Here is a 60,948-nt window from a genome sequence, read left to right as displayed (position 1 = left end):
GATTTACTCCTAGTTATTTGCAGCTGCAGGGGGTGGCTTATGGATTACTACATTAGAAAATACATAAATGTTGACCAAAGGTCATTATGAATCATAAACGCTATAAATCAAGGCTAGGCTCCTTCATTAATCTAATCTACACAGAAACACTATGTGTAACCTTCATATGGTTTTATACATGAAGAGTATAGGCTGTTTGCCTGTAGAGCATCTATAAAAAAAACACACAGGCAGGAAGAATTTCAAACATTAAATTATATTAATAGCAACAAGTTTTCTTTGGAGAGACATGAATTCATTGATTTGATGCACGGTTTGTCTTAATTAGGACATTTAAAAAGAAGAAGAAAACAGGAAAATTAAAGTTAACATTCATCTTTAATTAGAGATAATTCAATTAAAACTCACCTTGACTGTCACTTGTGAAGAAATGGATGAAAACATTATGATGAACTATGTGATTAAATTTGTCTTATGCTGCATTTAAATGACTGCTTTTTGAAATGTATTGTTGGGAACATCACACGCAAACACACACACACGCACACACACACACACCCTTCCCACACCCTCCTCCTCCTCCTCCTCCTCCTCCTCTGGAAACCTGTTCTGGAGGGAGTGACTTGATCCAGGCGGCGTCCAATTATATGGAAGCAGCACTTATTCCACTTTATTCCAGGCTACAGTTAAGTGGCTTGAAGCCTGCAGAGACTACACGGGCTTGTAGTATAAAGGCAGAGCAATAGGAAGAGAGACGGTACCCATGTGACATGTGAACGGAAAAGCTAAAGACAAAGGTAGAAATATCTACTATAAGAAGTGAAGCGTCTGGCGGCGTGCAGAGGAGACACAGAGGATGCTCCAAATCAAATCCATGAAGGCATTTTTTTTTCTCGTCTGGAAATTCACGGCTTCATATAAATGATTCATGAGAGCCTGTTTCTATTTGTAAGGGAGTAATTGCGCTCGCAGTGAGTTTTCATTTCAGCTGAAGCCGGTCACCAGCCAATCTGCAGAGAGACGGTAGAAAAAAAGCTGGGATGAGACCCTGGAGAAAATTATAAAGTCAATTAATTTGGGAGTTGATAAGCGTTCCTTTTAACCTGCACTGGACCTCATCTGTCAAAGGGATCAACTGTTGCTGCAGCCGGAGCGAGCTCAGAGACATTCTCCAAGTGTGTCTGGCTTTCATAATGGATGTTTGACCGTCACTTGGTCCTGCATGCAGCCACACAGCCGGTGTTGTGCAATTAACATGGAAGAGAGACTGATACTGTTGTTGATGCCTCGGATACACCTTCATCTGTCCTGATGTGATGCCACATTGTTGCACCAAGGAGAATGATAATATCCCACACCGCTGCCGGCTTTTACATGTTGGTTGATCATCTCTGTGTGTGAAACAATACAGTTTGTTCTTTTTTCTTTTGTACAAGGGCACAGTTTGGGCATTTTAACTCACTGGCAGACGTCAAAATTGACAAGCTTTTTGTTATAGTGACCTTGCCCGGTTTTGACATCTATTCAGCGGGAGATCATCATGCTGATGATGATGGAGAACAGCGGCATGGATGCGCATCAGGTTGATATCGATTCGGAATTTGAGCCTCACAGCCGGTCGCGGTCGTGCACCTGGCCGCTGCCGTGTCCGGAGGATTTCCCCGGGGGAGAAGAGGCGAGCCGAGGTCTGGCCCTGGCATCGGTCAAAGTGGAGCAGTACAACGTGCCCGCATGCCGGGCCGAGAGAAAGGGCGGCGCACCGGCGGAGATCAAGCACCCAGCCGGCGCCCCGGCCCCGGTCGTGGCCGCTCCTGCCTGCATGTCCGGGGCTGCGCTCGACGTGGCCGGCCAGCTGCGCAAAGCCAAGTCCTCCCGGCGGAACGCGTGGGGAAACCTGTCATATGCAGACCTCATCACCCGTGCCATCGAGAGCACCCCGGAGAAGAGACTCACCCTGTCCCAAATTTATGACTGGATGGTTCGCTTTGTTCCTTATTTCAAGGATAAAGGCGACAGCAACAGTTCAGCCGGATGGAAGGTAGGCCACATGAAAGAATTTTCTGATACCACATGGTGAAGGTTTTAGAGGAGAAGCTACACTATATTTAGCCTCAGTCTGTGTCTGCAGCATAACTCCTTTTCTGCATATTTGAAAGCCACATAATTGACCCTTGGTTCCAGCAATTTATGTCAGTGGCGGGTCCTCATGTCACTCCACACTACGGTGTGTGGAAAGGGGCGGAGAGCATGGTTGGATAAGGGTTCACTGGGTTCATCGTATTTAGGGATGCAGCCTATGCATATAGGAGAAGCCACACTCCCCCTCTTTATGGTTCTCTTTGGATAGGCAAGTCTAACGCGCTGTGACGCATTCATAAAGTGTCTGGTTTCAAGCCTATATTTCTTTGCGTTATCAGGTCACGCCGGGGACAATGTGTGCCTCCGCGACTGGAGCGTCACCCATGCCGCCGGTTGGGTGCTCGGGATAAACCGTTTGGAGCCACCCCGCCCCCCGCGCACGTTGAATTACGCACGGGCTGCGCGAAAGCATGGCACAAGGCGAGGGGTTTAAAGGACAATAACAAGAGATGATGACATGGAGTGTCACAGCAAACAGATGTAACTACAGATTATCCCTTAAATTCAAATTAATATGAGGTTAATCTAATAGATTGGTTGCTGTAATCTACTTAAATTTACCACCCATTCTGTGTGAGGATTAGTAGTCTTTTGTTTCCAAGCCCTGTACTGTAGCTTCCCCGCACACAGTTCTTGATGTTGTAGGTTGACAAAGTTTTGCTTCCACGTGTCACTTTCTTTTTTTTTATTTCAGCCATTTCAGAGTAAGCTGAATATCCTCTAAATCACTTCTGCTGCTTAAAACTGCAGTTCAGTTAATTCATCATAAATGTACACTGTGTTCCAATATCTGGACTCCTGGCATTAAATGTTAATTGTCTAAAGTGGGCTTTAAGTCATATTTAAACACAAGTATATGTCATCTGAATGAGATATTTTTAGGAAAGGAAAAGAAAAAAAAACCCCGCAAGATATATTCAAAAAAAATTTGATCTGCTGTGTTTCCACTCTTATTTTATGACTGTTTATTGAGGTGTTTAATCAAATGGCGATAAGGGTCACTGCAATTGATGAGAATTTCTGCAATGGATGCACATTGTTAACTCCAACAGAAGCGGGGAGTAACTCCAATAACTCCCCTCTTGTTAAATTGACAGCAGGAGTTGGTATTTACTGGCATTATTCTGTCCAAGAGCTTTAAAAAGAGATACATCAACATTATCGTAATGATGGCTGGGAGGCACATTTAAAGGGCCACTCCAGTGATTTAGTATTTTACTTCCATAATGTTGGGGGACTCACAGAAGACAGATTAAAAAAAAGAATGTTCAAAATTGAACCATCAGAGGCAGAGATATCCTAATGTTTAGTCTGACCCTAGATTGAATCAAACTCAAAAACACTGGATCCTACATTTACCATAATGCAACTCAACTGTATCTTTTATTAGACTCTCTTTCAAACTCCTCACCTCCAATTTGTAATACAGGTTTTCTGTTAAAAATATGAAGTCTTGAACCCAAGCCGAGATAACCCTGATGACATCACTCTGACATCATCAGGGTTATTTTTTTCAAACAGAAGACAACAACTGTTATCACAGGCTGAGCGATACTCGTTGTGACGAGTAAACGGGAATTCATGTGTAGAATCGGCGGAGAGCCCCTTTAATACTCTTTTGATGCTTTTGAAATTGCGCTTTGCTGTTTTCTTCTTTACTGAGACAGCCAGGCGATACTGTAAGAAGAACACAGAAGAAGAGGAAACACAAGTTGCTTTGGGATTAACAGGCATTTTACACCATCCGAATGTCTGACGCTCAAGTTGATCCAAAATCCTCTATCTGCCGCTGCTGTCATGTTATCATATCGTTACAGCAGTTTTTGATAAGTGCCATTGTCTCCCTCCTTTTCTCTCACACACATAAACAGGGTTTCTTAAATGCTTGCCTCTGCCTCGACATCTCATTTGGCTCCGTACCAGCCTCCAACTGAGCAGTATTAAGATGCAGATTAATCTCAATAAAATCACCATTTGATTTAGGACTGAGCGGAGTGGCAACAACCCCTGTCCAATCTTTATGGTATGGGGGTTTTAAAATTGGATTTAAAGCATGGCTTAATTCCCGGGGCCTTGTTTGTGCTGCCCAGGGATGCCCAGCTTGATGCCTGCTCCTGTCCCAGCTTTGCACGGAGGTTTTGATTGGCCGGCCTGGCAGGAAGCTGATTGGTGGAGAGAGGCTCCAAGTCAAGGCGAAAAACAACTTGATTCAATCATAATAACACTCCTCAACAACAACAAAAAAAAAAAAAAGGGGGGGGGGGGGGGGGGGGGGGAGACACATGCACGCACATGTTGGACTGTAACAGTTGGCAGTGATTTTAATGAGATTTGAACCACGGAGGTACAGAATATGTATACTCCCTCACACATTCCTGTATGTTTCTGCTTAGATTGGGGGGGGGGTATATATGGATGGATGGTTGGATGGGATGAGTGGGAGGGAAATAAGATCCAGTCAGAGTCTTGCTATTAAAAGCAGTCTTTAAGAGCTGTTGTGTAATCCTGTCTGAGAGCTGCTGCTCAATTCAGCCGCCGGGCTCTTTGTCTTCATCTGGGCCAGCAGCTTCTCCTGCCTCTTAATACCACACACACACACACACACACACACACACACACACACACACACACACGTACTGTACACACACACACTTTTGAGGTGTCACTCACTTGTTTAAGTCAAGCACTAAGGCAACAGCGTCGGATTGGATTTCTTTCACACATTCACACACGTACACACACTTCTTGTGTGGATCATATGGATTGCTTTGATTGTGGTCTCACACACACGCACACACACGCACACACACACACACAATGTTGCTTAAGCATCTGGCAGCAGGGTTACCATGATGACTATGTATGGATTTCTCTGACTGTGGTTCAGTAATTGCGGTCAAGTGTTTTGGCCATGTTTGTTATTGCATCTGAGGTGGGAGGCTGTGTTTGGTCATGTGAAGTGAGTTCAGTTCTGTAGGTGGTCATGGTGGTGGTGGTAGTTGGGGGGGGGGGGTATGATGCACGCACACACACTGTTATGTTCATTTCACAAGTGGCTCTGCGTGGGAATGGATGTGCTGAGCTGTGGCCTGTCTGCAGGCTGTACTGTACACAGATTCAGCACCAGGCAGGTAGAAGCTCATGACTCTACCTGAAGGCTTCACAAAGCAGCACGTTGAAGGCACATCGTGGGTGTATGACTGTTGTAATCAGACTGTGATATAATGAATAGCTAGAAGGCAAACAACAAGCAGCAAGACACGAGGATCAATTATAAATTCAGAGAGGCATTAATTCCTGTTTTTTTTGTCCTAAACTTATGAACGTTTGGTCCGTTTTATGGTATTTTTCACATGGTGAGAGTTTCTTTGTTTTTGTCATGCAGCACCTGAGAGACGGCTACAAACATTAATTATCTAAAGTTGTGTACAGTAATTGCACATGAATGCACAATTCTGGCAAATGTTTTGATCGGTTTGAAGCTGCGTGTTCACACAGACTTCTGTCAAAATGATAGATAATCCCTGCACACAGTATACAGAAGAGTTCTGCTACCTGACACGAACACTACAGGTCGAGACAAAGAATGAGGCTTCAGGTCAAGTTTAATATGTTTTGTGGGTTTGGATTAATTTCAAATTTATTAATTTACTATTTTTCATTCTCTGACTGTGCCAGTCATCTGCATCCGTTCGTGTCAAGTGTTGCAAGTAGATGTACAGTGCCTGACTGGAAGACAGAAAGAGACAGATACTGTGTCCGGAATCACTCATTCACTGGTTTCTATTTAAAAGCAAGTCCAAACACTGAATCATCATCATTTTGCGTCATCACTAACAGGTGTAGAGTTGTAGAAAGTCTATCTATAAAAGTGTGACGCATTGCATTGTGGGATTGTTAGCAGAAAGTAGTGTGAATGTCATGGACACTCCTTCTAGTGTACAATGAGGGCACATGACAGACAGTAAATATGGTTTATAGAGTGTAGCCAATGCGTTTCATTAGCCTGCCAAGCTAACAGTATCCATCAGTATCGAGTCAGTTTGGGTCTCAAATTTGCAGGCACCAGTAAGCACTGGTTATGTCATAGGTACAAGCTGATCTCAGATCTCAGTTTTAGGTCTTTGCAGAAGTTTGTTTAGTATAAAATATACAATGAGTAAAAATAGTAAAAAGTCGCTTATTAAATAGTCAATTATATACATACAGTACAGTACAGAAAACCCTTCAATAACAGACACAAGATAAGTTTAAACATGATAATTGATGGGCAATACACCGAAAAAGGTCTATTTAAGAAATTTACAGTGATGATGGTGTGCATGAGCATTTATTTATTTTTAAAAATTTCTACTCATGCAGACAGGAAAATATTCTTTATAAAGTAGTATGGTACGCTGTATATATGGAAACACTTTTAATTAGAACATAAAAAGATTTATGTCAGCCTTAAAAATAGTCAAGCTGACTTTAAGTAAGTTTACCTTCATCTACTGTATAACGTTGATTGCTGACAAAGTGGATCTTTTCCTCTAATATGCTTGTAATGCATCTCAATGCACTTGACGTAAAGTATTACCGCCCACGCTGATGGCCATCACCTTGCTCTGCCGAGATCCCAGTTGCAGCATATAGAGATGGAGAATAAGGTGCAAAGAAAAAGAGAGAGAGAGAGAGAGAGAGAGAAAAGAGGAGGCAAGGAGACATTTTGAAGAACAAGGTATTATTTGTCTTGCCAATAAAACCCTTTTTGAATTGAATTCAGAATTGAGTGGGAGAGGGAGAGAGGCGGAAAGAGAAAAGATAGAGCGAGTGCGAGAGTGGTGGCGGTGGCCCCTGCTGCTGAGCACATTGATAGCAGCCTTAATGCCTGTGATGCTCCAGCGCCAGCCGAGACAGAGGGGAATTGGTTGGAGATGGTGGAACAGGCTTAGAGGGTTCCCTGTGCCAGCCGGCCTGGCGCTGGCTCAACAGAAAGCCCTCTGCACTGCTACACAGTTATTGTTATTATCACAAAGGCGCAGCAGAAGGAGAGGCAGCTCTCGAGTTGGCGGGCTTGGTGCTGGGTTAACCGGGGGTGGGGAATGGGAAGAGGAATTTGGAAGGCAAAGGGGGTTGGTTGTTGAATCTGGAGACCACAGTAAAACTCATCTGATCAGTCCTGTGAATGGAGAGAAAACAGTTGGGAAGAGTCGTTGGGGGCTTGAATGGAAAGGAGGCCATGCAGAGATGGACAGATTTTGATCCGAGAGGATCAGTTGCCTTGTCAGTTGATGCAGAGCTACAAAAGGCCTTTGAATAGAGTGCAGGCAGCTATCACTTCAATCTGTAGAAGAACTTGGATGTAAACAAGGGATGCACCGGCAGTGGAGGCGGGGTGTTCACTGCTTAAATGAGTCATAGTGGTTGGAATAGAACATAATATTCTCGCCCTCAGCCCTCACACTTCAATCAGTTGGAATAAATCAGCTGGAATAAAATGTTGAGAAACACTCTACAGACGGAAATTCCAGAGAGAAAACCGAGTCCAGACACACAACAGTCAGTCAGGCAGGCGGATCTTGGGAATCATGCCTGGTTGTGTGTCGTAAAATGTCGGCCCAGCACACATTCTCTCCATGTTGTCTACCAGACCTCAGGGCTTCAAAATGTTCTAGTGTCTGGCTTGGACGATGAGCAAAGTGCTAGTCAAAAAACATTCAGTCTTCTGTCCTCACTGTCACACTGTGACTCAGGAACAAGTCACCACGTAATGCTGTTACACTGCTAACAAGGACCATACCAGGGGTTTAGCATGTGTTGTGTGCTTTAGATCACAACTAACCATTTTGCAAACCATGTTGCGTTTTAGAAATTTGGTTGTCTTTGGTGTACTGCTCCAGTCAGCCATTGATTTCCATTCAATTTGCTATGATATGACAATCTATTTGCAGACTCTTTAAACTTGCCTGAGCTATGTAACCCATTAAAGTAGCTCCTTGACTGATATTTAACTTTGAACGTTGTGTTGACTACACTGGGCAGCCATTGGATTCCATTCATTTTAGTATTGTATGAAAACCTACCAGCATACTTTTGAACCTTGTTTAAGTTATGTAATCCCCTACAGCAGGGGTATCCACAGTTTTTTGGCTTGCGAGCAACTTTTAAAACGACCAGCTCAACATGATCTAACAACCAAAAAAAAAAAAAAAAAACCCCAAAATCTCATTGGTGAAAATACATGAAAAATGTACATTTCATTACTGTATGGACCCTCCACAGCACAATACATTTCAATATATTTAAGGCCTCTACCTTATTCTGATGACTTACACTGAATGGAGTCAGCCAGAGTTGCATAATCCGCACAGTAGCTGCTGGTAGCTAGTCTCAAGCAGGCCTCCAAATAATCATCAGTCATAGTGGAACGGTATTTGGACTTAATAATCTTCATGTGGGAAAAGGCTGACTCATATAAATAAGTCAAGCCGAAAAGTGCACTCAATGAGGTAGCACATATCCTCATATTTGGATACTTTTCCTCCAAGAGTAAGTTCCAAAACTGTCCAGATGGGCCCGCACCTTCACTTGAATGTCAGCCTGCAATGACAAGATCTCGTTTGAAAGCATTAACTGAGCTGATCATGTCGACCGCCGTTTTGTCATTTCCTTGCAGCTCTAAATTAAGCTCATTCAACATGTTGGTCAGATCTGTTTAAAATGCCAAATCTAGCAGCCACTGATCATCATGAAGTTGTTTGTATTCTGCATGTTTAACGCCAAAGACAAACTCCCTTATCTCCGGATGGAGCTCTTGAAATCCCTGTAAGAATTTCAACGTCGGCGTGTTGCAAGAGGTCAGCGCGGTTGCAGTCAGCCTCCTCCAGATATGCACGAAACAGCTGCCTTTGAAGAGATCTTGCTCGAATAGAACAGACGATTTTCATTGACACATCCATGACCCCTTTCATGTACAGCATTTTTGTACATAGTGCTTGTTGGTGTATTATGCTGTGATTATTAAGGAAGTTGGGAAATGTGTCCTCCTCCTATTATTTGGCAATGAATCCATTAGAGCGGCCCACCATCGTAGAAGCACCATCGGTGGTGACACCAACTTAGACATTGGAAGCTGGGTTTTGTCAACAAAGTTTTTGAGTGTCTGAAAAATGTCCTCACCCGAGTGTGTTCTTTCATTGGTAACATTGTTAATAGTTCCTCTTTCACTGTCATGTCTTTTAACACCATCCTGATGAAAAAAGTGATAAATGCACAATTGCACTGTATCACTTAGGTCCATGGAATCATCTTGCTGCAGTGAGAAAAGCTCGCAGTCTACTATGTCCTTTCAAACTTGCTGTGTCAAATCATCAGCCATTACTTCACCGCACCATGTAACTGTGCTTCTGGGTAACTGAACAGCTTTCATAGTGGATACTATTTCAGGTTTGTTTTAAAATCCTGAAATGAGTGGAAGGCCTTTTTATGTTTTATGATGGTATGACTCACCCGGAATGATGCCTCGGTGGCTGCCTTTGCTTTTGAATTCGGCTGTGTGAAAAGTGACTGCTGTCCGATTAACCGTGATTTCAGTTCCCTCACCTTTCTCTTTCTCATCTCGCTTTTGGCACATCGCTGTCGTAGTTTTTATGAAGGGTTTGAAAGTGCCTTTCCACATTTCCTTTCTTTGGAATAGCGGTGCTAGTTTTGCATTTTAGGCAAGCGCACTTCGAATAGCACATGGTGAAAAAAAAGTCTTCCTCCCCTTCTGCATGGAAGTGGTAAGTTTTTGGCTTCTTACTTGGTCCCGCACTCATCTTTTTATCATTCTTTTGCTATTACATATTAATTTGAATTGGTGGGCTAGGTTGCTTTGAATGAATGAGGTTAGTTCACTAGAGTTTTCTGTTAGCTAGCTTTGCATTCTGGGATTCTGCGCAGTGCTGACTACAGAAGACGTACAACACTTTAACAAGTTAGTTGTAATGGTAAACTAATGTAACAAAGTTCTCATCAGCAGCAGATTGGCCGCTCTTCATGTCAATCATGTGAAAGAGGGCACAGGGAGGAGGGAGGAAATTTGAAAAATCTGATATTAAAATATGGATTTTTTAAAAAATGGCACACAATCTACCAGCATGGCCTTTCCAATCGACTAGTTGATTACGATTGATGTATTGGGCACCCCGCATTACAGTGACCTTAAATTTGGAAATAATTTTTGTCAGTTACATTATTGCTGTGAGATAATGCAGTGCATACATTTCAAAGCAGTCTGCCCTTCAATTGGACAAACGCTCAATGATAATGTAATATTGACAAAAATCTATGCTAACTGGTCTAACCTAATCTAATTAAGTTATAACAAATGAGACCTACCTGTAATTTGTGTGAGATGATTCAAACGCAACCACCTAGCATAATCCTAAACTGCTTAGAATACGCATGGTAGAGCTGCTTCACTTGAGTGACAAGCTAACGTGACTGTAACACAGTTGCATTCTACAAAGTTGGCAAACAGCCTTAACTTGATCAAATCATTGGCCTCTATGGTATTGAATCCAAAGTACGTCTACACATTACTTCTCAGATGGTTTGGTGTCATCACTTGCTAGTTTAGTCAGTTTCCGAAGATAACAATTGCCTAGTTTACTGATAAATTATGAATTTGGACATTACAGATCAAATTTAAGATTTTTTTTTACCACATTCAAATACATTTGAATATGACATATGGGAATGAATGGAAGTCGATGGTAGCAGCTGACAACATTCATTCAAAACAATTAAAAGATACCATCATAGTTTGCAAAATGACTACTTGTGACGTAAGATATATGGGATTGATTGATTTTCACACTATACAGAATTGAATGGCAATCTATGGCTGTGTGGAGCGAAGACAACATGCATCCAGAATTTCTTAAACACAACAGCACAGTTTGCAAAATGGGTACATCACATGTACCCATTTTGTACCCATGTGATGTGATTGTTTGATTTTGGAAACCAAACAATGGAAACCAAAGGCTGCCTGGAAGGTAGGAAAAATACATCAAAAACTGTAAACAGTCAGCAAAAATGTGAAGTTTACATGATTTGATGTTAAGGAGCTAAAACTTGCAGATTGGTGTAGTGATAGTATGAAAGCTATGAGAGGGTTATTGTAAATCACTAAATTCTTTACTTTCCTGCTATAATTAATATGACAAACTGTGAGTAACAATACAAAACACACAAAAAATGTTTCATGAAACACTTTCAACTAACCTTGAAAGACAGCCATTACACAAGGAGCTGATTTTGAAATACAGTCGCCCTAACAAACCTAATACATCAACTCATAGCAGCAACAAACTGATTATAATCCCAATGGAATCAGTGCAAAAATCTTATAATGTAATCATGCATCTGAAATTGCACTAAATTTTAATGTGATTAATGACACAGTTGCTTCATAAAGTATTCAACCCCCTAACTTTGTGCATATTGTACTCATTATACTATGCACCAATTTTAATAAATCATCATGCACTCACAGTGTGTTTATAATGGGCTTTTGATGCCTTATAATGCCTTATGAGCACCACTTCAAGTAATGTGTTGCCCTTATTTTTACTGCAAATGGGATTCCTTTTTGAGTTCCTGCACATGCTAAAATGGGTTTGATAGAAGTTTGTATGGATCTGAAGATTCGGTGTGTGTGTGTTTGTGTGTGCATCTGCTCTTGTTGTTGTGTTGCTCGGTCTGATGGGAGTCCAGGTCCAGGGGGTACAGCTCTAGTTAATAATTCAGATGAGGCTCATTATCAAGGCAGCACAGATCTCTCTCTGATTCCACCTTAATTGCAGGCAGGATGTGCCTCTCAGACACTCTCAAAGTCACTCCCCCTCCTGTCTGCAGCTGCAAATGACTACCACACTCTCTCTCTCTCTCTCTCTCTCACACACACACACACATACACAAGCACACACGGGTCTCCACTGGTACTGTTCCAGACCTCACCTCTTCACAGCAGGTCCCCTCGCTGACATCAGGCCAGTATCTTTACGTGAGCAGGTGAATGGACATTTGGAGATGAGTAGATAAATCCCACTCAGAGCTTACTGACTATCACAGTGTATTGTCTCAGAGGCCAGGCATGTGCTCCTATTATGAGTCACTTACATTTTTAATCAGATCTTCATGAGGGCTTTCTCCTGTTGGAGGGCCCAGAAAAGCAAGATTGATGGGAGGTAATCAGTCAGAGGACAGCAGCTCTGTGATTAATGCTGCCGGAGAGTGAAACTCTCAGCGTCACGCTGTACAACCTGGATCACGGCTTTTCAACCCCAAAACTTCTGCAGAGTTGAAGAGGGGAGGGCATGTAAAAACAAGAGCACTGCTGCTGCTTGACAAGTAGAATCAGACTTGTGTTCCATTTAAATTATGGCCTGCTATTTCACAGTGAAGTTACTGTTAAAAAATGTGATTGCACCAGATATCACAATTAATATCAGTCAAACAGAACAAATTTACAATGCCTATATGTTAGTGTATGAAGTATAAACTAACCTGCCATAACGTATCAATGTGTAGATCCTAGATCCTTCTTAAAGATTTGTTGGTCATGGTGAGCTGTAAGGTATGTGAATAAATGTGTCTAGCATTTGTGCTGCTTGTATTCTTAGAAACATTAGCAGTTATTAGTCGTAGCTTGCTATTGTCAAGTCAAAGACAAATTTCTGGAGTGGGAATGGTATTCTGAGTCGCTGAATCGATTCAGTTGTGATAGGTGGACATCGCTTTTTCATTGGGGAGCTTTTAAGTGGACATTTATACTAATGTTAATGATAATGGTCTTCTCTGCAACTCAATAGACCTAGTGTAGTGTTCGGGACTCTTAGACTTAGATCTCTGACTTACTTTTGAATAAAGAAGTGAAAGGAAATCAATGGCCCCCCAACCCAATGAGGTGAGGTAGACCAGCACAGCCAGGGCTAGGGTAAGAAAACCTATCACATTCAACAACTTACTCATATTTAGAATTTCCTTTTAGGTACAAAAAAAATTCATCCGCCTGTCGTGTACAGTTAATTTCCACAGGTTATCAACACCTATTTGATTTAAAAATTATAATCCTTAATCTGACTACATTTGGAGTTTAAAATAAGTACAAATACAGTAAATAAATAACTTCATGTAAAATGTATGTTTTGCAATTACTGCAATAGTGTCGTAGTCTAGATCACAACCTTTTTAAAAGCAGACATTTTGATTAGTCATAATAGGAAATAAAGCACAGGTGTAACTAATAACATTAACAATGTCTCCATTGTATTCAAGTGTCTCAGTAAATCAGGACAGCATGACAGTGAGTTAGCCTTGTTTGGGACTAGCCCGGATGTTTTCAATGGAAAAGTTTTGAAAAGCGTCTGGCACTGCTCTTCATTGGAGGTGGGGAACCAGTTGGTCTTGAAGGCTTCTCTCTTGTAAAACAAAAAATACAGTTTGGAAACACATCTGATAAAGCATAAGTTTCACTGTTGTGTCAGTTGTCCAAGTTAGGGGGGAAAACCACCCACTGCAATGGCGATTCTCACTGTGAAGTACCAGTGGTACTTTTCTCTGTCCGAGGAAGATACCGCACTTGAAAAATAACTTGGACAAGTGACACAAAAGTAAGATTTATGCTTTATAAGAAGTCTTTTCAAACAGTATGTTTCAGTTTTACAAGAGAAAAGACCTCAAGGAGCGGGACTAAGTGGTTGGTTTGGCAAAGGTACATCTGGTTAACTTCCCCGCCTTCGATAAAGAGCAGTGCACAACCGCTTTGGGTAAACCGTTCTTCCTTTATAGTTGTCTTGGTATGGATTTGTGATATCAAAGTGTTGCCAGCTGTAATAGTAGCTTCAAATTTTTTCAGATCCACTAATTTCACTACTGACACGACTACATTTGCAGAAGGATTTGAAGCTCAGTGGTGTGAGATTTCTTCTTTTTACTGGGTGATATTTTTGTGAAACAAACTTGGCCGCAATTGGAATAGAACATGTAGCCTTATGGAGCTTTATGGCTGTGTTGATTATGTTGATGATCAAATCTCATGTATGTGCACCTCCTTGTGAACAGGTGGCATTCATCAAGTTGAAGAGCGCTTTGTGGCAAGTTTGTGCAGTTACGATCTGATGTGGAACATTAATACGGGCAAGGCACAAGGAAAAAGTAAAAGAGGTTTAAGGATAAGAAGACAAAAATGTTCTTGCATGAGGCCCAATAACTGAGTTAATTCAGAAGAGCTAAAATAGTATCTGACAATTGGAGAGTTTCAAAACTACTACGGATTTGTACAGTGAAAGATGCTGAAATGTTAATTATTTGATGGAGATTAATATTGCAGTGGTTAAAGAACACTGTAGTAAAAAGCTAATCTATCATTGTACAAAACTATCAATCACCCTTAATGCGTATTGTTCTCAGTGTCATTCAGTCATGTTCAGGTGATGTTCAGCATCAATCAAGTCACATTCATTTGCTGGCAATTGAATCAATTTCCATTAAAGATGTCTGTAATTGCACTTTGATCATAGTTGATAAAAGCCAGTTGAAAATTAAAGCCATTAGTGTCTAAAGAACAGGATCATTGGCTGTGTTTTAACCAGACTTATTTGCTCATTGTCTTTTGTAAAGTCTATTAAAGCAGTTGCTACACTCAGGAAGGTGTCTGCTAACGATGTCAAGTTGAGTCTAGACATAGAAAAAGAACAACACGCCTACTGTCTATTGTCAGCACAAAGACGGGTCAGGGAAGAGTATTTTCTCTAATGAATATTCATCAGTCCAACGGCATATTCGGACAAATTACAATAAAAGCCTTTCAAGCCGAAGCTGAATAGAAATAATTTACAATCTAGTCATTTTGGAGATTATTAATCAAACATCATTAAACTGCTTTAAATCACAGTTAAGCAGATTTATACTATGGTATGTACAGATCGTACAAATTGTGTGTGTGTGTGTGTGTGTGTGTGTGTGTGTGTGTGTGTGTGTGTGTGTGTGCGGTCGGTCCGGGAGGCAGACAGAGGTTAGCAGCGTAAGACGGCCTCTCAGTGGAATTCTGTGTCAGTTTGATGAAAATAGGTCAGGATTCAGAGCCCGGCGTTTAGCATTCGGCCCATGTGATGGCTGACGCCGAGCCTGACGACAGCTAGCCTCGAATGAACTCCAGACTCTTTCTGTCTCTGCATTTCTCCCTCCCTCCATCCCCACCTCCCTCCTCTCTGTCTTTTTCCCTCCCCATTTCTCTGTAATCTAAACTCTGTCCTGTCATCCTCTGTCTCTCTGCTGTGGCTTCCATCGCTTTGAGCTCACGTACAGAAATTCAAATCTGCGGCCGTAGATTAAGCCCGCTCCTCCACAGAAATTGCACTTAAATCCACAATAGTCTGCGTCTGGTAGAATTTATTTGATTTAGATGTACTTTTGAGTATTGTAGTCCCGCTTTTGAGAGAGAAAATAGATGTGCTGTGAAGTTTTATGAGGATAATATTTCAACTGTGGCCAGCAGTGACCTAACTTAGCATAAGGTCTACAATATGTTTGGTCACCACTAGAAGGGCTTGATTTATTACTCTCCTACAGCGCAGGCCCTCATCTCTCATGTCTGCCATGCCTTAAAAATGATACTCTTAAAGGTGAATTCGCTTACAGATTAGCCAGTTCAATGTTTGGTTAAATCAGAGGCACAATTGAATCACAACAGCCACCTCTGGAGCGTGGAGAATTGGCTGTACACAAATAATGAGTAAATGTAAAGCTAACAACAAGAGGAGATAATTGAAAAGACTGCTGCAAGGTCAATTCTGGTAAGTGAATTTTCAGATAAGGTTGGTTTGTGTACAAATAGATTACCAAGACAGAAAAAGGTTGTTTCATACCCTTCAAAACACTGTCTTGTTGCCTTAGAGGGGTCGCTGTCTTAGCCAGCAGCTAATTTAGCAAAACAGCTAATGTAATTGTGAACACTAGCCACAGTACTTCTAGTTTTTGCTCTGCTAGCACCATCCACCACGACTGAGGTGTTTATCAGTTCATCTATCCAATACTACTGCAAGATATTTACGATTACTGGCCAGATTGTCTTAAAATTTAGTATGGATATCCATAGTCTCCAGATTTTGATTCATAATGATTTTGATTAGCCCATTAGTCTTCCTTTACTGCCATTGGGAGGACACATTTTAGAACATTTGGGAGTACCGCAGCACCAAAGCAAACAGCTGATTTAATAAAAAAGAGGTGCAACACTTTCTCAAGGATGTAAATGCTGGATTTATTTAAAAAATCAAAGGCATAATATTTAGATAGTAATTAATTTTAGTGGAAGTATATTCATGCTCCCAAGAGGATGAACTCTTATGATTGAAATAACCCCATATACACCTTTACCTGGACAAATTCTGTATTATTAATCTGCAACTAATAAGGCTCTGAGAATTGTAAAATCATAAGTAAGTTTTTAGTTCTTTTCAGCATCTTCATATTGTTCACTGCAGTGATCATTTCAGACTGTAAGCGCACTAGCTTCATTTTTTAGGTTCCTGATGTGCTGTCAACAGATCCATCAGTAAATGAGAGAAAATCAGATGTGTTTACAACAAGTAAAATAATCACATATATCAGCAATTAAAAAAATCACCTCTGGTAACTAATCTGGTTTTCAGTGATTTGAATACTGCGGACTTGTCTTCACCGCAAAAGTACGATATCAACTAATTAGTGTTTGCTAATTCTGTGGCCCCATCATGTAGAGGGGCCCTATGTCAAAATCTAGTTGTAAGATCCTATTATTTTTTATTGTATTGGGCTCACATGTGGACACTCCTAAATTAAGTGTTAAATCAAATTACCACAAACGAACCAACATACAGAATACCTGGTGTACTAGCTAGTCTCTGGGTGTCTGTGTCTATAATGACACTGTCATGTGTAGATAGCGGTAGATGGGGGATCAATAGGGGCCCAACAGTAAACCCCCTATCAGGTTTATATGGCCATTCTAATAACATTCAGCAATAAAAGTAATCATGTTTGTTTATTCCTGAAGAGAAGACCACGTCATTAGTTTAGAAAAGCCGGTCAAAGTTGTTCAATAGTAGAGTACTTCCAATATGGTTGCCAGCATATCAGTAATATCACCTGAAAGTCCTCTTTAGAAGAATAATAAGTTGGATGCTTGCACAAGTGTACATGTCCGTTGTGTTTATTTTCTGTAAAGCTTGATTTGTCTGTTTCCTCCTTTGTCAGCCTTTACCTTGTGAAGTGTTAGATTGCTCCTCCCTAACTGATTTATTGGCCCTCTGAAAGTCTGACTTCATCAAATCCTTGATACCGCTAGTCATATATACTGTCTTTGATGAGTGCCAGCGAAGTCGATGTGTGGATTTAATAGCAGCATTAATCTGGCTGTTTAATGGTGTTGTTGAGTGGAAGGTGGTTACCGCAAGACGCAGCACTAAAAGATGAGTTATGGGACCAGCCGGCGAACGATGAAAGGGCAAAATGCAAAGCAGTTGTGATGTGGAGGAGAGTGGCGGAATTAAACAAGGTCTTCCTATACTGTACAGGGGGAGAGGACTAAAGCTAGTTACTGAACATGGTGTGAATTAACATTTCAGACATCACTGTCTTAAGTTTGCAGCAAGTTGTCACCGGTTTGTAGGTGTTGCTAAACACAGTCTGAGGTGATATTTTATTTGTTGGCACCGTTTGCGTCTCTGCTAATTTACTGAGACTACATGATAATTTATTCTCATGTCACATTTTATCAGATTACACAAATGTGCTTCATTTCTCATCTCATCATAACTGCGTTTAGCTAATGAACCTTGTACAACATCATACACCTTTTTTTCAGGTGTTTTTTTCCAAAACAGTCAACATTGCAGCGTGTCGTTTTTTTTGTAATGAGGCCCAGTAAGGACTTTATGCCATGTTTAATTGGATGTGGTTATGAAAAAGGTTACACCAGTATACTGTGATGATAATAAGCTTTTATTATGTATTGTGTGCCATCAGCCAACTGTACTTAAATACAATTTTGGGATACATCATTTTTCTCCACTACATTTACATACAAATCATGAGCAGCTCATGAAATATGATATTAATATTGATTAAACTGCCCAAAAAACTAATTAAAATGAGCTTTAATTCATCAGAAATATAAATTCTTTTACTTTAGGTATACTAATACTAATATAATAATACTAATACTGCTAATACTAATACTAATACTAATAATACTAATTCTAATACTTCTATAGTTATATAAATATAAAAACTCTCATCTAACAACTGCATCTCACAGTCCTCATCAGCGGACGGAGTTCATTCCATTAATAAATACTAATAATATATTGAATGCAGAGTTTTGCTTGTAATTAGCTTCTTATTATGAGTGATGGGCTTTTACATGAACACCATTTTCTATCAAAGTTGGAACAGTTTTTGTTATTTCACTGAAAGTGATGTCACATTCTTCCTTCCACCAATCAGGATGTATGCTTTACTATTTATGGTGCCAGCCCACTGTCAATCAAATCTGATCAAACTACTCTCTCACAGTCCTGATGAAGCAGATCTGTTAAACTGTGAATAGATAATAACTGAGGATAATATTTCTGAACGTTAACTGTTGCATATTCAGTCATAAATATTATAGAGGAATACTTTTATGAAGATTTGAAGTCAACCAAGCTTTAAGTAAAATTCCACCACTGATTACTTGTATCTAATACATCATTTTGACCAGCTGCTGTCACATGACTGTAATCAAAATGATAATATCAAGAGTTTAAATGATGTTTTTTCACCCTGATAGATAACAATACTCTTGGAGGTAGTGTGAACATTTAAGAATATTGAATTATCAAAAAGCATTCAATTTGCTATTTTAATCAATTTCCACATATATTGACAGATCTAGTGTAAGATGCCAGCTGAAGCAAACAGTAATGAAGCCGACGCGAGGACAGAGGAGGACGGGATGGTCGTAGCGCTGCGATTGCGTGACTGAGCAGTGCACGGACCTATGTAATTCTCGCAAGACGGATATTAAAGACGCAGCACTGAGGCCTTCCCTCCGCTCTGTCCCTGCACTCCCTCTCTCCCTCGCCTTCCCCATTCTCCCTTTCCCTCTCTTTCCCTTTCTGTCTACGTCTCTGCTAATGATCTGCTCCGCCTGTCGCTGCCTGGCTGACTGATGCCCACTGACAGCCCCACTCATGTGGAAAGGCTGCAACCCTCCACCCCTCCCCTTCACACACACACACACACACACACACACACACACACACACACACACACACAAACAGAGTAATGAACTCCTACACATCCGAATGCTACATATTTACTATGCATGTGTGACACACATGCGCCATGCACGCCAACTTGCATAAGCGCTCACGGTGAGATAGATAGATCTACATTAACAAATCACGCCCATTTGTTCAGTCACATGTCAACAGACATATATGTAGAACAGATGACAAACACACAAATAGACCACACCACAGTATGCCTTATCCACAGATAGCACTCATCCTCTTCTATACTGTGTAGCATCCTTATAGAGCAGCTGACTTCCCATCCATGCATTTTTATGCAAATGACAACATATTGAATTAGATGAGCTAAATGGGAAATGGCACATCTCAGTGAAATTCCTGCAATGTCGCAAAATAGTTTTTTGTTTGCTTGAGGCAGAAAACTTTTCGTTGATAAAGAAATAATGTAATAAATAGAGATGGGAATGTATTAGTCATATGAATAATATTCAGGTTTGACACGATAAGCTTGGTAAATGCCTCAGTCTTTCAACAGTTAGTGTGGAAAACATAAAATATTTCTGTTCTGACAAAATAACAAAAGAAAAGGACTCATAGTTGTATGACATTTACTTTGTTTGCATTTGTAGAAAGCATCATATGACACCAAGTACGGTATTTACACATTCAGAAAACCTATTTATCCACTAGAAATACTACCCACTATTGCTGTAATATTGCAGCAATATTATATTGCACTATGTTTGCAGAATGCAAACATAGTGCCTCCTTTAAAAAAAAAAAAAGGGCTTTGGTTGACAACTCTAATCGAAACATTTAAAAAAAAAAACTGCTGGTAGGTGAGATTTTCTCCCAATATTAAATGTATTTATGCGCACATTAACCAGCCTGAGATGAGGCAGAAACACTCCAGTGGTGCTCAGAAATAAATCGTCGCCACTTCACATATTTAGCAACACCTACAAATTGCAGCTTGTGGATGTAGCCTACTTTCTCAATAAAATAATAACTGGAAAATCTCCATTCTTTCATTAGAGTGTGCTCAAGCACTAACGCGGTATTCTCCTGCTGCTCGTGCTCTTAATTACTAATTGGCCCTTACTAATAATAAACAGTCATGCATATGGAAATCTGATCAAAATAGCTTATTTGAATCAATTCAGGGTAATTTATTCACACAGACACCCAGTGAAGTATTGATCAACTCTACAATAAATATATAATCAATCTGTTATATATATATCAATGAATGACACTGAATTGTTCAGATCTGATTTTTAACAGGATACCAATTTATCTAACCGTACACGGCTCAGTCCCGCCCCAGCATCTCAACATCAGGGCCCTGCCTGGGGAGTTTCAGGGAGGTAAGAAATGAGGTCAGTAAGCAACACTCTGATGCAGGGCGACACCCCTGGGCTCCCCTCAGTCCCAGCCTGCACACGGCCCACAATCCCCCAGCTGATGGCTCAGCCTTGCCGTTACACTCAGCCGGGGTTACGCAAGGCTCTGTGAGGCCTGCCGGCTCTGGCACAGATTAGAGCGGGAGACTCGGCCAGGTTCTTCACTGCTGTACAGTTTACACGAAATATATCTGGGCTGGAGACCAATATGAGAGTTAAAGAGGAATACAGATCATACTGTAGTGGATCGGGGACTGTAATCTTCTGCCAGTGCATAGTTTTTTTTTGATTTAATAGAATATTGGGTACCACTTTTTCATAAGGCACATTAGAAAGTCAGACCTTGTGACTTATAATTGATGGCTTTTATAATGGTTAATAAAGTAATACTTTATAGATCAGTTATATGCCATTAATAGCAGTAAGGTTTGGGTAGTCAGGTAGTAAAAAATAGTCATCAATAGATGTGCATGAGCTTCTCACTGTCTAATAATCCTACAGTTATACATGTCATTAAGTCATCAATAAAGTCTAGTGATCATCAATTCTATAGTTACACTAATAACTGCATGACTAATAAATTGTCATTGATAAGGAGACATGAGTTATTAACATTATGGATGGTTGTAAGTCATTTATAAAGGACTTTTTACAATAATCCATCAGGTCTGCAGTTGTAAATGTTAATACATATCAACCACTGGATGGAGATCAACACCAGCCAGATTTTTCACAACTTCGCATCCCATAATGTGTTCTCAATAACGGCTAATAACTGTCCTATGCAGTTCTATAGGAATGGTGACATCAGTCTCATAGTCCACCACTTTTGTCCAGACTGAAATATCTCAATATCTATTGGATGGATTACCATAAAATTTCGCACATTCATGATTCCCATGTGATGAATCGAAATGACTTCGGTGACCCTGTGACTTTTTCCGCAAGTGCCACCATATAATTGACATTTGAGGTTTTGAATTAAATGTCTCCACAACCGTTGAATTACCATGAAATTTGATACACTCATCCATGTTCCCTCTGATCCTTTAACTTTTCCTCTAGTGCCATCCTAAGGTCAAATTTTCAATTTGTCCTTAACTTTGGTTTATAACCAAGTACCTGCAAAGCTAATGACACTCCCATCATCATCAGCTGCACTTTGTGGTTTGGTGCTAATTAGCTAATGTTAGCATAGCGTTTAGCTCAAAGCACAGCTGCCCCTAAAAGCAAAGCCTCACAGAGCTGCTAGCATGGCTGTAGACTCTTCTGGTGAATTACAGGATATTTGTACAAGTCAGTCAATTCAAATAATGAGGTTAGAGGGGAAATCTTTGGTGAAACTGCTTACAACTCATATGTATATGTAGCTTGTGAAAAGGAGTCATACATAGACACAGCTTCATTTTAAGGGATCATAAGCCAAAGCGGTCAAGAACCACTGCTTTATTACAAACTATAGAATTATATTAAACAATATCTTATTTTTAGTTATTCATATTAATAAACAATTCAATCTCCTGATGAAGCCCATGTAAGCATTTCTGTTCAAACATACATGTCTAACAAGAAATGAAACGAAACAGGACTGTTAGAAAAGTTTGACACACACACACACAAAAAAAAAACACACTGAAAAACAAAAACCCATTATCATTTTGTTTCAATTAACAGGACGGGTTTCCAACTTTGTTAGCTGCCGTCCGACCGTCGAGAACATTGAACTTAACTTCGCAGTTCAAGAAAACGCGACGGCGCTTAGATGTGCAGCAGCAGGAACTTCAAGCCTCTAATGAAGTTTCTTGTCTACTCTTTGAAAGACTGAATGCTCTGCTATACTCCACCCCTCAGCTATCAGCTTGACCCCCCTCCCCTCCCACTTCACACACGCACACACACACACACAAACACGCACACACAAACACACACACACACACATGTGCAGACACTCAAACACACACACAAAAAAAACACACATTCCAGCATCCCCATTAGCAATTCATGAGCGGCGTCTCATTAGACTTTAAGTTTTACCATAGGCCTCTGAAGTATATGGCTGGAGCAGTTATTAATATTTCATAGTCTCCCATTGAGGAGCTAAAAACGAAGTCGACCCGCTTCCACTACAAAGTGACTCGCGCTCCTCTCTTCTTCTACTTCTTTTTTACCCCCTCTTCTCCCTGTTCGTTAGACTGTCTCTCTCTTTCCCTCTCCTTGCCTTTCGCTCCTACGCCGTCGCTTTCTCTCTTCAGCTTCCTCGCTTCCGATCCCTCTCTGCCACACAGACCTTAACTCAAACTGACTTAATTGGGCTGTCTTTGTTCTGGGAAATGTGGGCATACCTTCCCCTTCTCCCCAGCAGAGAGAGAAAAGAGAAGTAGAAAGTGAAGAGGGGAGGGAAACGACAGAGGAGGAGGGAAACCATGGAGGAGAAAACTGAGTGAACCCCGATTACTCTATGAGTACTCCCTGTGCCATGCTTGGTTTAGGGGCGCTCAGGGGTGGCGGGGGGGGGATGGAAGGATGAGAGTGTGTGTGTGTGTTTGTGTGTGTGCGTCTGTGTCTGTGTGTGGAGAGGAAGATGGGGAGGGGAGTCTCGAGGGTTCATGGGGTGTCTGTCAGACTGGCAGACAGGAGCTCTGCCCCCGAAACAAACCCATGCATGAATAAGTCAATAAAGCCATGTCTGTGTGTGTGTGTGTGTGTCTGAGGGTGAGGATGAGTGAAGAGAGGGAATAGGAGAGCATCAGATGAGGATGAGGGTGATGAGGCTTCTTGTTTCCCAGCGTCTGTGACAATGAGACAGACGCCACATTCCCTCACAATGAGAACCAGACCGAGGTGCAGAGAGAGAGAGAGAGAGGGAGAGAGAGAGAGAGAGAGAGGAGCACTTTGAATTGGTTGGGACATTTACAGCATGTTGGCTCATTGCACGAAATTGGTTGGAAGCAAAACTATGTGGATGCTCTGTGCTGCATGTGTATGTGTGTGTGTGTGTGTTCTGCACAGGCCTAAAACTGAGACCTGAACTCAGCTGAACCCGACTAAACCTGGCTGGTACCGCTGAATGTGAGACCCAAACCTGACTCAATATCTGAGGTTATTTGTTTGTTATTCATTTTTTTCAAAGACAAAGAGATATACTTGGTTCAGATTGACAACAAAATATTTTCTCGCTTATATAAAAACACTGCCAAAAGTATATGGACACTCTTATTAATCTCAATCCAAAACCGTGGGCATTAATCTATTGCTATAACTTATATAACTCTTCGGGCTTTCTGCTAGATTTTGGAACCTAACTGCAGGGATTTGCTCCCATTCAGCCACAAGAGCATTACGTAGGTCCAACACTGATGTTTCGTGATAACGCTTGGCTTACAGTCGGTGTTCATCCCAAAAGTGTTGAATGGGGTTGAGGTCGAGGCTATGTGCAGGCCAGTCAAGTTCTTCCACACCAAACTGGGAAAAACATTTCTTTATTGTGCTGGCTTTGTGCACTGGGCCATTGTCACGAAGAAACAGCAAAAATTCTTCCCTATACTGGTGCCACAAAGTTGTACTGAGGTCTAATTGGAACTAAAGGGCCTCACCCAAATCATGAAAAACATCCCCAAACTACAAGGGTGTCCACATAGTTTTGATCATATAATGTAATTAATCGAACAACATCCAAATTGTGGCCCGGCAGCCCTCCAGCACAAAGCACCAGTAGCTTATACCAGCTAATAAGGCATTCCTCTTGTGTGTTTGGTAACAATGCCACAAATTGCAACCAGTTGCCAGCACTATGGCACGTCATATATAGCAGCTCATAACTGTTAATTATCTGCTTACCTTTTTGTCCATACCAAGATCAACTCTGTCTTTTCTCAACGTTGGCCAGATGAAAATGGCCGGTAAACTCCGAATGTTTTTCCCAGCTGAGTTTGACAGTCATAAATGAGAACAAAATGAAATACAGTCATGATTACGATGCTCTCTATTAGTAGAAGTTGTGGAGTTATGTGGAATTCTTCACAGCCCTGAACCAGGCCTTTATCCACATCTTTAAAGCCTGACTCAATTAAACCCGACAAGTACTGGCCTATGTGATGTAAACTCCTTCCAAGACCTGAAGCTATAATTTTTTACTTTTATTTCACACAGTCAGAGAGAGAAAGAAACACATTTCTTGATCAATTCTTGATGAATTACACCCAAAAATAACCAAACCCAACCCAATCCAATTCCAAAGCTTTATGCAACAAAACAGCCTGAACCCAACCCAAAACCTAATACTTTGTTGGGACTTGTCAAGTTCAGGGTGGGTAGCAGAACTCTAAGCAAATGAGTTTTAAAGTAGTTGTGACTGTATGCTAATAACGCCCTCCTTAAACAAGTTTTTGATTTATTTCATCCATTCCGAACTGTTAGCTCACCAGGCTAATGCAACTTGAGGGCTATGCTGCCATCTTTCCCTTTTTTAGCATGCAAGTAACCATACCATGACCAGAGTTTCTTTACCATTACAGCAATCTTTCCTTAACCTTTATCATATTGTGGTTGTAATGCACAGATATTGTAAAAAATTAAAAGAGAATAACGAAATGTTGGTATTAGATGTTAAAAAAAACGAATGCAGGGTTCTTCACAACCGTCCAATATCAATGTAATGTCTGACAACAGGGTTGGACACACATGGGAGGAGATGATGTGGCACAGTCAGTCAGTGAGAGAAAGGGGGAAATTTCTTGATAAATAACATTTGAAACCCACCCGAAAACAGGAGCTTTACGCAACAAAACGGGCCTCCTGCCACCCGACCTCAAACCTAATACTTTGTTGCGACCTGCTGGGTTCAGATCAGGTAAGCAGAGCTCACTGACTGTAGGGGTGAGAGTGTAGGCACTTTAGGTGTTAATAGGTTGTAGCTTTGCAATTACGGCGCCCCTGACGCACATGTGCACACGAACCAGTCCCTGGCAATGAAAAGAATGATTTAATAAGAACGAATGAAGTAAGACAGAGAAAAGGAAAGAGAGAAGAGAAATGTGGGGAAGAGGGAAGGGGGGGTGGGGGGGGGGGGGGGGGGGGGTTACAAACAGTGACAAAGAGAAAGAAATGGAGGATGGAAACAATTCAGTGTCCTTGGAAACCAATAAGGCTAATTTGAATTTGAGACTGAGTACTTCTCCTCTCTTCTTTTGCCTTGTATGACCTCCGCCTCGCCCTTCTTCTGCGTTCCCCAATCAGTTTAATCTCTCTCTGCTCATCCCTCCCAGATGCTCTCCCTCTCTCCCTCTCTTTTCTCTCTCTCTCCCATCCGTCGTTCATTACCGCTCACTCTCACCAAAGCAGATTTCTTTCCATGACGGATGGGCTCTGTGAACGCTCGTCCAAAAGCACTGTCAGATCTTCTGCTCGCGTAGTAAAAGCCGAGAGGCGGGCGGTTCACTTGGGGACATGCGTGGCATTATGGGATGGGGATTGAGGGAGTCAAGAAGGGGTTTTGGGTCGGGAGGGGGTATTTAGCGTCATTTTGGCGTCTTTGTCAACGCCTGGATCTCGTTGTGGTTGGCCAGGCAATGATCATGTTGTCCATGGGAAAGCTGCCGCACGCACATTGCTGCTTTCAAAAGAGAAGGGGGACTTTTTTTTTTTTTCCCAACGTCTCCCTCTTTTCCTGCTCTCACCCCATCAATTTCCCCCGCGCATTATTTCAACAGTCTCTGTGGTTCTTCAACAAGCTCGTTGCCTCGCAGGCATCTTTACAAGTCACCCTCTTTCAACATCTTAACCATAACCCCCTCCAGCCTTTCTCTCCTCACTTCGTTCTGCCCTCACTTTTCCTCCCCGTCTCTCTTTCTCTCTCTGTCTACGATGGTCAGGTCTCATGGGGGAAGACAGTTGGCAGGATGCAGACTTGCTGCCATGGCAACAGGAACCCTCCCTCTCCCTCAGGTCTCCTTAGCAACTAGTAGCTTGGCATTGTAGTAATGAGCTGGCCCAGCATGCCATGCTAGTGAAGCACGAGATGTGTGTGAGTGTTAGTGTGTGTGCGTTTGTGTGGCTTTGTCTTGCGAAGGGTGATATGCACACTGTCAGAGCGGGGTTTTATTTCTACCATGATGTCAACTGATGATACAGAATGAAAAGTTCTGTTAACTTTGTCAATATGGATATCCTCTCTCCCCACGTCTCGTCAGTTTCTCTTCATTTTCCAAATACGTATCCTGTCTTGGATTTACGACAGTCAACACACATCACAAATTGGCACTTCAAAAGAGCACACCTGATGAGAGATGTGTTTCTCTTAAAAGAAATTTGGGTTCTCAAAAAAGTGTGACAGTGTGAATTGGCAAAATTGTTCTCTGGGAGTCAAGTCATATTCCCATGGGTTGAAGAGTATTTTCAAAGCTGGCTGAATAAAAAGAGACTGATTGAATCAAACAAAACTGTGAAGTATTTATTGTAGGCTATAAGTGTGTATTCTTCCCATAAATTTCATATCATTACTATTCCTATCCAGCTTTGGTATTTGAGTGTGGGCCCCAAGGCAGGTATCGAGTTACAGAGATGCAATTAAAGATGAAGCTAATGATGATCCATTATGAACAGAGACACGCCACCCAGGTTGCAGTGAAATATGATCCTGATAAATCTGTGTATGTGTTTTGCTGTGATAAATATTGCCATCAGGGGTCAATATGAGAATTACGCTTCATGAAATGTGGCTCATTTAAAGTTTTGCAGAGTGCTGATGTGATGTTCGTTTTCCAGACCTCTGAATCTCTGCCCACGTCTCAGAATTTGTCAGCAATTTCAATAGGTCTGGTGTTGTGCTCATTGACGGCTGATTCAACTGTGCCAATCAGAGCCTTGTAGGCGAGAATAAGAATGGAGGCATCATCTTCCTGTACCAGAGCCAGAAAAAATAGATACATTCATGAAAACCAGTGACAGACTGACAGAAACATTGCCACAAAAATGACGACAAATGTGGATGAGAACGATTTGTTTGGGTTTGAACGGGTCTGCAATAATTCTGTCTCTCCTTGCTGGCTGTGAAGCAATGCATTCATAGAGCAACTACACTGTAAAAGACTGGGGACAAAATCTGCAGTCCTCATACCTCATAAAATGCAAGTTCAGCTGAAGCTAATATGATTCTTCAGCACTCTCAGTTAGCCAAATCGAGTGGGTATCTCCATATAGGTCTACTTCTGGTGTTTTGCCCCAGCAACAAAGCTACTTGTGACTACCAAGACGTATCCCTTTGCTGTGGCTCAACAAAGAAACACTGTATTTTCTTTTAAAAAGAAAATACAGAAAATACACACACTTACACACTCGGTTCTGCTAGCTCAGACTGCTAAAGCCTCATACTGAAGCAAAACCTTTTGTAAAACAACTACTCTGTAGGAAAAATGAGCCAAGATCCACAGTCATTGTTCAGTGCAAAAATGTATTCCTATATGTATTCCTGTATTGTGTCCTGGCAGTCACGTGTAGATTTATTGCTGCCATTGAACCTACAAAGCATCCATCCACTCCAGCTCAGCAAAGAAACACTTTAAAAGAAAACCATAACTAGAAATACCCACTATAATTGGCTAACACACACTGCTGAAACCTAATGTTAGCTTAGGCTAAACTGCCATCTTCCAACGTACTGTACTGTAGCAGTCACCCATTTGTGGGACTTGCTATCATTTCTCTGTCTCCCCGTTCCAAATTTGGATAGTTGCATGTCTGGGTTGATTGGAGGGTTATGCAGATCACCTGTGTGCAGAGTGTGGGGACTGGCTCCCAGGTGGTGATTGAGAGCAGCTGGGTGCGTTCCCGTCTCGGCCAATCTGGGTGTGATAACGCCCTTTTTCTGGGGTTTAAGAGAGGAGAGAAACTGCACACCATGGTCACTCTGTTCTTTCCTCCACTGGTTGCAGATCTCATTTGAAAAGATTGTCAGACGGAAACTCTGGCCTGTTCAGGCCCTTTTGTGTCTTTTTTTCTGGTCTTTTTCTTTCTGATGTGAGGGTACCTTTTGAGGGAATACCATAACATAAACCAAGTGTCCTGCATTGGTTTCTTAGTGCCCATTGAGCAAGAAGTTGTGCTTCCCCCATGATAAGCCTAAACACCTGCAGTTTCCCATTGTGCAACACCTTGTGAGGTTTCTCCGAGTGAATATTATTTGTTTTTTCTTTTATTTCTTTATGTGGCTGGGAGCTGGTTTTCCGACTTCTTACAGAACATCTGCGTTCAAGGGGAATCAGTACCGCCACAGTACATATGAACATCTGAACCTATCCTTTTTTAAATCAACATTTTTCTTCAGTCATAGTGAAAACAGTTAAGCACTGCTAGCCACCACCAATTTTTGTGTGGACTGAAGATGATATTGTTAGTCACTGTAATTGTTCAGGGCAAAATGAAACAATATAGCAACCCCTCCCAGACTGGATGAATTAAGTGAAACAAAATGGCAATTTAGTCTGATAAACAGGTTATTGATGATCTGTGTTGAATTAGTGAATTCAACTTAGCAGTTTGATATTTTTATCAAGCAGCAGTTTGGGGACAAGGGTGCTCAACCTCTGAGTATTCAACAATACATCCTTTTTATTAAACAAATAATGAATTTTCAGTACAAAATGTTGACAGTAATGAGAAAGGAGCTCTTCAGTGCATATTTAGATTAAAGCAAACTAACCTTTTTAATTGAGGTACAGACATTTTTACAAAATTTGATCCTCTTCTTCAGAGGTCTATTATCCATTCAAGGCTACAACATTCTCTGTTTGGAATCTCTCTAAGTTTGGATAAAAGGCCAAAGGTGGAACTCATTATTTGAAGATAAGAGGAAAGTTGTTATTCTTATAGCAAGTTGTGGCAGTATCTGAAGTATGTTCCCATCTATCCAACACCTGAAGTCAATCCAGCCTTTGTTGCTTTTTATTACTGTGCCATTCAGAACGTCTCATCCTGTGTTTCTGCCAGTGTATCAGCTTTTGACTGTGGATCAGTGCATTTTGTTGGAGTTGTCTTACAGCCTCAGTGTGTGGATGGATGTGACAGCTGAGTGTTGAGGTGGGTGGTGCTCTCCTGAGACCCGGTGGCAGGTGTGATCAGGCCTGTTTCTCAGCTTCTCCTTTGGCTCCCATAGGTGTCACGATGCTCCACCTGGCGTGTGAAAGCTCCCAGGGGAAGGATAGAAATCACAGCCGTGGAGGTCACTCCTTTTATGACTGTGAGGCAAACGTGTAGGTGACAAACTACATTTACTCTTGTTACTATAATTGAAGGTTCTTTTTTTCTGTATTCGCACTATGTGTGAAGCTCTTTTGGATGCCAGTCTTTTAGAACCCAGCCGTATCTTATCTGTATCATCATGCAGAGAATACATTAGACTAGTTATAATACTAAATGGTCGTTTAGGTTCTTTTGTTTTTTGCTCGTTCACAAGGCTCGAAGCTAGCAAACTAGTAACAGAACAAGCATGTCTTGCTAATTGTCTAAACGTTTGATAGATAAAATCAAAAGAACTTAAGTGTATGTATTTTGTAATTGCTGGAAAACTGAGAGTTAATAATGTCATGCAATATACATTGCATGGGAACAACAGAAGAAACTGTTGCTTCATTGTTCCTCTGGTTCATTTAGCAACTAGCTTGTAGGTTTTACCAGAGAGAAGCCGAAGAGACAAAGCAGAAAAGTTTACACCAGTACAAATCAAAAAGATGAGGGATGAGAGAAAATATCCCTTTTTTTAAATTGTTTTTATCCATTAAAAACTTTCCCCCAAAAACCATTACAAAGTGAAAAGAAAAGAGCTAAATATCTGAACATGAGACACAAAAAAGGATGATGTAATTTTAATTAAGTAAATGGAACAAAAGAGCATTTTTTAAATTTTATCCCAGCCACTACCGCAGTAGAGGCCAAAATGTTGGACCTGACCTGAAATGGACCTGTGGAAAATCTACCCAAACCATTAATTTTCAAAAAAAAGAGACCTGACCCGAATAGACCAGAACATAACAGACCCGAACAGAGAGAAAACACAAACACCAGCAGCAGCCTGATGCACTATCAATTAATTTCGATCAATTAACAAGCAGCCACAGTGGGAAAGAATAATAATAATAATAATAATAATAATAATAACCTAAAAGATCGAATGTAAAGTTATAGAAAAAACCCATTCATTTATATGCCTCAAACACATTTATAACATATATAATAATAGTAGCTGATAATCCTATTCCACCTCCTGTACAAACAATAAAACCTTCTGTAGCAAACTTGGTGATAGATGGACAAAAGACAACGTTCTAACCTATTTACTCTTTATTTTATTATAAATTAATGATAGATGTAAAATCTGTGAATCAAATTCCAAAAATCCAAAATTCATTTTACAGCATAAATCTTGTAGACGACTGATTTTCCTAAAATAATTTTGTCTTCAGTTCCCTTGTCAGAACCTTTTTCTCATCTTTGACTGTTTGCATAAAACAGGAGCTAACAGCTGATACCAGTTGGTTTTTCCTTTAACTTGTTCCTCACGTCGATTCTCTTCAGTTTGCATTCTGCTCTCACTCAAAACACACACCTTGTGGTCAGAGATGATACGCATACACTTGGGTATTGGATATATTGACATACAGACTCCAGACCTGCAGCAGTAAAAGGACCTGACGTGATTAGCCTGCGTAGAACATGGACCTGGTCTGACTGTCTTGGTTCCTCAGAACTTAGTGCTTCATTCACATTTAAGCAAAGTAAAAGTCCTCAAGCAGGACATGTAGGTGTTCCTTCCTCCTCCGGTGTTCGTGATGTAAGGATGGCCAACAGGAAGGAAGCACCACTCATGGCCACTCTGGGTCCGTCAGTCTTTACAGAGCTGGCTGTGGCCTGAGGACCGGGCATCTCTGGCATGCAGGGAGGATTTTCCGATCCCCTGCCCCGCTTTCAGATGCTCGTTAATCTGCCGGCTCTATTTTTATCTGCCCTCTCCTCCCGCCCCCGGGCTCTCCGCCTTTACTCGGCTCCTAATGTCCATGGAGGGAGAGGCTGCCTCGGCAGGCCGGCAGCTCCAATTAGAGGCCTCTCCGCTGGGGATTGGGCTCGCTGTCCGCCCTTAGCCCCTCAGGCTCTCTTCCTGTCTACCTTTCTCAGGTTAGCCTCAGACAACGCCTCGGTCCCTGCCTCTCTCTACTCGTCTTTTCCCTCCCTGTCTGCCTTGTTTCTCTGTCTTCCCCCCAACAGAGCTTGTGGAGCTCCACAGGGAGTAAGGGGGAGTGAAAGGCCTTCTGTCGCCTGAGGGCTGGTGCTAGTCCCTTGGCTGTACTTTGAGGAGAAACTAACTGGTGCACCTTTTCAGGAGGCGGCCTCAGTACAAATGCTGGAGACACTAACTCTGATCGTATTGTCACAGATACTGCAAGTAAACAACTGTACCTTCTGCTTGTACTGTAAACGCTATTACTCATCCAGGAGGGTTCTTCAAAGACTCTTTGACAAGGACCAGGACAAAGACACCAATTACAAAGACCTACAAATACCCAGTCTTGTTCTCAGAGGGTTCCTTGTTTTAACCTACTGAATTACAGCATTTTTTTTTTCTTCACATCACAATGTTCTTTACATTTAGTCTTTATTAAATGGTTCTTAATGCCACTGTCAAATGATCTACTAGGTGGTGCATGTCTCAGCCATTTTCTGGTGCTACAGTAAATTAAACAGTTCAGTTATTGTTACAACTACTATGTAATATATCAGTATTTGCAACTTTCCACACTGCATTGGCGGTGATGTTTTAATGTTAGCAGCAGCGCTATTGTTGTCTTTATTGTAACTGATTGGTCTATGCTGTTGCTGGCCTTATACACAACTAAGTTATTGTGTTCCTTAAATGTTCCTAGCTACACTGCATTCCTCTGGATGCTCTGACCTATTATTTCCCTGCAATCCACCAAAAGAATAGCATCTTTCTTCCCAGCTTAGCCCCCACCCGAACTCCACATGCTCACACCTTCTCCAACCCCATTAATCCCTCAGCCTCCCACTTCTTTATTTCCCTTCAAAGAGACAAGCGCTGCCCGTGACATCAGTCACAGGAAGTGAATCTTTAGCGTTGACTAATTTCCATCGATTGCCTCCAGACAGGCTTAGCAGACGAGACCCATTCCCACACAGAGCCTGGCTGCTCTCATTTAAGTCTCTCCCCGCCTGCAGAAAACGCTCCACAATGAACGCAGTCAGCGCTTTTATCTTCTCCCCCACTCCTGCTTATTATCAAATAAATGCGCAGCATAGAGAGATACCCATTGACAGGACCGTGCATAATGACTCCTGGCTGTGTGAAATGGATTAATAAATAATGGTTGAGCAAGGGGAGAAAACGGCTTTGCTTAGTCCCACTACTTCTCAACAAGGCTGCGTAGAACAATCTCCACAACACTTGGCTAGATCGTGCCGTACCACATCTAATGGAGCACTGCAAGGAATTTAAAACGCAACCTTCCTCTTGAATGTGCTGTGGAATGCGTCATAAATTAGAGGTGGGCTCCTTAAAATGTGAAGCAGAAAGCACTATAAAATCCACTACATGATGTTCTACTGAATCCTCAAAAGAATCCCCTCCAAGAGACTTCTCTCCTGTGAGGATAGAGAGGTAAAAGCAGCCTATAAAAATGTCCAGGAGCAGAACTCCTCTGCAAACTGAACTCCTCTGCAACCCCGTCTCGCTGCTGACAGAGCTGCAGCAGAAGGTAAATCAGTTTCCTCTTTGCTTCTGCTTTCACGCTCTCATGAGTATACCAACGGTTCAAACACACATATCCTGCAGTTTCCATGTGCAAACTCAATTGAACAGGCACACAGTCGAGTCTACAAACACCAGAGGCCTCCTTGTTTTTAACAAAGCGTTCCCATCTATTGCCTCTCAGTGACATATTGCTTCATTAACACTCTTGGCTTTGTGTATATTGACAGCTTCTTCAAAATGGCAGAGAGTGAAAGTGTTCCTGCCGTCTGCTCTGCACCAAAGGGGCTTAAACAGACTATAAAACCCAAACTGAGGCTGTGATAGTGAAATGTGCTCTGACTGCCACTGTACCTCTGTGCCAAAGTAATAAGTCTGTCTGAGACACGGGGTGAAAAGGTCTCAATCTCCTTAACGCTAGATTAAGGAGCAGCTTGATCAAGGCGTCTTAAGTGCTTCATTTTGGAATCAGGATCAATAGCCGCTAAGAAGAATTGAGCTTGGAGCTTGGGTAGGTAGAACTGATTGAATAGAGGCTAATGACTTCTCAGAAGGCCCTTACAGCGAAGGAATGGGTCATACAGTATATCCTGCTCTTGTGTCTTGTATTTTAGCATTTTATTTCCATTCCTTTAAATGATACAGAAAAGGTTAATCTATCCCACCAGCTCAGGTTGTCACAACAAGCACATAAAATAACATGGTCTTGTATTAGTGTGGACATACTAACATGTAGTGAAAAACATGTTTTGGACAGTAAGGCTGTGATGTGACGTAGCAGGGGTCAATCCGGCCGTTTTTGAGGACCCATGAAAACCTGTGCTTGTTTTTCTTGGCTTCCAATAACTGTCCGACCAATTACGTCTATCAATGCCGCGCCCACCCTCAATCTCCATGATCCGACCAATCCCCACCCTGTCTCTGTGGTTGCAGGGTGAAACCCAGCTGAGGAGTGCCCAGAATTAACCAGGATTAGCCTCGGATTGTCGGGGATTACTCAGGCTGGAGAGGGATTAAGTATGATTGCCAGTTTGGGGTGGGTGGGGGGCGTGAATGTGTGTGTGTGTGTGAGTCTGGGTGCGCGTACACATGGAGGTGAACATGTGTCAAGTTGTGAAATATATATATGGTGGCGTATGTTTACATGTGTAACGTGTGGGTACAGTACCACCTGGACCGGAAAGTCTGGAAAAAAAATGGATTTTATTGACATTACTTTGACTGTAAACATTATCTTTTTGAGGTTTGGAAAGGTCTGACATTTTTTTTCCTTATAGCATAATAGTCTAGTTTTAGTTATATTTTGATACAAGTTGATATATAGAATTAATATAGGAAACTTGTATCTGCTCAGTCAAAGCTCAGTTGTGAGAATTGCCTGTAACAGAGAGACAGCAAGAGGGAAAAGGGTGCAAAGAGTTACATTATTCTCGTTGCTATGCAACACAAACTGGAAAATTTGCAATAGATGTAATTAACGCTAGCCACATAACCCACAATAAAAAAGGGACAAGGAGGCTGAAAATAATAATAATAATCAAGAAAATTAGCCATTGCTCTGTTATTGCTATTCTGAAATGGAGGATGTAGGCACATGGTATCCTGCTAAAGAGAACACAGTTTCTGACCGTTTAAAATACAGTTTGGAGACAATAAAAATGTACTGTTGGTACAGCAGGTGGATAAAATAACAGCACCTCATAGTGTGACATAATCTAGTACAACTGTAGAGTTGAGTCCACTTTTTCTTGGCCTGAAACAGTCTCAACAAAAACTCCAAAGGATGTACGTATTTCTGTAAGAAATGCTGTACTGTATTGCATCAGACTGTCCAGATGTTCCCGTTATTGTGTCCATGTGTATGTTCAAGTTGTAATTCTAAGAGGAGTACATTAAAAGCCACCCCCAAACACACATTAAAAAAAAAAGGATGAGACACGTAAGAGCCACCCTTAACCCCTTACCACAAAAACAGTATTCAAACATGACAAAACAATCCCAACTCAAGGTCCACTTGTTAGCTTTTTCTGGAGAGTTTGACAATATCACACAGTCTTCATCAGTAGGTTGACATAATAAGCATGATTAACATTTTGATGCTTAACTTTTGATGCTTAAAATGACAAGCAGGTTAGGGTTCATCTTATAAATGCATAGCTATAAATATAAGTCCTATGGATGAAGTCATAGCAGCTATTGACCTTGCATGTCAACAGATCTAACACCATGACAATGGAGATAACTCAGTCCACTGAAGACGGTGTGATATGCTTGAAAGCTTTAGAAAAAAACTTGTACTGTGTGAACCTTGAGTTGGGATTTTCCTTGACATTGACGAACTTCTTTCAATGTCAAGGCTTAATATTCAAACTGCATTATATCTAAATGTTCAGCTGTAATTATACAGCATATACAGTGGAGTGAGATGATGTAGTTCAAAGTCATATTGGCCTGTCACTATCAGTATTTATCACCATGCAGAACACTGACCAGTATGTTCAAACCTAGCCATAAATATTTGCCTGGTCTGGCATTTTGAAAAGGAATCCTGTGTGCAGATAGATCTGTGTGTCCATGGGCCATTAGCTAACCACTGGACTGACTATCCCCTGACTCAGTGAAAGCAGCAGTGTGTCAGGGTCAAACTCAGTCACTATTTATGTATAATATACAGTAGTAGAGCTGGATACAGTGCAGTGCATTCCCTGTAGAGGGGCAGGGTGGATGTGAGGACAGATTCAGTCACCGTTTTCTCTGCAACAGTCCATCTCCTCCTGCATTAGCAGAAAGCCAAAGGCTGAGAGCAGAGGGAACCGGCTTCTCCACTTCAGAATCAGTCTTTCTGTCAAGTTAATATATATACAGTGAGGCAGGGATGGGCAGCCGTGTGCCATGGAAGGCTGATAGTCTGCAAGTTTTCATTCCAACCGAGGACCACGCTGAAAAATTTCACTGATCAGCTCCTCCTCTGTGGCTGACAGCGTACTAATCAGTGCCATCTCCTGTTATATAATATTTGATTGCAATAAAAAAACGCAGTGCTGGACTCTGAATTATTTTCTTTTTGATATGTTGTTGTGGTGTTTTTCCTCGTTGATGTAACTAGCCATCAGTCACAGTGGATGGTATTGTGATGCCGTTTAAAGTCGAAGAATGTAGCGTGATTGATTATGCATTTATTTTCTTGATAAATTGCACAGTGGCTGTCAATTGAAAACCCTTATCCTGAGTTGATTCATGTTGATCAGATGCCACACACATGAGAATGAATATGTTTGTCGAGAAATTTAGTGTCATCAAGAAAACTGCAGCACATCTTAAAGAACTCTAGAGGCCTCATATATATGTAGCGTCACTCCAACCTCTTCTAATTTGTTGAGGATTCATTGGCTTCTTATTGCTCCCCTGTGTTCAGATAATAGGCCCTTACAATCACAAATCATCATGTTTGGAGACTGAAGTGTTGAAATTAGGTGGTGAAGGTGTTCAGTATTGGCACCAAACTTTCACTATTAGCAGTTCAGATCCAAAAATGTCAAGAATTTATATATCTCTGCATTGTCTTCTATTTTATATATATATATATATATATATAAAGACAATGCAGAGAGCAGCCACATTATAGTATAGTATGATATATCAGCAGGTGAAGGAACAGCAGTTTACTATTGTGGTGTAATTGTTGCTCTGGTAGTTGTATGTATGCTCTCCTCCTCTCTCACACATACACATACACACACACACACACACACACACACAAACTGCTAATCACAGCTTGGTACAGGTAGTGAGGCGTTGGAACTACTGGTGATTGAGCCTCCCTGGTGGATTGGAAGCAGGAATCTGACAGACTCAGATAAAAGGCTGTTTGGAGTTGCCTGCAGCATCAAACAGCATCAGCCCCCTCTCCTCCCCCGCTTCCCCCCCATCTCCTACCCACCATCACCTCCCCTCTCTTCATTTCTCCCTCTTTTGGTTTACTCTGTTGCCATGGCTACGCCCAGCCGTCATGTTGAGGAGGAACCTGTCAGGGCGCCGCTCTCAGATCACCTGACGCGGGTCACCTCCACTTGCGGCCTCTTTCACACGGCGTCATCGTTCAATTTGGCTTTGATTAAGTCTGCGCTTCATAGCGCGCCGCGGTTGAGAAGTGCAGTCGGCTTATTTCGCCGCTGAACATTGAGCTCGTGCAAATTTTTTTGCCGACCTGGTGTTTTGAAGAGCACCCCTCTGAACAGCAGAGAAAAAAAAAAAACACATCCAATCCAATTGCCACATCTGTGAAGAGAGTGTAGTCAAAGCAGCGTGATTTGAGTGGAGGATGGGATGAAATTACCTGTTTGGAGTCATGCTGAGGGGATGGGTGTATGTGGAGGGGGCTTTTCTACATGAATGAGAATAGTAGTAGGTAGGATACAAGACTGATTTGAAACCCACTTAAGGTTGAATTCCCCCTGTAAACACTTTGCGAGAAACCTATTACCTGCTGTTCTGGATGCTGTGCTTTTCATAATATGTTGAAACAACAAAAAGCCGTCACCTCTTTTAGTTGGCTGTCCAGTTCTCAGCAATGTGGCTCAGTATGCAGCCAGAATAGAGGAAGGGGTACATATGCTGACTGTATGGATTGCGCTGAAGGGTGAAATGTAAGCTGGCCCCCCTCGAACACAGATTTGCATCTCCTGCTGTTTGTTTCCGATATTCCGCTCGCCTATCAGCGTGAATGAATGAATGAACGAAGGAGGGGAAGAAGGGGGTTGGAAGTTGTGTAAGGTGATGAGAGGATGGATGTGGAGAGAGGGAGCGAGTGAGCAATGTCGTGATCAAGAGACGGTGAGACACAGAAAGGGAGATGAATGGGACTGAGAGCAGGAAAATTGGACAGGAGGCGGGGAGTGAATGAAGATAGAGAATGGCCCGAGATATCAGGAGACAGAGATTGTGAGCTATGTGCAGGTAATAAACAAGGCAGAAATAGATAGATATCTCAAGAGAGGAAAAGAAAAGTGTGATTGCGCGCTTGAGGTAGAGGATGGAGGTGGAGGTGGAGGGGGGGTGGGGTGGGGGTTGTTGCTCCCAAAAGATCAGAAAAGAGCGAAGAGGCAAAAGAGAGGAAAGAAAGAGAAGGCGGAAAAGCGAGGGGAGGAAAGCTGGAGAGAGTGTGAATAATGACACAAGCAGGAAAGATTTGGATGAACATGCTGTACTTAGACTAACTTGGCCAGCTGAGATGATGTGTATCCCTGCTAAGCTCTCCTTTAGGCAGGCTTAGATCTCATCAACTTACACCAGGTTGGCACCGGCTTCAAATGCTGCTGGATTAACTATACAGCTGCCACTCAGACAGTTAAACAGGGGTCTGGAGAGGCTTATCCTATACATCCCCCCGCACTCCACATTCACCCACAACCACCGCCGCCGTCCTCCTTCAAAGCTAACTTGCAGGAAGACTTTATCATAACGATATCCGCTGCTGTTGCCTCTGGTCATGTTAATTGTGTCATGATTTTAAAAGAGGTTAAATGAGCATGTCCCCCCCCCCTCCACTTCCCCCGTTTACTTCCCCTCTATCTTATTCCAGGCCTATGTATGAGTGTTTCTTTTTTCATTCTGGTGCTCTTCCAGTTCTTCTCCTGCCAAATCACGCCTCCCCCTCCCTCCCCGTCTCTGGCTGGAACTCAGGCTCTCATATTTGGAGGCCCTGCAATCGATATGGGCTGTCTGTGATTGGGTTGCCTCGCGTGATTCATTTCTGTAACCTTGGTGATGGTTTGATGTGGAGGCTGCACCCATGTCCATATTATGACTCAGTGAGCGCGTGTGGAGAGGAGAGGCTGGTCAGGGGAGGTATCGATTGGTCTTTCACTCTCCCTGCCCTCTTTGCTCTCCCCTCCATCTCCCTCTCTTTCTTTATCCATCTTTTTTCTCACTCGCAGTGCAGCCTTGATAGTTTGGCCATAATTTGAAATGACTTTGTGTTCTCAAGAAATGATTATTTAACCCTAAATGTTCCCTCAGGTGTTAATGTTTATCTCTTTTCTCTCTCCCCTTTCCATCTCCTTCTCCCTCTCCCCTACCATCTTCTTCCCATCTTTCTCTCTTATTCCAGAATTCGATCAGGCACAATCTGTCCCTGCACAGTCGCTTCATCCGTGTGCAAAACGAAGGGACGGGGAAGAGTTCCTGGTGGATGCTGAACCCAGAAGGAGGGAAGATGGGCAAGGGACCCAGACGACGTGCAGCCTCTATAGACAACGGCACCCGCTTTCTGAAGACCAAGGGTCGCATTAGCAGGAAGAGAGCGGGGGCCATAGGCCTTGGTCGGGGACAAGGTCAGGGACCTGGACCTGCAATGCAGGGCTCTCCAGAGCATGGCAGTCCAGCTGGGAAAGGAGGTGTTGGCATGGGGGGTGAGGAGTACGACACCTGGACAGATCTCCATTCTCGCACCTCCTCCTCTGCCTCCACCCTGAGTGGCTGTCTGTCCCCGATCCTGGCTGAGGCAGAGGCTGATGAACCAGAGGAGGGGGGGCTGTCCTGTTCAGCCTCACCACGACTGTACCCCAGCCCCACCAGCACCCGCTCCCCGGCCCTGGGCACTGGAGGCCACTGCCCCACTGTGGAGCTGCCACAGCTGACTGATCTGACTGGGGCTATCAGTCTAGACGAGAGCGGCTATCCCCAGCCACCGCAAATCAAATGCAACGGATATCCCTACGTGCCTGGGCCCAAGGCAGAGGGCTCCTACTGCGGGCCTATGTATGGGCAACCCTCTATGGGTATGCTCCGGCACCACACTCCCATGGAGACCATCCAGGAAAACAAGCCAACCAGCTTCCAGCGCCCAATGAGGGGCTACTCAGAGACCAATGCTCTGCAGAGTCTTCTTACTGGAGGTCCTCCGTATTGCAACAAAGACACAGTGCTGGGCCAGGGACGGGAAACACACACACTAATGACACAGGGAACCAATGGCATTCACAACCAGCACAGCCACAATCAGAATCGAAGCCACAATCATAACCACAGTCACAGCCAGGATCACGCACACAATGCCAGTCTACACAATGGCCACGGCTCAGTCCATGACCAGAACACAACCCACCATCAGAACCACAATCAGGGTCACAAACACCAAGCCAGCCTCGACTACAGCCACAGCCACAAACCCCACCCCGCCCATGACTACGGTCCGAGTCAGGAGCACGGTCACAGTAACAAAGTAAACCCCAGCCATGACCACAACCCTCGCTCTAGCCAGAGCCACATGCACAACCACAACCCCCACAACCCTCATAACCCTATGCACAGTGGGCCTCACCCCCAGGCCCTCTCCCCACGGGTGAGCACTGACATACTGCAGCCCTACAGCCTCAAGACCTCTAACCACTACGGGCCCCGTCCTCACCTCCCCACATCGCCATCCCTGCCACCTAACCCTGCTGGTGTCATGGACGTTCCCCAGGACCCTTGCCGCCTGGCGTCTGCACCTCACCCCCGTCACCAGCCTTACCCCGGAGCTCACCATCAGGGTATGACCGACTCCTGGCACGGCTACTACCACAACAACCACCAGTCGGGGAACACTGGTTACCAGGGGCAACAGCACAACTCCCATAGTAGAATGGCTGCTAACTTGGAGATGGAGAACGTCCCCAACAGCCTGGACTGTGATGTAGATTCCATCCTGCTCAATGACTTTATGGACACAGAGAGCATGGACTTTAACTTTGACGGCTCTCTGTCCCAAGGCGTGGGCATGGGGATGGGCATGAGCTTAGGGGCGTTTGCTTGCCCTCCACCGGCGCACAGCAACCAGAGCTGGGTGCCAGGGTGAACCCAGGCCCAAGGGCTTGCATAAACACATGACTGGAACGCTCACCCAGTGGGCCAGGCTGCTGGTGGGCTGTACCCTTGGACTGACTGACTGTGATTCTGTTTCTCTGAGACTGTAGAACAAAATACGTATTGTCATTTTGTTTCCTGGGGACTCCCTACACACCCACATCCTACTCTTCCTCTCTTTCTCCCCCCTTTTTATAAAGCCTTCTGTCTCCATATTGAACCTGCCCCCAATGAGCCCATCGCTAAAGCCCCCACTGTTCATGCCCTTCAGTTATTTTTTTTGTTTTTTTTTATGCTCTCCTCCCAATGTCGTCCTGCCTGTCCCAAGCTCTCAAGCACTTTACATCCATCCTTTCATTCAGATGCAGTAACACAAAGACCAGGCAAAGTCACGTTGTTTGTTGGCTTAAGTTTAATGTATGCAATCCACTTTACAGTATTATCTCCTCCTACAAAGGAGGTGTTGTTTTTGACTTGAGAACATGATCAAACAGCTGCATAAATAGGTTTCAATGTAGAGGTGTTCTCAGATTGGGGGTTATAAGGCAGGGGAGGCTTTGAGGTTTAAGGATGAAGAAAAAAGGAGGTTTTTTTAGAAGAAGTGGGAATAAGAACTAAAGGGATGGAGGGATAGAAAGGAAGGAAACTCCAGGGTCAGTGTGACTTCTCCTCTCTCGGTGGACAGCGGTGTTTCCTGTTCTGCTCAGTGCAGCAGGACAGTCATCCATCAGGCAACCATCAGCACCACTCCATTGAAATGCAACGTCCCTTCTTTAATCTCCAAAGTAATGCCAGAGTGATGCATCACTATTGCAAATCTAATGTGCCACTCTGTGTTTTTTCAACCCCCCCCTCTCCCTCTTCAACTCCGGACACACCGGCTTAATGTGTTTTGGCGAAAGTGATGATTAAAGTCACTCTGCACTAAATGGGGGAGGGATTGAAAGGGGTGGTGTTGGGGAGGGGGGCATTGAGGGGAGATGATAGGAGAGGAGAAATGCAAATATTCCCTCTGTGCCTCTTCCTCTCCATTTTGTGGATTTATGTAGCTTTCCCCATAATGAAATAAGCAACGATCAGAGCCTGCTGTACATCCTGAGGAGCTCTCTGATTGGCCTGCACTGGGCTGCCTCAGCGTGGCTCCTTCACCGGCTGACCCCAGAACAGCTTAGCGAGCAGCTGTGGTCAGGCGAAGATGTTGATGGAGCTGCCGTCCTCAGACCCCAGGCAACCTTGTCTAATTCACTAACACCCAGGTTCAAGCCCACTATGTGCTTTTACTCCTGTGAATTGCACGCTGATGAACAGCGTCAGCAGATTACTATTTGGTGCTATCTCCTCTTCCCAGGCTCCCTCCTATCGCGCCGCCCCATCCCGAGGTTACTCGGAGGGTAAACAAGAGTAATTAACCGCCAAACAAGATGGATGATTTATGCAAGTGTGTGTATTCGCTCATCGGCACAAAGTCATAATTCTTCCCCCCGCCAAGCACAAGGAGGGCGATTTCTGAGAGGTTGCGCCCAGTGACAAGGTAAAGCGGCTGGCAAGTGGTGTGCTTACATCGTCCTTCAAGTCCTTCAAGTCCTTCAAGCAGCCCCTTTACAAGCGTTCCCCGCCCCGTCCTGGCCCTAGCTTTACTTTGCTGTCGTCTTTTCTTGTGCTTGTTCTGTGATTGTGCATTTGTCTGTCCTGTTTCAATACAAGCGTGGATAGGAGCTTTCGTGTGCATTTTATTTTCTTCGTCTCCAGAGGGGGACAACAGGCAAAGGGGGCAATCGCCAACTCTTGTCCTGGCACCATTCCCACTCAAGATAGAGAGAATAGGAACAAGAGAGAGAAGAAAGGTAGATAGATACAGCGGGAGACTGGATGGGAGGGAGGGAGCTAGATGAGTAGGCAGGATCTGTGAGACTGGGGAGAGATTTTCCAGCTCGGTAGCTTTCTGTAGAATTGGCTGTTTGAATCAGGCCAAATGTCAAGTGCTACTCAGCCAGCTTCGGCGAGCTTTGACCAGAAAGCCACTTCTCCCTCATGATCAAGGACAATGACGGGTATTTCCATACAGATTCCTTTTGCTTTCTTCTTTCCTTTTCATGAGTTAAGATGGCCCATTGTTGTAACCCAACTGTAATTTTTTTCTCTGGCCTGTGTGCACTTGTGTGTCAAGCTTCTCGTGGGTGTGTGAGTGTGTGTGTGTGTGTGTGTGCGTGTGTGTAGCACAGTGATGTACAAGAGAACTGATTAAGGGAATATTGTTGAGAACTAACTTGCCCTGGTATTGTCCAGGCCTGGCTGAGTGCAGCATACATAATATATACAGTTTATATTTATTGGTTAGGGAGATGGGTCTATGGAGCACCGCTCAGACCCGTCACTGCTTTGTCTTCTTTATGACACAGAGGCAGAATGCTATTTCAGTTTGACTACATTTCATTCTGTACATAATCTATATTGAGAAAATTGTATTCTAATTTTTTTGCAAATATCAATTTCTTTTCTAAAATGATGTATCTGCTCATCTGGTGACCGTAAAATAAAAACAAATAAGAACATAGATGTTTTTTTGTGTCTCTTTGTTATTTGCATACACAATGTACACTGCTGCCAGGTGAAAACCTTGTATCTTCTGCATATTAACTCTGAAAGAACTATGAAAAGCAGTTTGTTTTTTGTCAGACCCACATTAGGTCAAATCAGATTTATTTATAGAGCTCAAAATCACAAAGTACAGTTTGTTGCCTTAGAGGGCTTTACAATCTGAACAGCATACTGTCATTAGATTAGGTGTGTTTTATACAAAGTGGGCAGAAATATCAGTAAAATGACAATATGGAGAAGGAGGGAATGACAATAAAAGGTAAAGAAAATGCAAACATATGTGAAATATGTGGATCAGAGAAGACATTGAGCAACTTCCAGATGCTGGCAAGCGCCGGTAGGACATTATAGACTTCCAGTTCATTACAGCTTTATTATAATGCTACACTAATGAATGCAAGATCAGGAAACACAGGTCAGAAAGCATGAGGAGTCAAGACAACAGACAGATTATCTAAAGTCTCTTTTTATTTGAAGGTAAAATGGAAAGTGAGTGCACAAAAATGTATGTAATAATCCATCATTGCACAGGAGAACTGTCCTCACAATGGTAAGTAGAGTAGGCCAGAGGAAGGTGTTCTGTAAACTGATGTTTACAGTGGACACTTTGGGTAATCATTATACTGTTTGCGCTCATTTATTTCCCAAATAAGTTTGATTAAACTAGAGGTTGTGGTTCTTGTCCTGGCTGACATATTTCAAGTGATGTTACCATGTTTCCAGATGCTAGCAACCCGGTCAGTACAATGTTATTATTACAGATAGAAATAATGACCAAAACAACACAAATAAGAACCAAGATGAAATACATTGGAATGATCCTTTCATTTTAATTGACTTTTTTTTTTAAACAATCAAACACAAAAATCACTGGAGTTATGAGCTTCTCACACTAACAGTAGTCATACAAGCTAATATGTTAGACAGTTGAACATCAGTGAACATGTGTTATTATATCACAAGATACATCATTAGTTGAATGTGTGGGAGTATATGCACGTGCATGTGTTGGAGAACTGTTAGTATTATTATAGAACACACATTCCTATGTTGAGTATGAATGTTTGTGCATGTGTGTCTGCGTATACGTGTGTGTGTGTTGTGTTGTTTGAGTATTCAGTATATGGCAGCATGCATGCATGTGTTTTTTGCCGTGTGTATGTATATAACATAAGGTGTGCACGTGAATATTAAATGTATGTCTTAGGGTTCACATCGCTGGGTGCACACGTGTGTGCTATGAGAGTGTATTTAACTCACCAGTGTATCACTCCATACCACAGTTTTGGGACTGTCTGAGTGTGTATTTGTGCGTGACTGCCTGCATGTGTACATGTGTTCGTTCCTGTGGTCTGTCATAGGCTACTTTTGGGGACGAATTTCAGACTCAGGACCAGTTAATTTGGGACGGCTTGTCTAATTTGGGACAAAAGCCATGTCCTGAATTGGGGAAAAAGCAGTTTTTTGGGTCAGTGGTTAAGGTTAGGGTGAGGGTTAGGGTTAGGCAAGTAGTGATGATGGTTAGGGTTAGGGTAAGTCTCCAGGAAATGAATGTAAGTTTATGTAATGTCCCCAAAAGTGACCATGGTCTGATATGTGTGTGTGTGTGTGTGTGTGTGTGTGTATGTTTTGGTGTGTGTGTGTGTCTAGTCTAGCGCCTGTGCGATAAGGCTCGTTAGCAACCCGATGCCGTGCCACAGCTGTGTCTGTCCCAGCGGAGGCTTCCTCACTGAGGGACTGACTGCATCTGCACCACTATACTGTGCCACACACACAAACACACACACACACACACACACACACACACACACACACACACACACACACGACTGAGTCCTCATTGCCCCCTCACCTTTGTTGCTGTGTGTGTGGTGTGAGCCTGCGGAGAGAAAGTCAAACTAATACATAGTTAGTTAGCAGCAGCTCACCTGACAAGATGGCTGATCCCTGTACACCTGGGAAGATGGCGGCACCTGGTGCTACACACACACACACACACACACACACACTGTCAAAAGCCAACAACAGCTCTCCATCATTCCCAGCTCACACCGTTTTTTTATAAGATATGCCTCTCGGATGCTAGTTAGTTCATTTGGTAGAGAGAGGAAGGTTAGTGTGAGACAGAATGCATAATAAGGACGGGCTCCTGCTGCACTCCATGCAAATGTGAAGTCTGATGTGTCAGAGCTGTGATGGATCTGTTCTGACAGACACGGTGACAGCCTGGTGACAGCAACTTAAAAACCTACACTCCTCTCTCACTCTCTCCCTCCTCGTATATGTTTACAACGAGAGCATCTTAATGCACTTTTCCTCCCTAATCTTCCATGTTCCTCTGCAGCTAGTTCAGAGATGTCTCCATATTTCACAGGATTTGGAATTGTGTGATCTAACAAAGGTTGTAGGCTGATATGCAAGCTCTACATTAGTGTATGATATCTGCATAAACTGTATGATGCTGTATAATGCATAGTGCATATGTCAGAAAATATAAGTGAGAGACACTGAACTCTCCACTGAAATCCAGAATACTAGTGCTGCCCATCCTACCAATCAACCCCTTTATAAATGACTCATGCAATACAAAGGTGAAGCTTTGCAAATATTATATACTTCTTGATAGATAATTTCATACCTATATCGTTACTGAAAAGAGGATTTCTATTTAGGTGAATATAATTACACATTGTCAACTGTAAATCAGAATATAAATGAAAGCAGCCCTCAGTAACAAGCTACACCAAACAGATCATCCTATTTCAAGTTTAATCAGTGACAATACCTCATATAAATCATTTAATTTATGGAGTTTTGTTGGAATGCAACAAATTCACCAAAAAGTCAAACGATCAACTTCCTCGTTAGCATCTGCACAGACTATTACAAGAGTGAGTCACATTTACCTACATAGAAAAGCTTCTGTGCAAATTCCACACACAAAGGGATCAACAACACGTACTATTCATAGTAAAAGGCCAGTATTGCCAAATATTGGTATAACTACACTGTACTTTTGTCTTTACTTGTGCATCACATGAGCCTTACACTCTATTTTCCTTGTATAGTGTGTAAGTATACACATTTTTCCAAAATATAGTTTTTAAAAACTAAAATGAATAAATAAATTGTGTTAAGCTTTTTTGATGGTGTGTTTTTTAAGATGATCCAACTTTTTTAAAAAAGGCAGAAAGGGAACATTTTAATCAGGTGCTCAACCTCAAAAAACCAACAAAAAAACCCCAAAACAAAACAAATCAGTTCAAAATTAGAAAAAGGTGGCAGACTGCCATAGCAGTCAATGCCTGTGTGGATTCATATTTTATCAAAATATCATTGCTGACGTGTTTTGGCCAGAGGCCCTCCTCAGAGCATGAATAGAGGCCAATGCAATGAAAAGAAAGGATGATGGTGGGCCATGTTTGGCCTCTATGTAATGTCTTGCATCATCTGGATTACCTGTTCTGATGGTTGTTTTGTGCTCGGAATATGGACTTTAAGAGTTCTTTTATTTTTGTCTGCTAACCTCTGTGAAGGTAACTTTAGATGTGGACATTGTGTTCAATGTAATTATGCTTAAAAATGCAAGAGCTTTAAACATTAACAGGTGAAATGTTTTCTATAAATTGTAACTCCACAAACTCCACTACATGTTGATAAAGTGAAGCCGGAAGAACACAAGAAAGTGACAGTAAGTGTTCTGATGAGTATTACTTACTATATCATGACAGGATGGAATATATTCCTGATATTAAGCCATGGCCACTTACCAAAGAACAAGAAACTCTACAACCACCCTAGCGGCTCCATGAGGCGGTACTTATAGTCACAGTGTTACTTTAAGCTAAATGCTAACATGCTGATGTTCAGCTGGTATATATCTTAGTACAGTATGTCAGTGAGCAAACTTTTGCGAATAAGCACTTAACACAAAGTACAGCTGAGGCTGATGGGAATGTCATTAGTTTTGCAGGTATTTGGTCATAAACTAAAGTACTGGGCAAGTTGAAATCTTGACCTGATGATGGTGCTAGATGAAAACTCAGAAAGATTTATCCTCTAGGAACCATAAATGTCTGTAAAAAAAATACCATGGCAATCCATCCTGTAGTTGTTGAGATATTTCAGTCTGGACCAAAGATTGACTGACATTGCTATCCCTGGCTAGACTGGTAGCCTTTCAAAAAACAAAGTAGGCTGTCTTTAAATCATCAACCATTTTAAAAAATGTGTTTGTAGTTGGCTTATCTGGTCAGTTTCAGTGAGAGTTATCTCATAATGTAGCATTAAATGGAAAACATTGCTGCTATGGTTAACCACTGCTTAATTTACCTTGTGCACTAATTTAGAACAGTAGACGAACTGTACACCAAATCTGAAAGGATGCCCACCAGCCAATCAGAAATGAGTTTCTGAGCCTAATAAATGAGAAGAATTGTCTCAAGACTAACAGTAGCATGTAAAGCTAAAAATAACCATATTTGAGGAATCTTTTTCACTGGACTGCAACAATATTTATCTTGTATTTGACGTTTGATTTCTCTTTCACAAAGGATGTAAAATGTGACACTGGTGGTCAACGGACATACTGCACAGTTATGTGTCATGATCCAGTCTCAGTGGCCTCCTGACCCCATGCAGCTCCCTGAGAGCCAGTGGGACAGGCTGATGGGACTTCCTGCTGGCAAATGCGTATACAGTGAGCTCACTGCTGTGGTTTATTACAGCAGAGTCTCCCCAGGGATTCAGCTGATGGCGAACATCAAAGCTGTGCCTGGCATATTAGAACAGCGAGAATGTGGGTGGAGGTCATCTCCAATGAATTCTGCCTCATATATGGGACAAACGCCTTCAGCACGTTGCATGAATGCTCATTATCAATTCATGGAGCCATTGAACACTCCCTGTTTCTCTTCAAATTCTTTTTTTTTCCCTTGTCTTTAAAGAGAGCTGAGGTTTTTTTTTCTTTTTGAGCATGAATTTCGACAATTCAAACTTCCGCTCAATGACAAGCTACGAGTCCCACGCTGGAAAAAAGGTCCCATGTGTTTGAAGCATCTAGGCCGCTCCATCTTTTTGATCAGCAGCTCGGCTGTGAATTCTGCAGATCAGAAAGTGGATCAGAGGCTCCCTGGGGACCGCCATTTACGTCTGCCACCAGCAGAGGATAGAGAACGTAATTAAGAGTTTGTTAAGATGCCCAAATTCCTTCTCATTTCCACACGCCTCCCTCCATTCGCCTCCCACCCCTCCTCCTCCTGCACCCAGTAGCTCTGATCTCGCCACAGATTAAACCTCTCATTCCCCGAGAAGACGGAGCCATGGAGGGGAGCTGAATCTCCAGCCACACAGGCTGATTATCTTAAAGAGTAATTAGTGAGTGTGACAATCCCAGAGACAGAGCGCTGTGTCGACATGATGGAGATGGATTATTCTGACTGGGGTGTACACAGGCCCCTCTGAAAGGCACAAGAAAGAAAAGTGCATGTGTTGCATGTGCGTTAATTATCGGTGTCACTCATTCTTTATGTGTCTTTATGTGCTTGTTAGTAATTACTGTTCATGTATGTGTATGTATCGGTGTCAGTCAGTCAGTCAGCAAGCAACTTCAAACCACCGCAAGGCAACAATTATCCCCTCAATAATACACGGCTCAGGCTTAGTACATACTGTGAGATTTGAGACTGAATGCTAATTGATCTGGAAGTTGATTGTTACTTTTGTGGGGGAGGGTGAAGACTTGAAAACAGATCTTTCTTGCATAGAAATCTGTCTGGGTCAGTCAGTATGAGAATATATTTCATATTTTATGAACTTATACAGTTCTATTAAGTAATTGGAATCACAAGCGACTAATTAAAAAGGCATAAAGAGCTATCAAAAACAGTTTTGATATAGTGTGCAAAAGATGAAAAATTGAGGAGATATGTGAGTCTTTGGTGATTAGAACTCACTGTGACATTATTGTTTTACACCATGAGCTGTACACGAAATATACTCCTGATGGAGTCTGGACACTGGTGGTGGTGAAAAAGTGAAAGTAAAACCTAAGCTGAGTTATATTAAGTGTTTACTGAGTGGAGATGTATGTGTCACTATATTAAAACAGTTGCACCAAGCAAATTTGTTCTTATGTAAAGATTAGTTGTTCCTAAACATTTACACCCAGTGACTGGCAGGTAACTATTACGTAGCTAATTGAATTAGCTGACGTTAGCTTGCTTATAGGCCTATATGACCTGTTTGGAGAGAAGAGTAAAAGAGGTAATGGGATATGGTTGACATATTTGTCTTGGCACTTGATCAAAATTCTGTTGAATAATGATGTAACTGACAAGATTTAAAATTCAGTCTGAACTGAATGAATACTTCTAACTCTTAAACACACATATTTCAAAATGTATGCACATATATATATATAAGAAATACCCACATTTACATTGGATTGGCTTTTATGTACTGTTTTGGCTTCTAAAACTCATGGAACTATTAGCTACAGTTATTTCCTGTTTAGTAGTCGATAAGAACTCAGGATGGACTTTACTCACAAGGTTAATTATGGATTCACGAATAGCTGGTGCAACCCAAACCCGAAGTGGAATTCCTGATGAACTTACTTGACGGATACTTTAAACAGCCAGTTGTCATGGAGGTGAATGGGTTGGAGGTGGGTGGGATGGTCAGTCATCAGAATAAAATGTTGACCATTGTACATTTCTGCAAACCACAGATATGTTTAATCTCCATGTTGCAATGTGTTTAATACGTAGCCTATCAACATTTCTACATTACGTATCAAAGGAAAAGTGAAGTCGTTCAGATGACATCTATATGAGCTCACTTCCATGTCTGGAGGAGGCCAGTTGAGTGGTTGGCTAGACAGTTCACATCAAATCAGCAGAGACCACTGTTTGAGACCACTGCTCGCTTCACATTTCAACTGATGTTGGGCCATCTGCAGCCGTTTTTCTGGTGACAAAAACCAGGTATTTTAACACAAACCATGATTTTTCCTAACCCTAACAAAGTGGTTTTTGTGCCTGAACCTAACCAGACCTTAACTACATTGTTGTCACACCATAAAACATAATTATTCACCTGATAATGGCCATTTAATGTAGCATTAAATGACATGTGAAATGCTTAAAATGCGATCAACATTGCAACACAGAGATTGAAACATAGAGATTCAACATATCCGTGATTTGCAGAAACATACAATGCCAAAGTTTTATTCTGGCGACTGGGTTGATCAGACACTAAAATGACAGCTGGCAGCAGCAGGAAAAGTAACAGGTTTAAAGTTTAACAGCAACAAGATAATTCACACACAAAGCTCATGGCAAAATCAGTTTGGTTGAAGTGAAAAATGTGAACGCCCTCTGTCAGAGGACTGAGTTGGAAGCAAGAAAGGAAAATCTAAGTTTATAGTGAGTGTAAACATAAAAGATCCCAACTGAACTTTTGCTAAGCTTCATAAGCAGCTCCTTTTTATTAATACAGTATTTAAAATTACTCAAAGGTGCACTCCCTGATTCTATTATTGTACCTAATAATGCCTCTAAATCCCCATATTTCCTCCCAGCTCACTGTTGATGTTTTAAATTTCAAGATTTATTCATTCAGTGTGCTTCTGAAAAAGTCTTTTAAATTCTTTTGATTGGAGTTTCCATTAATTCTTAGATGTTTTTTTCAGCCAAGCATTCATTATACATAACTGAAGAAGCAAAGCCAATGCTTTGGTAATCAGCAATTGTCCCAGCTTTTGTCTAATGAAATTTATTACACATTTCTTTATTTAAACACTATTGACAGTAGTCTGCTGGAGAAAAAAATCCATTTGTCCAACCATTACCTTCTGGCCTGCCTGCTGTCTGCAGCTGCTCATCAGTATGCGGACATTGTTGTCTCGTGATAATTTTCAAAATCCTTGCACAACGCCCTTACTTTACTAGTATAGATCATTTGTCTATGAAAAGTGAAGTACTGGGCTTTTGATGGGGCAGTGGGCAGGCCGCAGCAATTTAGACTGACGAGAGGAGACATGAGAGCTTTTATAGGCATTGGGGTAAAACAGGCTACATAACCCGACATATTGGAAATAACTGGTTTTGGTGATCCTGCACACATGATTAGTAAATGATGAAACAGAGATAGGCATAAAGATTATCTATTTAATATACTGCCCATTCCAGAGAGGCAGGCATCTCTCCCTGCAAGCACTGAGGATAGATTTATATTTTATAATATACTGTAACTCTACTTTTACTTTTATTACATTTTCCTGTTTCTGCTCAGTCAAATTACAAATGAATGACCATGAATTATCTGTGAAATATTTTGGAATACTTTTCATTAAATGCAAGATGAGCTCAGACAAAAAGCTGAGCTGTGTTACGGTTTCCAAATCCATGTGCAAAACATTGCACCAAAAAATCCAAATCTAGACAGTCTTGAGTGAACTTGTTGAAGGTTTGTTCCAAACTAGGGAAATTCTGCAGTTTATTCTTTAAAGATTTTCTAGTCTTAGCTCAATCTCTGTGTCATTAAATCCTAATACATGATGCTTAGCTCATTTTTTTTTTTATTTGTATAGCACTTTTGAAGTTATGCTAAAAGTGCTTTCCAGGGTGAAGTAAAATGAAATGCAAAAAACTAAATATATATATAAAGCTTTATAATTTCAACACAATACATACAGTAGAAAGAACATTAAAAAAATCAATATGGGATCACTGTAGGACAGAAACAGTAAAATAGTCATGCAAATCCAGCATATTAAACACAAAAAGATGAAATCAGACATATGACGTGAAAGAAAAACTGTATACATGAACTGGAAGCTGCTGCCATCTCAGTGTGAAACTATATGTTGGTTGATTGCATGTATATCATTTCTTTGCTTTTAACACTAGCAGAATTTAGCGATCCTACTTCTAGCCACTCTCTGCTGCCCCTGGGACTTTTTCTTGTTGACTCCATGTTGAGATGCCAAAACAAGCAGCAGAGAAAACAGATCAATGAAACACCATATCAGATGATGGAAAAAGCTGCGAGAGAGGAGTGTTAGCAGAGAGAAGCGAAGATCAAACTGGGCAAACAAGGGTGACATCATCACCTCTCGCAAACTACCATCACACCACAGAGTTTGAAAGCGGTTCCTTCGTGATCTAACTTTAAAGTGGCTTTAAATCCCAGATCTGAGATTGATTATCAAAATGTAAAAGTATAAATCACTTTTACAGTTTACACAGACTTTCCTCTAAAAGTAGAACTCTCTATAGCTGTTTTCACATATGAACTCTGGACAGTGGGCCTTATTCACTAATATGTGTGAATAAATGCCCTTTGCACACAAAATAAGTGTGCATGCAAAATTACCATCAGATTCATGAGACATTCACACCGGCCAATTTTGTTCTTACCACCGTGCGTATGTTAGTGAATCAGAATCATTCTATATTGACAGGCACGTGCCCACTATTGGTGATTAGAATACTACCACGCCCCCTTTTGTCTATATAAGGAAAGCTCTGTTGGAGCAGTGCAACAGTGGAGAGAGCTGTCACTCATTGCAAAGAGGGTCATGATGGTAAAAATGTAGAAAAACTTTCCTGCTAGTGAAATACAAACAATAGTTTCAGCAGTAGAGGCAAGAAAAGGCAGATTTGGCTGGTAAACATGTCATTGGCACAACCGTTTGGAGCCCAACTGTGAATCCTGTATACAGCCTGCATACCTGTTGCACCACTACCACACACTACCCTGTGGAACTGATCTAAATAAATCTCTACTGCTGCATCAGGTGTGCATAGTGTTTTGTCTCTGTCCACAACAGGCTGTGATGTCCTGAAAGCAGAGCGTCCCTCCCTGTGCCACTACTGAACTGTCAGGCTGTGAGGACACTGAACAGGCTGCTGGTTAACCAGCTGCATGTATCACGGCTGAATCTGATGGGGGAAATTAATTGGTGTCATATTCCCATATGGAAATTTGGAATTTTTCGAGCTTTTCATCAGAAATAAAACAGCTTTCATTTTACGAGAAATCACAGGAAGTCCTCTGTCCCATTAGCGCTAGCTACACAACGGAACATGCAGGCCCAGTCAAAACAATGCAGCTTAGCTGGCCTGCTGCGTTTATCCAGCGCCAGCCACATGTGTAAAATAGTGATTGTGGATGAGAGGGGAGTTGACTACTGGAAGTCAAAGACGTCATATTTAAGTTTATGTTCTGTCTGTTCGACAGCTGTTTGATAAATTCCTTGTACCATCTCCTTTACTGCCAGATGTTGCACTTATGGCAGCGAGCAGTTGTAGCCCACTCACTCGCTGTGAATTCTCCGGAGAACATTACACAGTCTTTGTACTGGGAAGCTGGCAGGGTAAAGTCCGTTTAATATCCGGTCTGACTGATTCGGACATTTGTATTAACACATACAGCTCCTCCAGGTAATGTCTGGAAATCCAAGTTGTAATCACTAGTTGATTTGATGACACTGGTGGTAACTGAAATGTGTTTTAAAAATAAAAGGTTCCAGAGTTCTGTTCAAAATGATGTGCATCAACCACTTGGGGCAGCAACCACAACTTGAGCTGCCACAGAAGAACAAAAGAAGAGTAACTTGTGTATCTGTTTATAGCACAACCAAACAAACTGGAGGAAGCCAAGCTTTGGCTGTAGCCACTGGCTTCAACCATATCACGATGCACCACGTGCACTGATTCAATCATGTACGTACATGCATACATTGTTTCCTGTGAATACTGTATGCAGTATTCAATTTAAATCTTGCGTGGGAGATGTGGAGTCAGTAACAGAAGAGAGTCAGAAAACAACGAATGCTGTAAAAATGCTAGCCATAAATAGTATCAAAACTGAGGTTCTATATAATAGCAAAATTAGAACTGCATTTTTTTCCTTTTGGTCACTCAAGCTTAAGCTGAAAATAAGACATAACTGACATAAAATGGACCAACACTATTGATAGACAAGAACATTGATTCTGGACAATTCAGCAAATCCATGATTGCATTCAGTCAGGCACGTGGCAGCTAGGGTTAAAGTTCTGGAAATGTTATGCTTATGGTTAATAAAAATGCAAATATTGAGTGCAGGTCTGTGGTGGAATTGGAGGTCTGGTCTCTTGCATGTAAGTCAGAAATGCTAACACTCATCCACCCCTTAACCACTCTTACCCTTATTTTCCCACCTTGCATGAAGGACACACTCTTTCCTGGCTGGGAAAAAATGGACATAGTTCTTAAGGATACTGGGCTGCTAAAATGGTTGTGGTGAATGTGTTAACAATCCTGTTTCTGTTGACCTGGTGAATGTAAGTCCAATATTCACTCTTTGAGTTCTGTTTTGGTCCAACTCCTGAAAAAATGTTTGGCTGCACTATGCTCCAACTACATTCACCAGCTGGCTGCTAATTTTGTCTGTTAGCTGTCTAGTGCTGGGCAGACACATAATCATTTGACCTAAAAATATTGATTTGTGCATCTCTAGGGATTATAACTTTAATGAAAGATTTACATAGATCTTCCCAGTGGTAACGAAATCAACAACTCAGCACCATAGCAAACTGCAACATAGTATATGATGTGTTTTATTTTTCCATTTTTTAATAACTAGGAGAAGTGATGGCCAGAAAAGAAAAATGACTCTAACACTTCATCAACTGAAAAGCTCACATCGTGTGACTGACAGATGATCTCTGGGAAATACACCACAACACAAAAAACACCACAATGACCACTTAGCACCAAAAATTGTGACAAACTAAAAGATTTTTTTCAGGGCCATAATTCACAGTGCCTGTAACACAAGTGTGTGTGTGTGTGTCCGTTAAGCAAACTGAGGTTTGCATGAGCCACAAGAATTCTGTCAGGAATGTTGATTCTTCTCCATCTTACCATGACTAAAACTCCATTTCAGAGGATATGTGAGGAAACCTGCAGGATGAGAGCAGACTGAGATGCAGGAGAGGGCAGGAGGAGTTAGATTGGATGGCAGGTAGATTGCATCTATCACAGAGGAATCATCTCCCTCAAAACACTGTCCGCCTCTAGTCTCCTCTCTCTTATTTTTAGGTAAGGGGGGCAATTCTCTGCAATTCCCGAGGTGTCAGCCAGCGCTATCATATCACAGTCTTGCCATCCAGCTCTGGCTAGCTTGAAACAGAAGGGGTGACGTTGAGCCAGGCGATAGACATCTCATTACACTTTCATATGCTGCTAACCGCCGCGGGTTGGCCGGCTGGTCAAAGAAAGCCGAACACAGCTTCATTGATTCAGATGGCTGCTTTGCTCTGCAGCCCAGAGGCAGGTGCTTCACTCCTTTCCCCACGTTAATTAATTTCCTAACGCATCACTCTTTGTCATTCCCCGCAGTCACATCGGCTGCTCTGTTTCCTTTGGCACTACTTTTATCAAAGCTAGATGTTTGACATCAAAAAGGTCTGCTGCGGTGCCGAAGGCCTGAACCCCTCATCGTCCATGGCCGGGGTTTGACCTGGTCTGGCGTCAGCTGAGCTGTCAGCCAGAATGCAGCCTGAGCTGACAGTGTCTCTCTGTCTCAACCCCAACACTGGAGTCATTATTTCTCTGCTGCAGCGGTCCCTGCAGCAGGCCGGGCATATGGCTGACATACATCGCCCAGGGTTACGCCTGGGGGCTGGCGTCACTTCTCTGTAGGCCTCGGCTCCCTGGAGAAGCAGGTGGTGCTAGATAACAGCTGCTGGATGCAGCAGGAATGGTCTTTCCTCTCATGCACCCTCAATTCCCCTTCTCCCCAATCCAACCGGTAGGCTCTGTACACCAGTGGTTTTCTTTCAACAGTGAGCCAAGGAGGCCCAAGACTACTTAGAGGTCTGTCTGCATATGTATGTCTTCAGTCACATGTCTGATGATTGTACTGGTGCCATCAAATGAGGTCATGTTTACAGTTTCATATGAATGTCCCTCTGTTGTGGTATTCATGAGGTGAACGTTTTCTGGTAGTTCCACACTGATGATTTTAAAAAATGACAAAACCCATAGCTGTCTTTGTCATTTGCTCTTGTTCATTAATGAGCTCATTAAAATGATGAAAACCTACTGCTAGGCATAATTTGCACTCCACTTCCCATGTCCAAAACCAGATCAGTACTCCTAGGAATAATGTCCACACTGGACGATTCTGCACCTCAAAATGTATGTCCAATGCCAGCGTTCATCAGGAAGTTGTACGTCCTTCAAGAATTAAAAAGATGTTGGGATTGATTGAAATCTGGGGTTTTGCAGTCCATTCAATATTAATGTTGTCTAGCAATAGGGTTGCCAAAACAAGAACTCAAGTTCCATTTATGGGCAGCACATCTCTCTGTTTAAATATGACTAAGTTTCATTTACAGCTTTTGCCAATTTCACAGGAGTAGATTGAGGAGTACATCCAGAATTTTTGATGCTTAGAGCAGCAAGGACACGCCACTGACCATTAACATACTTTGTTTAAAGTGAAAAAAGCCACAGATTGCGTGACTCCCCTAAAGTATAGAAACAATGGATAGATTATAAAGTGTTTGCACTGAAGCCTTTTTGAAGTCAGGTTTTCAAACTGATTTTTTTTTTTTTTTTAATCAAATTTTGACCCCTTTGCATTAAGCTGAATAAAAACAGAAATTCACTGATTTTATTTCAAAAAGTACAAGTTGCAATGAACCTTAAAAATAACTCAAAGACAAAAGGAAACCCCTCTGATGTTGGGGTGGTAGTGGTACTCAGCTGAGGACTGTAGACCCAGTAGCTGCAGCTTCACACAGGTCAGAGAAGGTAACATCAGTGCTGCCTCACTACCTCTGATCTGCTCTGACAACAAGCCTGTCATTTGGCTGACAGCTCTTCTGTATTTAGCTGGTTGAGACCAGTTGTTTCTGACTCTAGAGTGGTTTAACTGACCATAAGCACACTGTAATCACACAAATCTGGCACAGGTCTTGATGAGATGGGGGTTTTGTGTTATGGCTGAAAGACATCCTTGAGCTTTGCTTGGTGTTACTGATCTGACCAACTACAGGGAGCACTGTACATGATCTCAGAACATCATTTTAAGAGCTCTTACGTATTTGCTCTTAACTACACATTTGCATGTGCATGATGGCTTCCCTGCATATCCTGCACACCTTTGGATCATTGGTTGTGCACATGCTCAAAAATGAACGCTACGTACATGTCCACATGATGCAATTAAGCACATGAATGTTGGGGGCAGTGAAGTTCGGTTGACAGCAGACTCTGAACAATCAACAACAGCAACTACTGTATGGTGGAAAGTTTAGAAGGGAAAATGATAGAGCTTTTTAGCCATTTTTTTTGCAAAGTATACAATATGGTAACCCCTTGAAATGTCGCCATGTTTTGGTATGTTTGTGTTACGCAAAACTGGAAATCATCATCGTCATCAAAGATGCCCAGGGATTTTTTAAAATATATATATATATATATATATATATATATATATATTAGAAAAACGGGAGATAGATGGTAGGAAACAAGGTGAAAGAGGGAGATAGGGAATGACAGTGGGAGGGCAGGCATTGTAACCACACAACACCTTGTGGTTATCCTTAATCCTCAGAACATGCAAAGCACGCAGGCAAATATGTGAACAATGCCACTCATATGGCAGCTACTTGGCTACATGCAGGCATTGTTAAAGGAATAGTTTGACAAAGGAGAGATGATCAATTTTATCCTCTTTCTATAATTCGTACACAGAAACGTAAAAACTGCAAGTTGTGGTTTTATGGGGAGTTAGGTGCTATAACTGCATCAGGCTGCTGGTCTCCATGTTACCCCCAGTAAAACATTATGTGTTAATGTTTTTACATTATTGTAAACAATGAGATACAATATGTTAGTTAATTAGTTTTAAACATGTTGGTAGGCATATTTCTGAACTTTGGAGAGCATCAAGCTAGCTGTTGCTCCCAGCTTCCAGGTTTTTATGCTAAGCTAGACCTCCTGGCTCCAGCTCTGGACTTACATGATAGTTATCGATCTTGTTATCTAACTTTAAGCAAGAAAGTGTTTTTCCCAAAACTTCTGCCTGCATCAGGTGAACTCAGTGTTGGTGAACTCCACTATCAGCTCACACCACTTTTCAAAGCTATTTTAAAATGAATTTCTACCATATCATAATATCATATTCAGAGAATTGTGTTTGTTTGTACTTTAACCTTGGCTTGCTCTTGCACCCGCTTGGGTGTAAAAAGTTGTAAATGGAGTTTCCCCCCCCAAATCCTTCTCCCAGACTTTCCAACCAATGAACAAAAGCACTGCTTCCATGTGGCTTCTCTTGATAAATTACAGCGTGCTTGAAGTTTTGCCACATTAAAAATAACCTGAGCAATATGTAGATGTAACAAACCACAAGCTTATGCTCTGCTTCAGGCCAAAGCAAACACACTTTATGTTTGCAAATACCTTTAAAAAGAAAGAGAGAGAGGCCATTACCAGGCCATAGTGACCTAGAGCAAACCTCGCTCTCTCTCTCTCCATCTCGCTCTTTATCTCTCCCAGCCGCTTTGCAGCCATACTGGTACTAATTGAAAGTGCAGTGAAATATAGATGAACACAGGAAGCAAGCAGGCTGTTCCTTCCTTTTCCTCTCTTGCATCCTCCATCTCATCTCTCATCCCTCTTTATCCCTTTTATCTCTTTATCTTGTCTTTCTCTCTCCCCCCGCTGCTCTCTTTGTCTCTCTATCGCTAACTCTCTTCATCAAGAATCTAGACATGTGAGGTGTAAGGGTGAAGGTTTGGTTTTTAGAAGTGGGGGGCACTATGAAGTCAAGCTTTTTCAAAGTCCCCCTCCACTCAAAAAATGTGTTTTTCTTCTTATTCCTTCAGTTGGATGTTTGAGCTTCTCTGTGCAGAATGATGTATGAGCAGAGTTTGTTCTCACGTTCATCGGCCTAAAGTGGAGAGTTTCTCTGTTCTCATCAAAAATCTGAGTGTATTTACAAGCATGATTTGTGACATCACAACTAGTCTGGAAGCTAAACATGGTCCAGTATGCAACTTATATATACTTAAGTGTGATGTGGAAACTTGAAGACTCCAGTGCACAAACACTGGGAATGGACTTTTCAGAATGGAGCAGTTCAACTTTTGAACTTTTGAAACAATATTTACATATTCATAGATTCTACATTTTTAAATGATGGAGAGGAAGGAGATGTCATTTTAAGGATTTTTACTAAAGAAAATGTTTTTTTAAATGGAAAAACATATCATATATATGGTGAAGATTTAATGAAGTGTTCTTGCTCATTTTTAAATTTAATGACTTTTATAACTTTTATAAGCATTTTGAAGAAACATCATATGACACCAACCAGAGAGTAGCATTAGCAAAAGTGAAGCACCAAACTTTAGTGCTAACAAACAAGCCCTCCAGCCAATACACACTGCAACACTTTAAATTACTTCCAGCCAGCTCTGATCACGCCTAAAAGTCTACAGCCTGCTTCATTGAAACAAAGATCTGTACAGCATTGTGGAGAATGATGCAGATCCAACACTCAGGACACATTATACAGTACATATCGACAGGCAGAGGACTATAACATCTTCCAAATTATTGAAGTTTTTAGAAAGTTTTTTAAAAACCTATGTACTCCCACACACTTTATTTGTCTGGACAGACTTTGTTGGCCTGTTATGTTTCATAGAACAATTCAGTGGACTAAGACAGGAGAACTTGTAGTGTACTGGAGTAAGAGCCTGGAGATATTGCCTCCTTTTCTATTAAAGTTATTTTGAATCAAGAATGAATCCAATCGAAACACCAAAAATTTAAACTGATTCCCACTTCTGCTGCCCAAACCGTAAAAAACAGCCTAAGACCAAAAGTGCCCA

At 41.9% G+C, this 60,948-nt stretch overlaps 1 protein-coding gene across 1 annotated transcript; it reads left to right on the top strand.

Moving 5' to 3' along the window:
• The first annotated feature begins 674 nt into the window (after positions 1-674).
• foxo6b (forkhead box O6 b) lies at positions 675-42,375 on the top strand. Its single transcript, XM_042436686.1, has 2 exons — positions 675-2,038; positions 39,712-42,375. The coding sequence occupies exons 1-2, from the start codon at positions 1,541-1,543 to the stop codon at positions 41,437-41,439; spliced, it is 2,226 nt and encodes a 741-aa protein (XP_042292620.1). The 5' UTR covers positions 675-1,540; the 3' UTR covers positions 41,440-42,375.
• The last annotated feature ends 18,573 nt before the right edge of the window (positions 42,376-60,948 follow it).

Source organism: Thunnus maccoyii, chromosome 15 (genome assembly GCF_910596095.1).
Source record: "Thunnus maccoyii chromosome 15, fThuMac1.1, whole genome shotgun sequence".
NCBI classification, from domain to species: Eukaryota; Metazoa; Chordata; class Actinopteri; order Scombriformes; family Scombridae; genus Thunnus; species Thunnus maccoyii.
The sequence above is the reverse complement of the archived record's forward strand: the minus strand, read 5'-3'. Positions and strand labels throughout refer to the sequence as shown.

Coding starts and splice junctions, on each gene's coding strand:
- foxo6b (XM_042436686.1), top strand. CDS start 1,541: ATGCTGATGATGATGGAGAACAGCGGCATGGATGCGCATCAGGTTGAT. Junction 2,039..39,711: donor ACAGTTCAGCCGGATGGAAG/GTAGGCCACATG, acceptor CTCTTATTCCAG/AATTCGATCAGGCACAATCT.